The 67231-nt window shown below is 47.3% G+C and overlaps 5 protein-coding genes across 13 annotated transcripts; 2 read left to right on the top strand and 3 right to left on the bottom strand.

Moving 5' to 3' along the window:
* Positions 1-9260: 9260 nt before the first annotated feature.
* Positions 9261-12834, top strand: LOC112588964 (uncharacterized). Its single transcript, XM_025300402.1, has 3 exons — positions 9261-10010; positions 11064-11248; positions 12014-12834. Exons 1-3 carry the CDS (start codon positions 9962-9964, stop codon positions 12293-12295), a joined length of 516 nt encoding a protein of 171 aa, XP_025156187.1. The 5' UTR covers positions 9261-9961; the 3' UTR covers positions 12296-12834.
* A 2990-nt stretch (positions 12835-15824) lies between these two features.
* On the top strand, positions 15825-17352 carry LOC105188628 (uncharacterized). The gene is made up of 4 exons (XM_011150186.3): positions 15825-16003; positions 16427-16508; positions 16576-16747; positions 16877-17352. Exons 1-4 carry the CDS (start codon positions 15980-15982, stop codon positions 17166-17168), a joined length of 570 nt encoding a protein of 189 aa, XP_011148488.1. The 5' UTR covers positions 15825-15979; the 3' UTR covers positions 17169-17352.
* A 27-nt stretch (positions 17353-17379) lies between these two features.
* Pkn (serine/threonine-protein kinase N) lies at positions 17380-55192 on the bottom strand. Of its 7 annotated transcripts, XM_025300406.1 has the most exons (20): positions 54674-55192; positions 50852-51200; positions 47894-48022; positions 46017-46218; positions 34941-35044; positions 33635-33845; positions 32457-32611; positions 26005-26256; positions 25755-25905; positions 25533-25620; positions 25074-25429; positions 24426-24664; positions 23328-23495; positions 22464-22781; positions 22214-22365; positions 21911-22130; positions 21721-21828; positions 21512-21652; positions 21244-21346; positions 17380-18503 (listed from the first exon to the last, which is right to left on the bottom strand). In XM_025300406.1, the coding sequence occupies exons 2-20, from the start codon at positions 50966-50968 to the stop codon at positions 18478-18480; spliced, it is 3240 nt and encodes a 1079-aa protein (XP_025156191.1). In that variant the 5' UTR covers positions 50969-51200; positions 54674-55192; the 3' UTR covers positions 17380-18477. The 7 variants fall into 7 exon arrangements, with proteins under 7 accessions (XP_025156191.1, XP_025156190.1, XP_011148487.1 ...); XM_025300405.1 differs by lacking the exon at positions 17380-18503 and having other exon boundaries at positions 20615-21346; XM_011150185.3 differs by lacking the exons at positions 17380-18503; positions 23328-23495 and having other exon boundaries at positions 20615-21346.
* On the bottom strand, positions 26270-31084 carry LOC105188626 (serine-rich adhesin for platelets). Of its 2 annotated transcripts, none has more exons than XM_011150179.2 (2): positions 28971-31084; positions 26270-28121 (listed from the first exon to the last, which is right to left on the bottom strand). In XM_011150179.2, exons 1-2 carry the CDS (start codon positions 29937-29939, stop codon positions 26805-26807), a joined length of 2286 nt encoding a protein of 761 aa, XP_011148481.2. In that variant the 5' UTR covers positions 29940-31084; the 3' UTR covers positions 26270-26804. The 2 variants fall into 2 exon arrangements, with proteins under 2 accessions (XP_011148481.2, XP_011148483.2); XM_011150181.2 differs by having other exon boundaries at positions 26270-28118.
* Positions 55193-55442: 250 nt separating the features above from the next.
* Positions 55443-58508, bottom strand: Cog6 (conserved oligomeric Golgi complex subunit 6). Of its 2 annotated transcripts, XM_011150177.2 has the most exons (10): positions 58372-58503; positions 58136-58227; positions 57668-57942; positions 57450-57594; positions 57156-57367; positions 56845-57068; positions 56378-56769; positions 56143-56304; positions 55828-55989; positions 55443-55765 (listed from the first exon to the last, which is right to left on the bottom strand). In XM_011150177.2, exons 1-10 carry the CDS (start codon positions 58406-58408, stop codon positions 55532-55534), a joined length of 1935 nt encoding a protein of 644 aa, XP_011148479.2. In that variant the 5' UTR covers positions 58409-58503; the 3' UTR covers positions 55443-55531. The 2 variants fall into 2 exon arrangements, with proteins under 2 accessions (XP_011148479.2, XP_011148480.2); XM_011150178.3 differs by lacking the exon at positions 55443-55765 and having other exon boundaries at positions 56136-56304; positions 58372-58508.
* Between the last annotated feature and the right edge of the window lie 8723 nt (positions 58509-67231).

Below are 67231 nucleotides of genomic sequence, written 5' to 3'. Positions count from 1 at the left end.
GCGGGTTCCGTCGCCTGCGATTTTTTTTAATACCCCGGCGGTGTCAGAGCGGGCGGACGGCGAAGCGGATCGCAGTCACCGGTATAATCTGTCACCGGTACCGCTTCCATCCGTGCTTTTCTACGGCTTATCGCGGCATCGGCTTGCATTTAATCCCGGCAAAAAACAGCGACCGCGTCTCTCGCCCCTCCTCGTCCTCGTCCTCACGAGGGCTCGCGTAAGCCGCCCGTGTGGCGCCTGCATCCGGGCGCACGACAGCCAGCGACAATGGTGATTCTGCCCCCGGTTAGACTCCGTAGACGCGACCGGGATCTGCCTCCTCGCGCAACGGCTGATCCGTTCGTAAGATAGCCCTTGCTCTGGTAAACGAGTCGCTCGCTCGCTTGAAATGCCGGCTAAGTCAATCGATGTCGCGCTTTTCGGAAGGCCGAAAGAGAAAGAGGTTGCTTTCCGGTGGTCGCAATCGAGTCCAACGCGATCGATAGTGTCGATTAATAATTATTTCTCCGGTATTTTTGAGGAAAACGCGGCACATCGGAAATTCGATCTACATCAGGGAGTGGAGGTTGTCGGAAGTAAGCTAAATATTTTATTCAGAAAATTGGATACGAGAGTTGCAAATCGATACGCATTAGTTTGGTACGAAAGATTCGGCATTTCTCTCGTTAAATTCTCGTAGGAATTTTGGATATCAGGAGCGACAGCGGGAAGCCCTCATTAGATGTCTAAAAAAATACCAAATCGATGTTCCTTTTATTTGCCGGTGATTACTAATCCTCTCCAGAATTGGACAATTTCGTTTCCTGTTTTATTCGACAAACGCGACGCAACTTCTGCGCGGCCAACGCAATAATAACAATCACACACAAGAGATCTGCATCGTTTCTGCATCGGTGCAAAGAGCTTGTTTTATTTGAGATAAGGAGTCCGCCACGGCGATGTTCGAAACGAAGCGAAGCTTCGTTCGCTGTCGAGTTGGTCTCAACTTTCGAATCCCTCCGACACGCATCGCGTATAAAAGAAAAAAAATACGCGTGTCGCTTATTTCCGACAGCCGGCGGGCGGCGAAATTTTACCGCGTGGAGAAGGTACGAGAAACACGTAAAAAATGTCTACACGATGGATCGCGAGGAACGATATTGCCTTCCTGCCGATTCTCGAGCGTGTGCGTGGCGCCCGCTCGTCGAAGGACGAAATATCCTCGAATACGCGCGCCTCGGCTCCTGCGAGCTCCTCCCGCCCGTTCTCACCCTGCCGGAGTTGAGGACAAGAGCGGGCGGAGAAGCGCCGTTATGATATAGCGGCTCGTAAAGGCCGGGCTCGATGTAGGAAAATATTAAAATTGAAAATCCCGAACGCGAGCGCGCGCGCCGTGATATACGCGTGCGTAATATTGGTGGCCGGCAGCTGTCCTGTTCTCCCGGTGGCTGCTGCGAGGACACGAGACGGCGAAAGGAGAGGAGGACGCGAAGAAGGAGAGCCGAGCGCCAGGAAGGAGGGTCGCGCGCGCGTTAACGCTCGCGCGAGTAGGCGTACCGCGGCGAGGAAGACGGACGGAGGCCGCGGAAGACGACGGAGACGAAGTAGCGGTAGGGGCGCGATATTGTCTCGGGACGCTGCTGCTTTAAAATATCGCGTAAAAAGGGCTCGGTCTGCGCGAAATGCACAGGGTGTCTCGCAGGAAGTCGTCGTCACCGACGTTGCGGTGCTGCGGACGCTTGTAACGCGAATCTCGCGGGGCGATCTCTCGAGCTTTCAACGGCAAGCTTAAGTCTCTCGCCCCTCTCCTCGCTCGCCGAGATCCTCCGGTCCGCTCTGCGAGCCTCGAGCTTCCAGCGACATCCAGCGTTCTCCTGAAAGCCGCAGAAAACACGCTGGGAAGACACGCTACTTCCACGACACCTCGTACGTGTGCGCGCGCGCGCGTGCGTCTGAAGGGATGCGTGTGTGCGTGAGCCGGGTGTCGCGCCACTTGTCGCGAGAACACACGTGTCGCACGCTATTGGAGTCGGCAAAAGGGTGACACGTAGTCGTCCTCGCCATACGTGCCGTTTTCCATTCTACATGCGACCATGTGTGTGTGTGTGTGCGTGCGTGCGTGCGTGCGTGCGTCGCGGCTCTTTTCCACTCGCACTTATACATACATACTTATATGTATATACGCGCGCGGGGACTTTAAAGTGAAATAAATTAGAAATCTTTCGAGCCACGGGGTGAGCGAAAGGGAGAAAGGGCCGCGCGAGCGCGAGCAACCCTTCTCGGCCGGACCGACCGTGCGCCGCGCCGGCGTGACGTATCGTCGAGGGTGTGAAAACGCACGGAGGGTGCGTGCACGCGCGTTTCGATAACTACGATCGCGGTTTCGACACATTTGTCACTATCGTTTATTGCGCGCGTTACCGATATTAAACGCCACGATAGATACAGTCGCGCGGCCTTCATGAACCCCGGGGACGATTTTTTAATCGCCTCGCCCCCTCCGTCTCTCCTCTTCCTCGCGCAGCGCGCGCGCGACGCACCAAATGTCGCGCTCACCGAGCGCTCGCGCGGCCTGGAATCTCGAGGGTGATTTTAATTGAAGGTAAAGCGCCCTGCGCACTGATTCAAATCGACGACCCTTCGTCACGCGCTCTTCCGCCGCGGATTTCGTATCGACGGTTGTGTTAGCCGTAATGTATTATTGCGATCGTGTACGCATTGCTATTTATTGTAGATTTTTGTCTCGGGAAATGTATATCTCTCTCTCTCTCTCTCTCTCCCTCCCCCCATATTGGCTTGAAAACGAAACAAAATGTTTCAGTCTTGAGCAATAATTACTCCACTTTTTATCAGCTTGTAATCGCTTCGCCTCGCGATGCACTATCTTGAGTTCTTACTCCGGGAAATCTAAATTACACGCAATGAGATCAAGATAAAACGGTTTTGTATAAAAATAAGAGAGCGTACTTCGAAGGAAATAATTGCCCTCCTTTTCCGGTTCGTCGTCACTCTCTCTCTCTCTCTCTCTCTCCCCCCCCCCCTTCCTCCGGCAGACATCAATTTCGAACTCCGCATTTCAGGTTGTATCAATTCGCGCGAGAATGAAAGCGGGACAAAACGTGTCGGCGTGCGGATGAGATACGAGGGCTATTCGGAGAAATAATTGCTCCACTTGCGGACGGCGTCACTTCTCTTCACGGCGATGCGCGAAGTGCGCGAGAAAGGGCGCAGCGACGGCACGTATCGCTGAGCGGCGGCGGCGGCGACGACGACGACTGCGCTCTAGATGCGCACCTGTATTTTTTCTCCGCGCCGAGCGCGAGCGGCCCGCATATTTCGCGCGCGCGTACGTTTAAGTGGATCGTCCGCATTTTCACCTCCGCCGGATAATGACTCGGCCACGCACACAATTACGCGCAATTTGTCGTACTTATCGACGCGAGCATCGTGACCGCGGCGGTACGTGCGCGCGCGCCGCGCTCTTTCACGAACGTCCGGCCCACGGCGGGAATACACACGGTGTCCCTGACCGATCGCGCCCGTTTCTCCCGGAGTGCACTCTGCGGAGATCGCGAGGACGAGACGTGCGAGGAATACCGTGCGAGGAACAACGAGCGACAGTAGCCTCTCGACGGGAGACGCCCGGAGCGTTCCAAGTTGGACCGATCTCGCGGAGGCGTTTGGCGAGGAACGTCCACTGCGTGCCGTTGAATCGGAAAATGCTCTTGGCTCTCTTTTTTTTTTTTATTTTTCTTTTTTGTGAAAGACTGTTCGTCAAGCACGGACTTGAAGAATACGAAAGTCAGCCGGTCGGTGCGCAGACGTCGCGAGCACCCCGTATGTCGGCGTCTTTGCACATTTTGCATACCTCGAGCCAAGGCCGCGCTACTTTGTTGCTCGGCCGGCTCCTCTTGTCCGATCGGCTCTCGGCGACTTTTATCTAAATTAAACCAGTTTCCTGAGGCAAAGGAGACGCGCCGAACGGCCACGAGCGTTAACTGTTACGCGAGCGTGTAAGCCGTAAAGTTTTTCCCGATCAACAGCACAGGTGTCCCGCTTACGAAGTATCTCGTTTTCATTTTTTTCTTTCGAGATTATCTAAATTTAATGCACCATGACGTCTCTTCTTCCTCCCTCCCTCCCTCTCTCTCTCTCTCCCCCCCCCTTTCTCGCTCTTCAGAGTCTCAGAGAAATAAATATATATTCAGATAGAAGTAAAGAGATTTCGCAAACAAAGTGACTCGCTTTGTCCCGCGAATTGTTCGCTCACGAGGCCTGATTCGGCAAATCGTGAATCGACACGAGGTCGAATTCCGCGGATTACCGAATCCTGGCATGAAATTGGCGCGAATTATTCGATCTTGACGGATCTTAACGGCTCGCGCGCGCGCGCGCGCATAATGAAGGAGCGCGATATGTATTGAATCGTCGGCCGCGATCGGCTTCGCTCATTGTATTTATCGCGGTAAAAGCGGGAGAGCCCGGAGCGGCAGCTGTTGCCTTGGCGTGCGCTGGAAAAGCAGTCTTTTCACCTGCCCGTCCGTCTACCGAACGATACTAATTGCGAGATAACGCTCTCTTCATATTTCTACCATCGCGACAAACGCGCTGCGCACAAGCCGACGCCCCGGGGCGGTTGTCGCAGCTCGCGAAGCGACGAAAACGCGAGCGGCGAGGGCCCACGGAAGTCCGCAGATCAGCCCGAGATATCGTTTTCTTAATGAAACTCGGCCGGCGCGTTAATAAAGACGTCTCGCGAGCGAGCAACGACGAAAGCAAGTAGCTATAACCGGTCGCTCGCAGGAACACGCCTGCGAACCGACGCACTCGTCCCTGGCGATTTCATTTCGCGGCTCGCGCATAATTTAGCGCGGCTCGTCAGGTCGCCACGCGGTTTTAATTAGATTCACATTTAATTACATTCACATTCACCGTCGATCGTTCGTTTACGCGCGCGCGTGCGTCTCGAATGCTAAGAAGAATCACGGATCCGAAGTGAGGCGTATTTTCCGTAAATCACTGTTGGTCGATCGAGAAAAATCCTCCCCCTCCCCCTCCCCCTCTTCCTCTCTCTCTCTCTCTCTCATTCTCGATCGGAGATAATCGTCAATTTTTTTCCTTTTTACCTGCGCTGTCGAATGTCGGGCGACGACACGCAGTCCACCTGTCTCCGCCGAGCCGGCGCGTTATCTGCCGGGCGCATTGTGCCCGAACGGAGAGATACGAAGAGATCCGCACGAAGAGAGCCGGATGAAAGTGCATGCGTGCGGGAGGGAGAGATGGGGCTGATGCACGCGAGGCTAGTTTTCGCGTTTCGCCGTCCCTCACGCACACGCACGCGCACTCTCGCGCGCGCGATTGTTTCGGATCGCGCGGTTGTCGCGGAAATGCGAATTCGCACGGTCGAGGTGATATTCATAATACGATGCCATTAATTACTCATTGTCTCTGCGACGGCGGCACCGCTCTCTGCCTTCCCTCTTTTTTCCGCGTCTCCTTCTCCCTCTCTCTCTCTCTCTTCCCTCGCTCACTCGCTCAGTCCCGTTGCGTCTCTCCTCTTTCTGGCCTTCGCCGGACGCATCGGCGTAAAAGTCTCACTCGCATCACGCACTCGAGCAAATCATAATAAGATATGCAACGCGCCGGTAGGTGTGATATGGGGGCCCGCTCTCGTTCTTTCTCTGTCTATTATTTTTTTCATCTACCTTATTATGATTTCCTTCCGACGGGATAGAGAGATTGGCATATCCTCGTTGCACCGAGACGCCGGAAACGATGGCGGAGCGTAGGGGAGGTATGTGTGTGTGTGTGTGTGTGTGTGTGTGTGTGTGCGTATACAATTAGAGATACATTATTCATTAAACTGTAGTAGACCGCACGTATAATATATTAATACACACAACTTGCGACAACGTGAAAGCACGTAAACATTGTGTTCGCGTGGTATTACATGCTCATCAAACGGGGGGATACCGTTCGCCTTTTAATTCGACTAATTATCGATACGCTCTCCTTGCTCCTCCGTCGGGATAATTGATATAAGTGCGTCTGAAACGCCACGTGAGTGTGCGGATATGCGTGTATGTATGTATGTATGTATGCGTGTGTGTGTGTGTGTGTGTGTGTTTGTATGTGTGTGTGTGTGTGTGTGGAGCTGACGTACGCCCGAGGAGATGGCAGATATCGCGAATTCTCTTAAACGCGCTCCAAAATGTTGCGCACCTGTCCCGAAATCGCGTATCGAGAGAGCTGTCGTTTTTCCAGGGTTACACGCCGCTGCATATCGCCATGCAATTCGATCACGAGAACATATTCAATCTGCTGGTTCAGGTGTACGGTGAGTAGACGCGCTCTTTCTCGTACTCGAAGTAACGAAAATAAAAGAAACGAACAAAGAAAGACGATTCGCGATCGGCCGCGACGAAGAAGAGTGACGCGCGAGTGTCGCATCGCACGACGGAACTTTTGCTTTTTGCAGGCGCGAATCAGGACATCCGCGACCACAGCGGCAAGAAGGCCAGGCAATACTTGGTGTCGCAGGAGGCGGCGGTCAGCCAGGACACTTTCCGCAGTAAGTATTGCCCTCGCTGAGAGGCGAGAGGAGAGGCAGAGAGCAAGAGAGAAAAAGAGAGAGAGAGAGGTACGTGATTTGTAGCCGAATGGAGACGCAAACGCCGTCCTTATGATCCTGGATGATTCTTCATCGAATTTACGATCGCGACGCGGTGACGTTTATCCCCGTTTCCGTTCGCATTAAAGTCGCTCGCGAGAGTTTCGCGGAAATACACCCGCCCCTCCTCCGATCTCTCCCAATCCGCGCGAGACTCGCCCGCGATGAGATTGACCTCGCGGGAATTGTTCTTCTTCTTTTTTTTCTTTTCTGCATACATTAGACGTGGTGCCTGCTTTTTTTTTCTTTCGTTTTCTCTCTCTCTCTCTCTCTCTCCCTCTTTCTTTCTGCCTCCCGTGCGAGATTGTGCGGACACACGCTAACGGAGAGGCGGTAGTTAGCATAACGTGGAAACAAAGGACGTAATCGTCGCTTGGAAAAGTTTCCGAACGAATTCACCGGCTTATATTACCCGCGGCGGCGACGCGCGTGACCTCCGCTCGCTCGAGTTCGCCGCGGTAAAACCAATTACCGCCGGCGAGGTGCACCGATAATTTACACACCGCTTTAAGCGTCCCCAAGTTCCGTTTCCGTCCAACTTATTATGCCCGCCCTCGCCCCCGATGGCGTGTCGATCATTGTTCGCCGTTGTTGTTGTTGTTCGTTCCAGAGTCGAGCTCGCTTCGTGTAAGTCGCTTTTCTTCCGCGCCTGCCACGCTCCGTTCGTAACCACCACCTCCCGACTTCCTCGTGCCTGCTGATGGCATGACGCGCCGTGGCTGACGACGCCGTTTAGTGTCCAGCAGTTGCACCCTCCGCACGAGTAGAGATGTGTCCCTTAGATACCCGCCGCCATTTCCACCGCGTTGTCGCGTCCGATCGCGCGTTGCGCGGTGTCTTCCTCTTGCTCTCGCACGGCTGAACGGTTGCTGAAATTAATATTCGCCGTCCCGATCCAGTGGGTTGATTCTCGCGCTAGAACTTGCCTCGTGACCTCTCTAAATTTCTCGAAGCGCGCTTTCTCTCACTCGGAACGAGGGCTGTTCACCACCGAAGAAGATCGGTCGAGACGTCGCGAAGTGAAAGGAGCCTCACTGAGCCAACTGCGAGCGCATTCTTGAATCTTAAGTAAAAAAAAAGAAGAAAGAAGAAGAAAAACAGTCGCTCTCGACGAATTCAGAATTCGCTCTGCGAGTAGACCGCTCGAATCGGAGCGACTCTCGGCTGTCGCTCCATTTCCGACGAGCGGAATTTCGCCGGGAGGAGTTTAGGGAGGACCATCCTCTCCGCTTAACACGCACGCAACTCTTTCTCCTTGTCTTCCTCCCGCTGGGGTATCTGTGGAAATTACACCTGTACTTCCGGGACCTGCTTCGCACGTAGATTCAAGGCGCAAATACGTAGCTGTAGCGTTGCACGCCGGGATATTGGGAGAGATACCGTCGTCGACGGGCACTGTTCTCCGGTGTGTTTGTGTGCGGCGTGATTGCGTGCACGGATGGATCTCTCTCGTCAGGGTCCTGGAAGTATTCTTCTGTTGTAGGGATTACCGCTGCCGCTACGCACAGGCAAGTTCAGAAGCGCACCACCGCTAAAGTAGTAAAGCGCTTTGGTGTCGCAAGATTTAAGTAGGCGCACCTTAGAGTAACGTACGACTGTCACTTTTCCTACGCAATGACGACGTGAGTATGATCGAGAAGGGAGAAAGAGTGTGTCACTCGACGGTATCGTTCATTCCGATCCGAAGCCGCGCGCGCGGCAGCAGAGAGAAGACGAGACGTGCAAAGATGGCGAAGCTGTTTTCGACGTCCTCGTGTCTTCGCTCGGCTGGCGTTTCGAGGGGCTGCATTCGTTCGCCCGTTGCTTTCCTGTCGCTGAATCAGTGTAACGTCTGTTAGTCGGATGTGCGGAAATGCCCCACAGAGCCTCGCTGCGAGCATTTCTCCATCACTACGCCGCGGTTCTCGCTGGAACTAAACGGTCAAGAATCGCGTCGTTCTGTGTGAAATACCGTCTCCATTGTGTAACGCTATGTTCAATACGTGGAGTAACGCTTCCGCAAAATGGTATTTTTTTTCTTTTCTTCTTTTTTTTTCTTTTTTTTTACGACGCTTCATTACGTTTTCTAACAACAACGTTTTTTCAACAACGTGGCCATGTATTTATACGTGACGACAGAATAATGCATATTTCCTTCTCTTCTTCTTACCTTTTCTTAATCATACGCGGTGATCGCGAAATATACATAATGAGCGTACAAAAAATACTAGCAACAACGCGAGCGCGTGCAACGCGCCGTTACAAAAGACGAAAGAATCATCAAAGTGGCAGTAGTACATTCTTCCGTTTCGGATATCTGCACTTCCGGCGAAAGGTTGTGAAACGAAGTCGACGGTTCTTAAACCTGCAGAGCGTCCGCGTATCGTGAGAGTTTAAAGAGATACGCGTTGACGTGTCTGCAATTAAAAGAACGAGAATATCCCTCTCTTTCTCTCTCTCTCTCTCTCTCTCTTTCTCTCTCTCTCTCTCTCTCTCTCTCTCTCTCCGTTGCTCAATGCATTTGTTACATAAGATACTTCGTTTCACATCGCCGCTGCTGTTACTTCTGTTTTTTTTTTCTTTTTTCTTTAATTCCTTTCAACGCGCGCGTTAAATACATCGCGCGTGTGTGATACATTGTTATTGTTGTTGTTGCTGTTGTTGTTACTGTGGCACATGAACAAGGCATGCACGCCAGTCAGGCATGAGAAGCAGATATCCCGCTTCGGTCGATTCTCAGCGTCACGTTTCAATCGCGCCGCACGATTATTATTATCATCACGGTTCTCTTGATTTTCTCGTAAGCAGCAACGACAGAACGTGTAATTCTCGAGAGGGAAAGTAGCAGATACATTGTTGGGCTAACTTCTGACACGTCACTAATCTCCCCCCGAGCCCTCCCGTCTATCCTCTCCCGTATACGACGCTGATTGAACCTTCATTAACTGTACGGAATAATTACTTATATCGCGATGCGCGAGAAGATACGCATACTCGACAGCTAACACACGCAACGAAAGAGAGAGAGAGAGAGAGAGAGAGAGAGAGAGCACGAAGGATTGCGATTAATTATTACCGGGCTCAATTCAGATTTGTCATTCAACAGAAGCTATAGCTGCGTTCGAGTGCAATTATGCGGCGACTTGGCGTAATTAGTATGTATTTTTCCGATCGGTATCGCGCGTGCGTATATGCGTAAGCTAAAAAACCGCGAGTCCTTTTTCTTGTCGCTCGCTCTTTCTCGCTACGTGACTCTGTGCTAACCCGCTCGCGATCAACTCACTTCAACGCTGCTCCCCATCTCCCGCTGCCTGTGCGAGACAGTCTCACAAAATGATTTTCTATTTTCTTTCAGAAATAAAAGCAAGGAAAAAGCATGCAGGTAAGACAGACGTTTTGTGGCTTTCGTTTTAGAGCAGGGACTAACTTAGCGTGCATGCGAGAGAGCAACGAGCCCAGTAGAGACATTAACATCGTAGTTGTACATCCTCCATAGACCAGAGTACCTCTCTTTTGCGTAGAACATGTCGAAGAGTCGGAGTCTCCCTCTTGACGGACCCACGTTGCGATCGATTCCATTTACGTATACTTGCGCGTGTAATTACGGCAACATTATACGCGATATCACCGCGAATCCGAGTGACAGTACATAGGCGCGTAATTGGCCGGAGCGCGCTTTCTTCGCACGCTTCGTGTCGTCGCTTGAGTCTCGTCGCTTGATGCGTTTGAGCGTGTTAAACGCGTGTCTAGACGAATTAACCAATAAACGTGATTCAAGACAACAAGAAGCGCGCGACGGGAGCTTCAGCCAGTTACACGCTTGTGCGCGCGTCGGAAAAAAAAAAGAAAACACCGTCGGATCTGCGGTGATCTTTAACACGCTGACTGCCACATCGATTTGCATCAATTATCCCAATATGCTCGAGTCACCAGAGAGAAATCGCGGTAAATAGATTCACGTGCATTCGCCAGCTCGTTTCATCGTCTCGCTATTGGCTGCGTATTTAATTTCTTTTGCGACTAATGACGCGTACATTGACGAGACTCGCGCGGCAGTGTCATAGCTCGTGGTCGTTCGCTGCTGGTCTCCCCATGGCGGTCAACGTATTGCCGCACTGGGTCGATCAGGAAGTTCCTCCGGGGGATTTCCGCCGTTTATTTACCTCGGGAAATTTGAAGAAACTTTCCGATCAGTCCGATAAAAAATTCCACCGGTGAGATACGCGAAGCAGCCAGCAGCAGCCGGGTGGGTCCGCGTGTATATTCTTCCGCCATGCTGCACGAGTCGTGTCTGAAGTGTGAGGCTAGAACAGTCACGAGAGAGAGAGAGAGAGAGAGAGAGAGAGAGAGAGAGAGAGAGAGAGAGAGAGAGAGAGAGAGAGAGAGAGAGAGAGCGGTAATGACGCTGTAACCGTGCGATTGATTGAATATACAGAGAAAGATCTTGGTTTCCTACGAATTGGCTCGTTGAACGTTCGCGTGAAACGTACGACGGAAGCCTTCAGCCAGTTCCTGGGTGTGGCAACTAGCAGCAGCAGCAGCAACAACAACAACAACACGGCCGCCAGCAACAACAACGAGAAGATCCACAAGTCGTGGGGATCCGCGGATAACGTTCAGGTATTATTTTCTCGGCTACACCGTATCTCCGGCTGACGCGTCGGCACGTTCTCGGTAATATGGGCTCCCCCAACAGGAAGTACCGATCTCTCGTTTTGCTAATAACTAAGGCGGAGGAAAGGTACGCACGCGCGGGTGGTACCGCGGGTGCGACAATAAAGCCGCGGGTGCGCGCGAGTAATCTATCGTCGATTAACCCTCGGCCGCTCTTTTTTTATCGCGCCTCTTGGAGAGAGCCAGCCGGCCGGTCTCCTCTTTTCAGCCGTGCGCTGATTGCGGAATTTTTGCGTACGAGCGCTTCGAAGACCGTCCTCATCCGCGAGTGCGAGCGAATCTATCGTCGATTGGTTTTCAGTCAGATTTATTAATCCCTTTCGTTCCGCCTTTCGGCAGATACGGCTTGGCTTTCTTAATTTTAGATACGCAGATTAGATGCGCAGCCCGTGCGAACATTTTAAAACGCGTCGCGTTAATTGCTGCCGATCGACATCGACATCGCGAGAAAGTTTAAGACGCTGAAACGTTCCCGGATTCTCAGACTTCCACGGCTGGAGGACCGACGGAATTCTCGTGGTGACCTCAGCTCTCTCTTTCTCTCTCTCTCTCTCTCTTGAGATAAGATCAAGCGGGGAAAAAATATATTCGAATCGCTCGTGTTGACCGGCAAAAAGGACCGCCTGGACACTCACGGTCCGCGATAATAGCGTGCGATCTCCCCTTCGTCTCGTCCTAATCTCTCGCTATGTTACGTTTGCGATTCCCAAGCTGGACCAGAAGATGATGCCACCGCCCAAGTACGCGCCCATCAAGAAGCGCAGGAGCCGGCGGGCGCAGGATTTCGGGCCGTCGCGAGGTCAGCAAGCGGCCAGTCAGCCGACCACTCCGTTGCTGCAGGGCAAGGTCAGCCGACTGAACAACCAGGCCGTTCAACGTCGACCGACGTCTACGATGTCCGTCAACGTCGTGCCCGGTATCCAGCAGAACGATTCGGACTCGGACACGGCGTGCGGCTTCGACTCCGCGTGGCGAGGATCCGCTCAGCTGTAGATAGTCCGTCATTTCTGGAATTTACATCACACTTGCGCTTTTAGTGGATAATGATTTTTTGTTTAGTTTTGTTTTCTGTGGAGAAAGAAATGGACATACCGAGGCGCGCGCGAAGGGCTTCAATTTCCCACTAGGGAAGCTCCAGGGGCTTTCCAGGGTGGTCGTTTTTTTACATTACAACATCGTAAATAGGAATGTGTTCGTATAGTAATAATTGCGACATTGCAACAAAGTTCGCATTAATAATTTCTTTCCCGATGTAGAACGACTCTTGGTCCACACGCGGGACGATAGCGTTTTCTAGTTCTCTTTTAGGTTTCAAATTAGCTGTTCAAATTACTGCTGTTGTGCTCAACTTTTTTAACGCAAAGTGTCTAATATAATGGAGATTGTCTTTAAAGTCTTTAAGACTTGTGTAACTTTTATCAGTGACTTATCTTTGGTTTCTATCATTAAATTGTTCTTTTCGATAACACACATTGCGCATTTAAATAAGTTTTACGTTGTATAGCAAGTTTTATATATGTATCTTTCCTCTTTTTATATTAATTAAAATATGTAAGTCAAGTTTCAGTAAAATATATATATATATATACACGTTTTTATAAATTACATATTTTACAAATTGTGCTGAATTTAAGAAACTATAAGACATATAATATTTCAGGTGAGAATACGCTTATCTATATTATGAAATATGTGAAACGAAAATATATATTTATTAAATACACAAAATGAAATTTTATGATTCCTATTAATATAATATGTGCGAGTATTCATTTTTTTACCTTTGAGGTAAGGTGGTAAGTTTATATATATTATTGGGCTTTAAAAATATAAAAATATTTCAAACGCGCGCATTCTCTCGAAAATATTTTATTTATTATATTTAATTTAATTTTATATATTATAGAAAAGCATTAAAAAATCAATAATTTTATGAAAATGTGTATTAGTACATGTGTGTTAATTCACAGCTTAGGAAAAGAAATTAGTAATACGGCGTTATAAGCTGATTGTGCAAGTATTGATACAGGATGAAAGAAACAGAAGGTAATGTCAGATCCTTACATGGTAGCCACTCAGCGTCTGATTCCTGGAACCTCTCGTGCCAGTACCGACTTCGCGGCAGAATGCCGACGGTGGGCACATACCTTACGTCAGTAACTGTTTTACTTATCAGAAGTCACACGAGTGCTCTGATTAATAGTACTAATTAATATAATACATTATACTACATTATTTTGTATTATGTTATGTTATGTTAAAACAAACGATTTGGAAATACATGTAATGTATAGTTAATATATTCCGTATATTTAAAACATATATTTTGCATTATGTAGTATAGTATTATATAAATGTTAATATTATATATATTATCTTATATTCGTCTATATTTTATAGTAATCTATTGTACAATATTATATTAAATTTATTCTACACTCATAAAAAAATAAATTATTCCTATATAATACTCCTTTTTTGTTGAAACCTCCTTCCTCTACATACTTTTACAAACGAACCACTTCCTCGCTCATTATATTTATTTGGTAAAAATTTGCTAAAACTAGGAATATTGTAATTTTCATTTTTCGGAAATCCACACTTTAATATCAGGAGAATATAATCAGCGAAGAGGTGTCTGGAATTTCTGGCGGGAAATTTAATTTCGGCTCTTGCTACCAGCCGCGGGGCCGCGCCGCCGTCGCTCGGCTTCTTGGCTCGCCTCGTGCCGGCGACCGATCGTCGTCGCCGTCACGGCAGTAACGGGGATGAGTTATTAGTCGGCTCTCCCGTTACATAGCTGTGTTCCGATATCCACTGCTACTAAAAATTTATAACTCGTGTCACGTATATTATAGAGTTTCGGTACTGACAGTGAATATCGGAACGTAGCTTTCCTTCCTTCCTTCCTTCCTTCCTTCCTTCTTTCCTTCCTTGCTTCCTTCCTTCCTTCCTTCCTTCCTTCCTTCCTTCCTTCCTTCCTTCCTTCCTTCCTTCCTTCCTTCCTTCCTTCCTTCCTTCCTTCCTTCCTTCCTTCCTTCCTTCCTTCCTTCCTTCCTTCCTTCCTTCCTTCTGGAAAGAAGACTCGAGATCCATTTATGAAATAAGGTGGCCTTGGAGATCCAAGGAATCCATCGAGGCTTCCTCTATCCTTAAGATAAGGAAGGGCTATGAATACGGGTATTAGACATCCTCTGAATGTCTTTCGAATATCCTTAATATTATATAATTTATAAATGAGCATACAATAATACGTGTGATCTATCATTATTTTTAACACTTTATTATCAATCACACATTTAAATTAATCTAAAAATATGTATTACAATAATATATTTTTACTTCGAGGTAAAATATGAAAAAATATTAGTTTTATAGGATTGATATAAAAATCATAAAAATATAAATAAATTTCTTTACTTGTATTTTACTTACTGTATACCAGTTGCAAATCTAATAGTTCCCTGTTCCCTTTCACGTGTTAACAATGGTCCTTTGTTGTTCCTTTTTTACCAATCGCATAACTAAATGAGATTAAAGTCACTAGAAAGAATAGTATAATTTTTCATGTTTTAATCACATCGTTCGATAGTTGAAAATTTTCATGGAAATACACAACTTACATGTGAAGAAGGACATAGATGAGCAAGTTGAAAGTTCACATGAAATATTTCACGTTTTGAGAATTTACATTTCACGGTTAACGTTTAAATCAGTCATTATATTTACATACATTATATTATTATATTACATTACAACTATAAATTTTGGCTGCATAATGTTTATTAGTACGTTATACTTTACATTTTATATACTATAATTATATGTATATGTTAATTATTTATATTACAGAAATATTACTTTTCACTTTTTTACAATTCACATTCCATGTGAAAATATTTACAGTGCGAAGTGAAAAATGAAGAAGAAATTCACGTGAAAGACTTATGATCGCTACCCTGGAGAATATAATGAGCGAAGAGGTATCCGGAATTTATGACGGGAAATTCAACTTTCCTCAGGTTCTCGATTTTCTCATTTTGTAACAAGAGAATATAATGGTGGAAGGGGTATCCGGAATTTTTGGCGGGAAATTAATTTTTCTCAGTTTCTCGATTTTCGCATTTTGTAATAGAAGAATATAATGAGCAAAGGGGTATCCGGATTTTCTGACGGGAAATTTAAAAATCTCTAAATTTTCCCAGTTTAGTCATTTTCATCTTTTTGTATCAGGAGATTGGTATAAGGAGCAAAAAGTAAGCATGAAATTCCACCGGGAAATTACAAATTAAAACTTAAATTTTTTTAGTTTCCTAGCATCCGCCTTCTCGTACGACGAGAATAGAAACTCACTCATGGACTTAACGCGGAACAGAACCACAAAATGGTGGACATTACCTCTTATCCACTGAGAAAGAGACATTGACTACGTAGTTCATACCTATGAGATGGAAATTGAGGAACCTCATAAGAGCATTGCAGAAAAATTGCTACTATTATCACTCTCAGACTACTTTCTGTCTATGCCTATATTTATACCATTTATACTGTGCGCTACATATATATAAGAAATGTTTTTCTCAAATTCGTGTAAACAAGTGCCTTAGGAAACACAGCTGCTTTTGGCAGTGCTAAAAAGTCACGTTTTCTGCTTTTATACTTTGAAGTTATAGCAGAATGTATGACATATGTCATCCTGCAGTGAGTAACTATTCTATTAAATATTCTTCCGAGTATTTTATTTATATAAAATATTAATTTATACCATTCCTTTCTATAAGTTTAAATTTTGCTGGACAAAACTGCATGTATAACTTTAAAAAGTATAAATATTCAGAGTACGCAAACTGACACAATATTCCTATATGTATTGTAATTAAGTTATTATAATTTCCTAATTATATACATAATCATTAAATTATTTATGAAGATTTTTCACAGAAGTGAGAACAATATTTCAAAGTTGTAACCTTTCATTGTAACGGCTTTATGTTAATATTCAAAAATTATGTATATATATATATATATATATATAGTAACTATAAATAACTTAATTATATTATATCAAAGCTACTATGCCAATCTATACGAGATTTTTTACCTTGCAATTATTGATATTTTCAGTATTATGAGCTATGCAAATTTGGCTGCAATGATGCAGTAAAAACCAGTATTGCCTTTTATGTTTACATTGAGCTATGTGAAGGTAATATATTCAAGTCATGGTAGAATAATGGAATAAATATAGAAATTCTTATGTTTATGATTTACAGTAAAATGTTTTTGGGATGTCAAATACAATTACAATGAGGAACTTAACCTATTCTATTTCGAAGTTAAGAAGAAACAAAATTCTCCATCGGAGATCTATATACCTTGGGCAAGCAAATATAACATTTCTCTTAGTAAAATTGAGCAGATACAAAATGTGTTACAAAGTGAACGGTAATTTTTACTTTACTACTAAAATGTGTAATGTACAATATATGTTATGTATATTTCTTATGTTCCAACAATATATTGTTATTAATTGGTAATAGTACCCATTATAAGCAAACTTTGATTTATCAACAGATTAACATTTATCTTCAAATCTGAAGATAGTAGTAGTATCAGCTACACAGTAACTAAAGGTCTCATAAAGCCAGCATCACCTGAAACAACAAAACAACGAAAGGAAAAGGAAGAAAAGAAATATGAATTGGAGATAGAAATTCGTAAAAATACATCACATTTATATGAGTTGGCAAAAAGTCTTTGCGAAAATAAGGATCAAAATTGCAATGATATGTCAGAGAGTTCTGGAGAATCTGTTAATACAGATTCCACTGTAAAACTTATAGATATTGATAACAGTGCAGAATAAAAAAATATGGATTCTTAAATATCATTTCAGTTGGAAAAGAGGAAAAAAGCAAAAACTTTTTTTCACATTATATCACGTTGTAAATACAAGAGTAGCTTCTAACATATCTGTGATAGATATCATTTCGTTTATAATAAGATTCATAATAAACTATATGGGTGGCAAAAATGTGTATTAGAAACAAAAGTACATATTTTTCAATATTTAATTTTATTCTTTTAAAGTAATTTTTATATATGCGTATATAATATGAATTTCGAGTATACTTCGAAGGATTGCGTAATTATTTAAAGTGATATGTAATAAGCTGCCACTGCAAATATATCTGCATTAAATAAATTAATCCTTACAAGAGTCTGTCTGCATCTACCACATTATTCGTGTACTAATTAGTAGATGCTACAAAATATACGAGGCACATAATTTTTTTTATTATAAAACTAACGATAAATATATAGCGAATATTTTCTCTAACCAAGATTTTTTATATTTAGTATAACGCTATATAATTATGTATATATATAAAAAAAAGGCTAGTTAACGAAATAATCGCCTAATAAAGATTGCTATGAATTAAGAGAGAGAATAAGTCTATCTACACAAAAAAAAACCATACGCGATATTTTTATATATATTATATACATATTTAAAACGTGCCGTTCTCCTTTAGACCACACCATATATCCTAAATCGTGAAAATGATCTTGCGTGTAATATCAGTGGTAAAATAATTTGCTCATGATACCTTCTCTAACTATATCGAGTTACACATACGCTTCAAAACACAAAATACAAAATGGTATTATCACGACATAAAAATACTTTTACCATATGAAATTGTTTACAAGGTCTTCAAAAGTATTACACTTTGGCAGTTGAAAGTAGCTTAAAAAGAATGGTATCGGTAGAACATTTAACCCGTGTAAGATATAAAAAAATAACACATCGGTGGACATCTACACAGTGGTCTTGTGTCTGCAAAATATACAAACAATTTCGATATAAAGTTGATTTAAATTTGGGGTCCTCATATTCCATTCCAAATTGCCATATCATTGAAGGGAATTAGACTCGTGTCTCTTACGCAATGCGACATTGTTCGATGCACGATAAATGCCGCCGTGCCGCACTTTTCTCTGCCTGTTTTATCACCAAACGTCCTTTCGCGCAAATTTTATATTTTTCATTTCAGGATCACACAATATATGTATGTTTCATCATCAAAAATATTAAGTTTAAGGACTTACGTATATTAACCATATATAAAACAGGCACGTGAAAGATCCTGCTATTATCCGCACCTTCCAAATTACTTGCCAGTGTGTCCAAGACTGACTGAAAGTATTTTAGAAATATCTAAAATACTCGTTCCTGCATATATGCGTATCAATTATGTATAAAATAGATACCAAAGTGACTATTATATAGTTTATAATTGCAGTAAGGCAACTAGAGCTCGAGAGGTACTCGAATCTATATCACTAGTGATACAGTTTAACTTCATATTATAATGCTTGATAGTAAAACATGTCACAAATAGTTCTGGTAATTACATGTATACTAGCGCCTTGTTAATGTTAAAACAGCACAATGTCGCAAATAAAACTTGGTAAGTTTCATTTGATATGATAGATCTCACGCGATATCAATCTATAATTAATAGAAACCAGTTGAAGAACATCGCGATTGTCTTGAATAGTTGAACGCGCGTGCGCGCGAGTCTGGAATAGTAATTAAATTTATACATAATCATCTTGCAAAATTTACCAAGCTTTATTTGAGATACTCTTTTTTTTTATCTGTATTTTCGTACGGTCCACAACTCAATATTCAATTCCAGTTTACATATAGCGACAAATGACAAATCGAAAAGATTATATACAATATAGGATTACATTCATATTTTGATAATATCCAAAGGGTTTTCTAATTATATTGCATATTATCAAAAATCGTTTGACCACATGTAGGCACCTTTCAGAAAATGAGCGTAAGTATTATTTAGATTACGCGTAGGTTGTGTTTGTATCTGCATGTATCTGCAGAAGTTTCATAAACAATTGAAATCCTACAACTTCTAGTAGAGTTACAATATACGCACACAAACACACACACACACAGAACATTGGTAAAGAAACGGTTCTATGAAAGTATTACAAGGAGCATTAATCTAAAGGTTACAAATAGCCAAATACAGTTCTTTTGAAAAGGAATTTAAACGTAACGAGGAAAATAAGAACCCTACATCATAAATCTACCAGTACGCAACTTTCATATAGTGTGCGATCGTAACACCGATGTCTAATGTTATCTGTCAGAGTTGCGCACCAATAAGGTAGAACGCGCGGTAGAACTTTGAACGATCATTCCTTTTTGCCACTGAATCTAAAAGCTTCACGCAAGTAAAGTCGTAACTACTACTACCTCAACACTTACACGGTTCTCAGATCATTTTCTACAAGAGTAAAAACCAAATCTTAAAACATGTGTTCGACATGTACGTTCGTAATAAAATGCGGACTTGTCTTACAATATTACTTTGTTTTAATTAAAATTGATCTACATATATATACATATATGTATATATATATATATATGTATGTATATATATATGTGTGTATATATATATATATATATATATGTATATATATATATATATATATATACACATATATGTATATATATTTCACATATATGATAATATAATCATAATATAATCATAAATGATACCGTCATATGATATGATCATATAATGACATGACATAACACGATACTATCATATGATATGATATATATATACACTAGTAATAGCAAAGTTATTAAATATAGAAATATCCGTTATTTTTTTCGACATATTTGGTTATATGTTTATATATACACATAATATGGAGCAGAGCACATGAACAAGTAAAAATACTTTATCGTAAGCTAGGATATGAATGTACATATAACTAAATGACAAAGTATAGTAAAACATATAATACATGAACTTGAAGGATTCTTGTATGCGGGATAACACGCGCTTGCTCCGAATGTGAAGATGAATGTGGAATTCACATGTCGAGCGTTATGCAATCTTACGAGTTGGTTGTACGAATGGATCGAAGTTTGAATTGTCATATCGTAGTAGACGTAGTAGATGATTAGTCTAATTAAAGCACCTTAATGTTATCCGCAATGCGTCGACCGTTAGTGTTAAACAGCACAGTACAATTATTTCAATTTTTTTATCACGTAAGTATGAGCATATCTAACTCTCGATTGAGCTTATGCCTTTCTCACGAACGTCATTGTCGCGTTTTACATCGCGATTATCCTTCAAGCTCTACAAGGATACATAATCTCCGTGTAATCGCATGCATTATCGTATATAACAGTGGTACGTAGACAACAAAATGTTTAATATAATTCATTTTGCATGCAAAAAGTTATCCGTACCAATTTGATATTAGCAACAAAACAATGTTTCGATTGTCAGCGAGATCATTTTTGTATATATATATATATAATCTGAAATTACTGTCATATTTATGCAAACTTTTTTTCAGAAAAATTGATACAGGTTCTATCGCTTTCATCCCTACTCACAACAGTTGTTCGGGACATTTTAATTCCATTTGTTTCAAAAACTTGTAGATCATTTACAGACTCTGAGAACCGGAAATTGTAAAAATTCACATATTCCGACGATTCGTTTCTTTCTCGTAACTTATATATTCGTAACAAGCCTGAGATTCGATAAAAGAATTTTTCATAAATTTGCATTTTTTTCTTTAGTATGTGTATGTATGTGTGTGTGTGTGTTGTATGTTTTTTTTTTCACGCGAGTATTAATATAGTATTAAAAATAAAAAAATCTATACATGTTATGATATATAGTATATATTGCTCAGATAAACGCGCACAAAGAGATACGGCGCATTGACACAATTGCGTGTTCTCCATGTAATATGAAATAAATTTTCCTTCGATTACGACATGCTAATATTCCCGCCCGCAGAAGTTAACGCCGAGAGATGTCGATCGTTTTGTGGCTAGCACCAATCAGCCATATAAGTGAAATCCTTAAACAGACCTTGTTCCACATCACTGAGAGGACGAGGATCTTTCGGAGGCGTCAATTGCGGCTTCTCCGATGTGAATTCTTCATCAAAATTGCTGACATCCTCTACAGAGTGCTGTACAAAGAACACAAGCACACATTCAATACTGGCATTATGCGGTTCACAATATCCAATCTAATCGAATATTCATAATTCATGTGTCGACATGATTTGCTGATGTACGATCAATTTATCGCGCATTCAGATTGCGTACAGATATAAAGTCAAATTGATACTCACGATTACCGGCACGAAGGGTGGCTTCACGCGCCTCAGAAGCAAGTCGTCCCAAGCAATGTGTCTGAAGAACGCTTGTTTCTTCACGTCTTCCGCGTCTCTTTCGCTGCTACCTAACCTTCTGTCGGGATTCTTTCTGAGTAACTGTAACAGGACACATGGGTAAAACGTATGCCGCGAGAAAGAGATAAAAAATTAGGGAGAGTACTAACCCTTCTCATGATCGCTATCGCCTCGAGAGAGAGGAATCGTGGATACCGGACCTCGTCATTCACAATGGAGTCGAACACTTCTTCTTCATCGTCGCCTGGGAAGGGAGACTGGAACGTTGTGTTTAGCGTTTAATATTCGATCATCAATTAAAACGCTACTTGAGACGTTTTATACGAGCAGTAAAATTACCTCTCCGACGAGCATTTCGAATATCAAGACTCCGAGACCCCACCAGTCTACAGCTCTTGTATAAGAAGTTTCCGTCAGAACCTCCGGCGCTAAGAATTCAGGTGTACCGCAGAAAGTACCTGTTCTGTCTCCGTATCCCATACCTTCCTTGCACAAACCAAAGTCCGCGATTTTAACGTAACCTTCCGTGTCCAATAGAAGATTATCCAGCTTCAGGTCTCTGTAAACAGGACGACATGATTCGTCAAATCGAATCACTTGACGTCAAGCGTGTTATGATAAAAACTGATATCCTAATGGTACCTATAAATAATGCGATTTTCGTGCAGATATTGCAGTCCCAACACAACACAAGCAGAGTAGAACACCGCGCGCGGCTCTCCGAAGACGTCAGCGTGAATATGCATCATAAGATCACCCCCAGCTGCGTATTCCATCACGAAACACACGTGTGCCTGTGTGGAGGAGCAAATGTTTCTCCTTCAGCAGCTTCTTCTTGCGTGTAAATTACATTTGAAAGTAAATCTATCAAAAATCTCATCGTCATCGTTACCTCAGTTTGAAAGCACGCGAACAAGTTGACGAGGAAAGGATGGCGCGTTGTGTTTGCTACTTCAAATATTCTCTTCTCAGAGAGTAAGGATTCCACTTCGTCTCTAGCTATAATATCACCCTTCTTCAGAGCCTTGATAGCGAAGTATTCGCCCGTGTTTCTATATTGAGATAATATCACTTTGCCGAAATGTCCACGACCGAGCACGGAAAGCAGCCTGAAGTTCTCTAAAGTCATGCCAGTGAGCTGAGAGTGCCTTCTCGACTCGTAGGCACTGTCCCTGTACTGTAGAGGCCTCACTGGTAGTTCGTATACAACCTGAAAAGACAGAAATCTCTGGTGATTGCAACGCATCGTTCCTCATAATCTGATATTAGATATGACATGTACAAACGCATCACACACTCAATGCATCATTATGATTAGTTAGATACGTTAGAGAATTTCTGTATACATTATTATATGAAGATGCGAACAAATAATATGTTAATGTCATAATAAAGAAGACACTTTGGATGTGTCTTCCGTATAGAATGGCGGATTATGTTGCGCTGTTACATCGGCTGTTTCACTAACTATTATTCTTATGTACTTCTTCCACGCTATTTATTGATTGCCGCTCGATATATCTACGTCGCAAAATAATAGAAGTCAGATTATACGCAATATATAGGTTAGAGATCCAACAAAGAGATTAATACGAGGATACAAAGGGATATATATAGTGTGTAAAGAGAAAGAAAGAAAATAGTATCAGAGAGTTACAGAAAGAAGTTACACAACGGTCTCTAGTCTATCTACACGCAACATACTAAAAGCAAGCGAAGCGATGCTGTATGTGTGTGTGTATGTGGAGGTATGTACCTCATCCTCAGGAAACTCGACCACAGGTTGGGGCGAGGGTGTGCGTGGAGAGGGTGGTGCAATCAGCACAGGCCGAGGCTCTGTCACAAGGGGCCTCAAATTTGCGCCCTGAGGCCCCCCCTTTTCCTCGTTGTGCAGAAAATCAAACTCCCTTAATGCACTCTGTAACTACATTACTATCTTCTTAGCTCTGACGCTCGATCGGGCTCGACGACGGTGCAGAATTTTTAGAACATCGAACGAGTAAATCTCTACACGCAATTAACGTCATTTACGTTTGGAAATACATTTGTCTGTTTCGCGACAGGGAGTTTGGAGTTGCAGCTTGCTACTTTGAAAATTGTGGGAAGATAGCGTAAACACCTGTAACGCTTCAATCGAGTATGCAAGAGAATAAAATCGAAGTCGTCGCAAAATAATCGACACAATGATATATAAGCTGCCAGAAAATAAAAGGAAACTTGCGTACATTTGCACTCAATAAAAAATGTGTGTGTAACAACTAAAAGATATCGTTCCTTTCACAAGCAAGTGCACAAATTAAACTAATACTACTATCTCTTATATATAATTACGACGAGTACATAATAATACCTCATAACATGCCGCGTCAAAATGTATACGTATGTACATCCGCTCAATTATAACCTTTCAGAAAAATCCGTCTAAAGTGTATCATACAATTTATTTTACACAAACTAATTTCGGCCCGCAACCAGGATTCTCCCTCCAGCCTGAAGACTCTAATGTATACTTTACTACACAATATTCTTATTGTAGAGAAAATTAAAAAAAAATATATATATAGAGAGAACAAATATCCGACAAGTACAAGAGAGATAAGACAAAAGTAATTAAATTACCATATTAACAGCACAATAAAGTTGACGAACGACATAAACTTTTAACAGCTATGGAAATCATACAAACTTGCGATATCAGCGATCATCTTTATATCGAAAGCAGAGATCGACAAATACATATATCGCACTAAATAGTATATAACAGATAATATTGTCGCTTATCAATATATCGAACTTTCTCAACTTAAAATATAGCAATAGTACAAAAAATGAACGTATGCGCAAATGGACTTACTTCTTGATCCAGTTTCGGAGGTGGTGCGGGTGCGGGTATAGATGGTTTCTTCGTAACGGTTGGCGGCGGGGGCGGCGGGTGTTCCGGTGGACGCGGCAAAATTGGACTATTGCTCGACGTCGACATTCCTAAAGGCCGTGCGCCTCCGAGACCACCTTTCTCCGGATCAGGCACTTCTCCGGGAGTTTCAGGCTTATCTTCTATTGAGGTATCAAATACAAGCTGCAACGGTTGTGGTCCTGGAAACGGAACTGTGTAAGACAACCAAAATTCATGTGATACGCGAACGAAAAACTGAGTCTCACCCACAAACATCCATGTTATTTATTACTAGACTGCCAACTAGGATAAAATACATGATTCTGAGAACAATGTACTGAACTCATGCGTATGCGTCCTGTAAGTGGTAAAATACTGATGTCCGATCGGTTAAAATAAAAAAGTAATATATGTATACATATGCAATTTCTTATACGCATAAATATAATGAATATCGGCCACATCATTTACATATCTTCTGTACTATTTACACTACGCATGCGCAAACGTTTACTCACACTATGTAATACATAATTTTCGAGGTCCAAAATTATCTCTAGAAACACGGGAGTTAGCAGTCCAGTGTAATATAGATGTCTATGGTCTCACCTGATGGCGGACTCTCCGAATTCCTGGAATTGTGTAACGAAGGTGCGGAGCGTTTGAGCAATCTGCCCCAAGTCGCGACGTTTATGTTCATCTGATTGGCCCTCGGGAAATTCTTCACCTGCTGCTTGAAGATCTTGCGTTGGCGCTGCAACTTGGGCTTGCGCGAAATCATAGGATTCAGGAATTTGATCTCCGCGAACAGGAGGCCTTGCGGTTCCAACTGTAGCGCCATGCCGTGACGAACGTCGTCGATGAATTCCTCTAAACGTAAAAATTTCACCGCACAAAGAGACCTCCAATCCTTCCAGTAAATGCCTATCTCGAGTTCTCTCGACTTGTCGAGCTCGATAGAAAACCTGGACAAGTCAAATCAACGCATCGGATTAACACACATTGGATGCGTCAACGACGCAGGAAAGCTATTCATAATATCGTTAATCTTGATCAATCAACAATTACCTTTGATCCCAAGCCTGTTGAGAACATGGGCGCCAACTAGTTTGTGCTACTGTTTGGTTATCCAATTTTATAACCGCCATAATATCATCTGCAAGGAGCGAATAGTTGCAATTAGCGACATATTTTCAAAATTATCGCTATTATTATCACGGGGAAAAAGAAATATAAATATAAAACAAGAGAAGCTTATATATATGAAAAAATATCAAAGACATTGCTTACTGCTTGTTTCGTCCTTCACACTATACGACTTGCTCGAGCTGCGACCTGTGACACCCTTGACGAAACTACGCAGATCAGGACTAGCAGGATGCTCCCTTCTCGTACGTCCAGGCACTTCCTCTGCCAAGTCTTGACATCCCATTAATCTTACCTGAAATCATTTTCGCACGGAGAAAAAGAGAGACAATCAGACAGAGAGTAACGTACATTATGGATTTTTCTATCGTACATCCTCCCCTCACTGTCGTACCTCTAGTTGTCCAGTGACAGCGGCGCATCTCGACACCGAAGCTGGCACTGTAGCTCGACCTTCCAAGGGGCCGCGGAACGGTTGCAGTGATGTGTAAGTCACAGGAACCGGACTAGCTGACTGCACGCTAGCTAATTCCCTCTTTAATTGAGCCGCGGTGCCGCTGTCGGGTGGTAGCTCCTGCCTTCTGAGTTCGAGGGACAATCTCAGTAAGTCCAATTTTCTACTGGATTCCGCGAGGCTTGCCTGAGCCTACAGTCATTCACCACACACAATTTATGTAAACATTCATCGGAAATATACATATATAATAATGCAACATTACGACTATCTATTATACGAGCACACAAAGGGGTTGCGTAGTACGTGCAGACGAGTATAGACGAGTGCGTATATCATTGATATTTATTTATTTATTAACAACAGCGCAATCTCGACAATACATCATTGTTAATTCTCATAAATGCTCAATTCCCAGCAGAATGTGCAGCGCAGAGAGCTCGCTCGTGGGCAACGAACTCGAATAGAAAAGGTTATACAGTATACCGTGGAATACTTGGAGAAATATAAATTAATCACACAAATCACAATATACGAGTTTCCGCAGTGTCCTCTTCGCGATTAACGCGAGGAGCAAAGCGCGATCAGTATGACGCATTGAGCCTAACTAAAAGAGGCGCGCGTGTTCGTGCTCGATTTGTGCGAGAACACCCGGCAATTTCACAACTCGCAGAGACGTTCGGTAAAATCTAGAAGAAGAAGAAGAACGCGCTCGCGAAGATCAATGTTCGGGCGAGACGTCAGTCCTTCCGCAGCTTGAAGCCCGGGTGACGCTCAAGTTCGCTCAACGAAGAGGAGCGTCCCCTCGCCTCCTGCTCGAAGAACCTGCGGCAATGCTCGCATGAGCACGCGGGATTCTTCGCGGGACCGATGTGATGGCCAGGCTTTCGGAAGGCGCTGACCACCGCGCCGAACATCGACGCCTTCAAGATGTGATCGGTCCGTTCGCCTTGCGGGGTGGTGAAGGGCGAGGTTACGCGGGAAGGTATGGTCGAGGGTAGAGGGGATGGACTCTTCGAGCCGAACGGACCGATACGATCGCGCAGAATGTTCGAGTACAGAACGTGATCGTCGGCATGCATCGCCTCGGCCGTTCGCGGCCGTTCCTTCTCTCGAGCGTCTCTGTCCACCAGCGCCGGCGCCGGCGCCGGCGCTGTCGCATCTAAATCAGTCACGTTAGATTCTTCCACTTGACCCCTGCGACCCGCGGCCGGGTCTTTCTTAACGAATCGCGGCCTGTCGTCGCCGGACACGAAGCTCCAGCCGACCGCTCCGCTTTCGTCGGACTCTTCGGCGCTGTCCGCGGACGACCAGCCGATCTCGTGCTTCTCAAAGTATTCCTTCATCTTCTTGTTTCGCAAGAGCTGCCTGCGCTCGACCTGCGGCGACCGCCAGGTCTTGCTCTTCTCCTTGTCGGCCTTCGAGCCAAGGTCCATCCGCCGCATCCTGTCGCGGTCCGTGGAGTTGGCGTACTCGAAGCTCTCGCACGGCATCAAGCCCGACTTGCTGTTGATCAAGGACTCCATGTCCGAGAACGTGTCCTTCGACGAGGTCATAGTCGTCGAGTCGCACGAGACCGCCGTGCTGGACGACGCCGCCGACCAAGGCGCCGAGTCGAGGTCGCGTATGGCGCTGTACGAGCTGAACCGCGACGGGTACAGCGAGCTCAACACTTCGCTGTCGTATCCCTTCGAGCTAGCCAACGAGGGCATCCTCATCGGCGCGTTGCGGAAACTCGCGCATCGTCGTTCGGCGCTGCGCTTCAGGAACGCGTTCTCGTCCTGAAACCCGCGCGGTAGGTTGTTCGTCGCCTGGGTGTGAGTGATCCTCACGTCCTCGTTCTCGAAGACGGTCATCGGCGTGCTGGGCTCGTCCTCGCTGGTCGAGCCCGTGCTGAGGTCGTCGTCCGAGCCTGTGCAGTACACGTCAATGTGCACTGTCCGCGACTTGCGCTTGCTGCTGTCTTCTCTCGCCGACGAATCAGATTTCTCGGAATCAGCTGAAGCAACGGAACCACCGGCGGTGCCCGCTGACGCCGGGGCCGACCGGATCTCCTGCTGAAAGAAGACGATTGTAATCTGACGCCGCCGTTCGCCGCTCGTCAATTCGAACAGATTGACCGCCACGTTCGTCTCCGCCGATTGTCTCAACGCTCAGCTGGACTTTTTCAGTCGCCGAAGATGCAGTAAATGAATGCAATTCACGATGCGCATATTTATTATGCTCGTTTCATTGGCTCCGTGTTGCCGGTACGTTTATTAGAGGTCAAAGAAGACGCTGCTCAGCATCAATAGAACTGATGATTAAAGCGTCATGATTAAAGTGAATCTTCTTGACTCAATGGCGATAGCATTGAAACCGATACGTTGTACATTGTTTTAACACAGCTCGAGTATCAGTTCATCATAACACCGATCTTGAATCAAGAAGATTGACTTCTATGTTGATCAACTCCATTGATAAAACAGCATTTTCTTTCCTGTGTGCTCATAAACAATCAAGTGTTCCCACGACTCTTCTATTCGTATCCTCGAGACACAAATAATACAGGGGGAAAAATAATTATTTACTTCGCTTAGTTTTATTCCACGTCAATTAAAGATAAAAAGATGCGCTTAAAATTAAACATCAGAAAATGCAAAATTTCTGCAATTTTCTGAAGAAATTACAAGGCGGTCGCTTGCCGGACCGTTCCGGCAGTTCAGCGTGAAATGTGTATTTTATTCCCAAACACTTGATTATTCTCATGGGCATCTTCAATCATTCGTTCCTTTGATTATGTTTCAACGTCCATAAATTAATGAGACACGGCAATGTGACAATGTCGGACACTGGCAAGCGCCATGGCAGTCAACGTGTTAAGGTGCTGCTCTTCGCTTTCGAAGGTCGACGAGACTCCTCCTTACCTCTTTCTTCTTCTCGTCCGACCGGTAGGCACCGGTGGCTGACCTCCTCCTGACTTTACCGCTCTTCGACACGGTCGACGAAGAGCGCACGGACTCGACGTCGGTGGTTTGCGAGGCCGCGTCTTTGCTGATCGTGGCGGTGGTGGCGGCGGCGGCGACAGCCGCGGCTCTGTTCGCGCTCTTCTCCGCGACCCGCGTGCAGAAGTGCGTGGTGAAGGCGCTCGACGCGGCGCCGCCCTCCGCGCAGTCCTCGCACACTTCCGGCACCGCACTGAATTGATAACGCGGGAACAGCTGTTGGTGTTGATGGTGCGCCGGTCGTCGATGCCAAGGGTCGACGGACGAGGTTCTCGGCGACCTGGCGGTCGAGGTAGCAATCTTCGAGCTCGCGTCGAGCTGCTTGTCGGCAGCGCCAGCCGCGTTGGACTGCAGGACGATGCTGTAAGTGCTCTTGCACCTGCGACTGTACTGCTGAGACGGCCGTCGCGAGGGTAAGCTCGAATACGAGAGCGGATGCGAGAACTGCTCGCTGGTGTAACCGGAGTCGGAGACGTTCGCCCGGCCTCTCGTCGACGAGATGGAATCGTCGTTGCCCGACGAGCCGGACCGCGGCAGGATGTAGGAGCCGGCGGGCGTGCGTTGAGGCGGTCTCTCGGGCGGCGTGGATGTGAAGAGTATATTTCCGCGCTGAAAGCCGAAGCCACCGGCGCCGCTGGCGCCGTCAAGCGACGACGAAGACGCGGCCGGTGCCGTTGGCGTCGGCGTGGGAGCCGCCGAGTTGGCCTCGCCCGTGTTCCAACGGCATATCATGCGGATGCCAGCCGCGTCGGTGGTGGTGCTGGTGCCTGACGGCAGTCGCACGGTCTCAGAGGTCACCGCGTTGCCGTGGCGGATCGTGACTTCGGCGCGCACGAGCCACGGCGGCACCTGGGAGCCGTCGTCGCTCGAATCACCCTGACGTCCGTACATCTCGGCCAGCGAGCAGCACGCGCCGTCATCCACCGCGGGGCATTGTCGTCCTTCAGTCGACGGTGCCGCCGGCACGACGAGGTCGCATCCTCCGGCGTCCTCTCGTCGTCCCGCTGCTGCTGCTTCTTTTTCTTCTTCTCCTTCTTCTTCTTCTCCTCTTCCTCCGACCGGAGGAGACGATGATGCGCTGCTCCCGTCCGGGTTCTTCTTCTGTTCATGGATTTGAGGTCGCTCACCGCGAGGAGACACAAAGTCTGTCCCTTGCGACGGCTGCTACGTGCGACAACAACACCTGCGCTCGCTCATCTGATCCGTCTCGCGTTTGCACCGCCTCGCGATGTTGCGAAGAGCCAGCACGATCTTATGTAATAACGTGTCTATTTGCGAGCGCGCCGCGTTCTTCCTCAGCAGTTCTCCGTAGCGCAGTTTTTCCCGGAAGGATGGCAATACTGCGATATTGCATCGCACCCACCGTCTATTTTCGGTTGGTTCAACCGTGCGCGGCTCCCTTGCCGCGCGAGGATCTGTCCGAGAGCGCGTTTCTTTTCGCCCCGACGCGGATGCCCGAAGAGGGTTCTCGCCGCGAGCTCGACTCGCAGCTACTTCTTCGTGTCGTTTCTCTTCTCTTCTCTTCTCTTTTCTCCTCCCTCCGCTCTCATCACACGCTCAACCACTCTCTTTCTCTCCTCGCATGGCCGCAGTTTCGTCGCTCGGCGACCATCGCTCTATAATCATTCGCGCACGTCGTCGCGTATTGCACAATACTTCCGCGATTGTCGCAACCGCACCACCACCGTGCGAGCGGTACTCCCTCTCGCAAAGGCAACAAACTGAGCGGTATAGAGCGACCACACGATGCGTATAATTAGCACAATATAAATTTGGAGCTTGGTACAGTTTGCGCGTACTAAGAATACGTCTGGAAGGCGGCACTTTTGCGACTCCCGCCGACGCAGCGACGATCGCGCGCAATAATCACGATGAATTGGCGCAGCCAGACCGACAAGCCAGCTCAGCTCAGCCCAGCCCAGCCCAGTCTAGCTTAGCTCAGGCCAAAGCACGGCAAGTGCGCGACATGTTTGACGAAAGTCAGCTTCGCCATCGATCACCCCGGAAACTACTCTCTCAGTCTCGGGGCGGAAAGAAACGCCGGCGATTCGGTCACCTATATGGAGCCCCGCTTAGCTCGTGGAGCTCGCTCTGCCGGGGCTGGCAAATTGGCTTTAAAAAAAATTTGCACGCGTCACGACACGCAACAAGCAAGACCGGAACTTCCGTTCTCAAGGGGTGAACGAAGGGTGGTTCACGAGGGTGTCTTGACAACTTAAATCGATTCTGAAACAGACGTCAGTTTTCGTGGAGCGCAGCGTTTCGCGACGAGGGGAAGAGGCAGGAAGAGACAGATAGAAACAGAGAGAGAGAGAGAGAGAGAGAGAGAGAGAGAGAGAGAGAGAGAGAGAGAGAGAGAGAGAGAGGGAGGGAGAGGAGAGCGAGAAAGAGAGGAACGTCCAACGAGGCTGTGGGCGGCTTCGCGTCAGTCTTCGGGTGTTCAGATCATAATTAATGGCTGCGATTATCCGGACGCGGGGTCGATATCTTCCTGGGTATCCACTTGACGGGCGTGCACATTCCACGAGCGCCTCCTTCGCGATCGGCCGGTGCACATGTCGTTGGTTTATCGCGGTGCTTACGACGACTGGATGATGCCAGTTCCCCTCGAGAGATGGTAACTAAGCGCGACCCGAAAAGGCGTCACGAGAGACGGCGGGGCAGCGGGAAATTGGGAGAGCTATTTTCAGAGAGGCGCGTACACGTCGTCGTCGTGCTGCTCTCTCCCCTCCTCTCTCTCTCTCTCTCTCTCTCTCTCTCTCTCTCTCTCTCTCTCTCTCTCTCTCTCTCTCTACGCCGACCGTCGCCCCGACGCCGCGGTCCGGGTGTACGAGGAATCTTTTTCGTACCGGCGCGGCGCACATCCGAGAAACATGACTTCTCCTCGCCGAGATTTCGCTGACGCTCGCGAGAAAATTAAAGGCCGTCGCGCGAAAATCGACCAGCCGTCACCGATACGCCAGCGGATTTTCTTTACGGAAATAGCGCGCTGGACGATAAGAATGTTCCGTCGCTCCCAAGCGGGATATTCTCGTATTCGAGCGACATTACCTGCGCTGAACGCTCGGAGTCGCGTCGGAGACGCAGAAATCGCCAGCGCGCGCATTGTAGTTTCCCCCGAGGAGGTGAGATCGCGCGCGATTACAACATTATTACCGTTTCGAAATCACTCCGTCAGAGAAGTGACGTAAATAGTCTCCCTCTGAAGCACACACGTGCCAACACGTGTGCATATACACAGATACATTTTCATATGTGTGCTCGCTGCGCATTTACAAGAACCTTCTCGAGATTGCGTGTCACACAAGTCGCCGCTTCCGCCTCCGCGCGCGGACGAGCGGCGACAATTAGAGGAGAAAAAACTGCGACAGCGACAGCGACAGCAGCAGCAGCAGCAGCAGCACCTACCTCAGTTAGAGCCTTCTTATCAGCGACTTTGGCACTTTGTAGAAGACGTATCACGTTCTTGGCACCTTCCACGACGGCCGCCTCTATCCGCAATCGATGCCGCAGCTCCTCCACCCGCTCCTCCAACGCGAGCTCCAAGCTGGGCTCATACCTATCTATAAAGCGTTATTACGTTTATTAACGGCATACACCGAGCCGACGGGGCTAATCGTTATCCCCGGGAACGCCGCGCCGTCGCCGTTTATCGACCGACCGCTCCGAGAGAAACGATTGTCGCCTTGCGTAACACGCGCGTAACGCGCCGCCCACGCATCGCATCGCAGCAAAGTGTAAACCGTTACCGCCGCATACTGCCGGCACAACCAGCGTATCCTTCTTCCGCGAACAATGCGTCTCCTTCTAAGAAACCGTCCATTCGTTCGATGATGAGCTCGCGCGCGCGCTATGCAACATTGTTGCGCGGCTTCCTGTGCCACTCTCAATGCGGCTCAAACTCCCCCGCGGTGGAGATACGCGCGGGTGCAGCGTGTGCAACGCCGTGTTCCGGGGCAGTTTCATTGCCGCGGTAAATGTCAGCTCTCTTTCTCTTTCTCTCTGCCGTCGCGTCGACGTAAACTTCAAACGGGTAACAATGAGAGACGCGTGCGGCGGCTTAACGCCGCGCGGCCGTGTGCGAACAATCGGAACGCGAACGTCGACGGCTACAATAGCCGCGCATCCGAGACTGTTTAACAGAGAGTGAGCGAGAATGAGAGGAAGAGAGAGGAAGAGAGAGGGAGAGAGAACGAGAGAAAGAGAGAGAGAGAGAGAGGAGGTCTCTGACGCGCGTATCAGCGGTTAAATAAACGCGATATTTTTAGCGACGTCTCCATTATCTGTGCAACGGCACAGATGATATCGCGCGAGTTCAGCGAGGTAACCAGTCGTTCGGAAATTCGCCATTGCATCGACGTGACGTCGAGATACAAAAGAAACGGGGAAAGAAGTGCAGAAAGGGGAAAGAGAATCCGACCGTGTTGCTCGCGCCGGGGAGCGCGCTTTTGAAAGGTAAAATTTCACTCCGCCTCTCCGGCTCTTCCTATCGAGTCGAGTATCGGACGGAGTCTCCTGCCCTCTCGGCGCGTTCGTCCCTCCGCTTCTTTCGCGTGCGGAAAATGTTAGCAACAAACCGCATGTACCTTTGTTGCTAGTTGCCTCGCCGTTCGGCGGCGGCGCGTCGCCCCGCGCGTGTTGCTGCTGCCGTGCCTGGCGCACCTTCATGATTCGCATCCGTAGGAACTCGATTTTGGCGCGGGAGTCGTCTAGCATCTGTTGAGCCTCCTGCAGCAGCTTCTTGTCGCGGTGGCCGCTCGTCAAGCTCTGTATCATGTTCTCAGCGCCCTGCTTGACCTGCCGTAAACACGCGTAAAAAGAAGGATCAGGGTGGTTCATCAGGGAAAATTCTATCTCCATTCATCCCGTCGCGAGATTGCTCTTGGCCATCTTTCGTAATACAATGCAATCGCGCAAAGATAAGAGAACAATTGCAGCTCGTGCAGCGGAATGCGGAGCGGACAAAGACTCGACGACCAGAGAGGCGAATGTCTCTGTTGCCGCGACCGAAAGTTACTCGCCCGATTTCATATCATGCTGCCGTTGAGGCTCGTTCGAGATAACCGAGAACAATTGAGCAGATATCTCCATTGTGAGAATCTCTTTCTGCTCCAACGAGCGAGTTTTCGTCGTTTTGGTCCCTGGATTACGGAAAAGCAGGTACACACGAGTTGGACTTTTCTTTCCGTGCATTCCGTGACGCACTCGCTCGCTCGACGCGCGTCAAACATCCGTCTCGACGATCGTCTCGAGGGAAGAAAGGAGGGAGGGAAGCGAGGCAATTATTTACGTGCGATTAATGGCTCTGCATTAACATGTATAACTGCAATGCCCGTAACGCGTTACTCTAATTATTTTGGATTCTCGCGACCACACGCTCGTGCGTGTGTACGTATACGTGTTAGAGTATATGCGTGATGTAACGAGAGATTATTTTTAGTAGGGGGGAAAAACTGAGCGTGCGACTCACTGCGCTGACTCACGCGAGACTGATACGCAAGAAAAGTGAAAGAGAACCACCGAAGTTGTGAGTAATCATCCGGAAAGCGCCGAGCGATTACCCGGCGAGATGATTATTCCCCGAGCATTAAGGAGAAATATCGATAATTACATTAATAAAGACATACGTTATCGGGCTTCCTCGAGATTGTAGTAGAGTTTCTCTCTTTTCCGCGCGGGCGCGAGAAATCTCACGATAACAGGGCGATAACGCGGCCAAGAGTCATTCGCGCTCGCGGAATTGATCGAAACCTGTTTGCGACATGAAAACGCGCGAGATTTCGACGCTCGCGAGAGCTCGCGCCGAGAGCGACGTGTCTCTCTCTCTCTCTCTCTCTCTCTCTCTCTCTCTCTCTCTCTCTCTCTCTCTCTCTCTCTCTCTCGCTCTCTCACCTTCAGTTCGATATTGAGCTGCTTCTCCAAGGACAGAAGACGAAGATCCGTGAATAGACCTTCCTGACTCGGCGACGAAGGCCCCATCGGTGATAGAGGCGTGTCTGAAACAAAAATAGACGTTCGCCGAATGAAAGAATCCAATATCATCTAACGTGATGGCTGTGCGTGAGACGCACACTGTGAGAAAAAGTGGTTAGTCTCACTGAAAATTTGTGTTTCCTTTCGGCGCCAGATACGTATCTTCTCATTGTTCCAAGAGAAAATAATCATTCAAACACATGTACATATGAATGTACGCGTAATAGCTGCCGCGCCGCCCGCTGATTACCACACACACACACACACACACACAGTAACCGAATTCATCCTGCCGATTTGTAATTATTTCACGATGCGATCGCAGCCGCAAATACCAAACACTTTCTTTCTCGATGTACTTTCTGTCTTGACGCTCGTACGTCTGCACCGGACAACGAAGAAACGCGGCATTCAGCTGTCTACAGGAAGAGCAATTAAGTGAAACGCACACAGAGCACATTTCGTGTTCACCGAGGCCGATCTCTGGGAAGAACTTTCATGATACGTTCTCCTCCGAAGAATTGCTACAAAACGGGGCTGACGCTAATTTTCGCTACAATTTCAGCGCAAACGCCGCTACATTGATAGCTAAAGACCGCAGACCACGCGCGCTCGGGTCCTACTTTCCATAAGCTGGTGCTGACACGCCGAAGACACGCCAACTCCCACGTATTCAAGCGGTTACCAAGTACACGGGGAGTGTGGAGAAAAAAAGTGATGTTCCGCTTTGTTTCAGGCACGCACCGTTATGAATTTCCCATCGCTTCCTTTCCGCCGTGCGCTGACGTGCGCACCGCTGTCTATCATAAATGTCTTCAAGAGATGCGACGTGAAAGAGCACGCAGAGGATGATAACGCGTTCGCGCGGGCGCTGAAATATCGCTATGTATGCAAATAAAGCCGCCGTTAGAACATCCCCATATACGCGACGCGGCGTAATATTTATAATGCGCATTAGCGCAACGTACGTGCAACGTGAGCGAGCGAGACAACGGGCACTTAACTCGCGCCGGAACGATGTGGGAAACACGACTCATAATTATGAGCACTGTTTCCGCGCCAGCCGGAACTCCCGGCAATTATTCATTCATCAATGCGCCTTACGTAATCGCGTCGCTCTGTCTCGTTCTACACGTATCTGTCCTCACAATATACACGTGTCTCTCTCTCTCTCTCTCTCTCTCTCTCTCTCTCTCTCTCTCTCTCTCTCTCTCTCTCTCTCTCTCTTCCTCTTCTTCTAATGTCAAATAGATGATCTCTTTTTCTCCCTAATGATCTTCTTAATCGCGGGTCTAAGGACGCTTACGCGCGATGTCGTCACGTTTCCGACGGAAAAGCAGCGTGCACCTGTCTCCATCTCCGCCGCCGACGGAGTCGAGAAATTCCAACAAACGAAACATTCCACACGCGGGTCGTCTCGATATACCCCAGAAGCATGATATGGCGATTGCGAAGAAATTCAAATCAACGTCGCACGGCACGGACAATGCCGGTGAAAATATCGTCCTCGCGCGCTCATCGATTCATCCTGGCGAGATGAACGCGCGCGAGCCGCCGCGCCGCGCCGCAACGACGGCGCTAATTGCACGAACGGCTCGGCTGCGCGCGATTTACGCCGCGGCCGTTGCGCTGCTTTTACATCGCCGTTACATCGCGCCGTGTGCGACCGCGACATACGAATTCAGAGCTCGTTAGGGCCGATGTGGGCCGCTTTTTCCTCCATTCAAGTATGCCCATTATGCGCCCCGCATCTCTACCTGCTCGCGCGGGAAGCCGCCGCCGAGCACGTGTGTGTATGCGCGTGTGCGTGTGTGTGTGTGTGTGTGTGTGTGCACAAGTCTTCTCCACGATTTCCCTGCGCGCACACGCACACGCCGGGATAAAAGACGCGTACAGTGCGTAGCGCCCATGGATGGACAGACGGGCGGACGAACACACGCTCCCTCTCTCTCTCTCTCTCTCTCTTTCTCTATGCGCACGAGAACACGCCGACGTGTCCGAATAAGGCGAAGTAGGTGCGAGAAGGAACGGATGCATTCGATTTTTCACGCGATGCCTCAAACGCGTCCCGCCCGCCGAAAAAGTATATGCTAATCGTCGAAGGCTGCGAAGACTAGAAATCGCGCTCGAAACGTCGCGAGCAGCACGCGAAAGCGATTGCCGGACTTCTCTGGTCCGACGTTTGCAACGTCAGGTCCGTTCGCTGCTGAGTTTGTATGGAACATGCATCGGAAGTTGAGAAAAAGCAGCTGGGACTTGTTGGAGAAAAGAAGAAAATGGAAGTAGCGCGCGAAGCGCAGCCAGTTGCGAGCAGTGCCAAACAAGCCTATCATTTCTGTTACCCTTCGCCATGAGCGGAATGTGTAGTCTGGGAAGTCCTGCGAACGCGCCTGATTAGATAGAGGCGAGCCGACTGACCAGAAGGACACGATGATCTCGAATGCATCAGTTCTGCATGCATTTTGCATATCTGACGCAAGCGAGAATCTCTTCCACGTGGAAGACTCGACCGGCATCTCTCTCTCTCTCTCTCTCTCTCTCTCTCTCTCTCTCTCTCTCTCTCTCTCTCGCTGAACGTGACAATAACTTTCCTTTCCGCGTACACACAGAGTCTGTCTTACACGATTAGGCATAAGGAAACATGGAGTGAATTACGAGGAAGGTTTCCTCATCAAATGAGAACGTAGTCATTGACGAGAATCTAATCGACGGCCGAGAGTGACTCGACGAATAAATTGCGCGCACAAATAAACAAATACACCTCATCGGCCTTGGACGTTCGATATCGTTAGCAGTTTTCTCGGACAATCGCAGGGCGGCTATTGTTCCCGTGCGACTCGCATGGGAGAGGCGGACACGCGTCGAGAGAAACGGAAAAGAGAGAGAGAGAGAGAGAGAGAGAGAGAGAGAGAGAGAGAGAGAGAGAGAGAGAGGCCCGAGTCAGCAGGCTCGCCGGCGAATGCACATATGCGCATGTACACGCGCCTACAATGCCGCGAAAACGACGAGTGAGAAGGAAGAGAGGAGATCGTGGAGAAGGAGGAGGAGGAGGAGGAGGAGGAGGAGGAGGAGGAGGAGGAGGAGGAGGAGGAGGAGGAGGAGAAGGAGGAGGAGGAGAGGCGGCGGGCATAAAAGAGTTCGCGGGGACAATGCGGCTCGGCATCGAGAGCTCCGCGAAACCGTGTCATTAGCGCAGCGCGGCCGAACACGTGCCCCATTATACGTCGCGTTCCTGCCCTTGCCGCACGCGGAGGCCGACGACAAAGGCTTTCCTTGTTTTTGATAGCAACAGAGCATCGTCGTCGCGTCAGCCGCCCTACCCCTACCGCCAGTCTGCGCGCCTGTCTTTTCATCCCCTCGCGCGTTTTCCCGCAAAGGGAACCACCGTCGCCAGAGAGATTATCGATGCACTCGTGTGCGCCCGAGGGAAGGGAGGGGAGGGCGAGAGGAGAACAGAAAGGGCAGAGAAGAAGAGAGCCCGACAGAACAGGCTCTCTCTCTCTCTCTCTCTCTTTCTCTCTCTCTCTCCGAGGGAGAGCACAAGGTGGCTCCTCCGCCGGGCTGCTGCTCTTCTCTCGCTCCTCGTCCTCTCTTCCTCTTCTGCCGTTGCCACTTTCGCCGGTTCAACGACTCCGACATGAGGCGCATGCAGCCCTTCCTCGGAGGGAAAGTGCATGCACTCCCGGAGAGGAGTCTCCTCGGTGTCTCGAGCCGCGGATAATTGCTCCACGTTACTCGCTCGCAGCGAAGAGCTGCGACCGCAAAGTGCCAAGGTGCTTATGCAAAATGCGCCGGCGATGCAGAAACTGCAGGTGCATTGTCGCGAGCCCTGCCGTGCGATGCGCGCAGGAAGCACGCGACACGATGGCGATTACGACGAAGACAAGCGACGCAACAATGGCGACAAAGAGGACGACGGGGCGCGACTTGTAACTCTTCCGTCGCGTTACTTCGATACGACGAGTGCGAGTAGCGTTCGTCGCTCCAATGTTCACATGATTCACATGATTGCAGCTGCGAGCAGCGCGACCAGATATTATACGATAGATAACTCTCATGATAGTTACACGCGTAACCACGATACGCACATTACGCTATCTCGCGCTGAGCTCGCGCCCGGGGTCTTCCCTCCTCGCCGACTCATTCATAACTTTGCTCGCGCATCAAAGCCGCCCCGTGTGTGCGCGAGCGTGAGTTAGCGATACGTTCATAAAGCGTGACGCACACGCACGCGTGCACGCACATTGAAGGGGGTGAGGGAGGGAGAGAGGTCTCCTCGTGCAGTTCGTTAAATGTAAGGAACAATTGTCCGTGTGTGTGTGTGTGTATGCGTGCGATGCTTGTCTGCAACATCCTTATTACGGCATTGATTAAAATAATTACCGTAACTCCGCGAGGCGGCGAGTACGAGAATCTCCGAGCGTTTTATTTATACGCTCGCGAGCGACCGACGTTCCACTACGTGTGTGTGTGTGTGTGCGCGCGCGCGTACGTGTGTGTTCCTGGCATGTCGTCATGTAACAAACACTTGCGCCGAGTAGACGCAACGTATTATTAACCGTTCAGAATTGTTTCCTAAAGTACAAAAAGTCGCATTTAATTACCGGTATCCATCGGAAGAGAATGGTGCAAGAAACCCTTTTTTTCTCGATAACGTCAGCAGTTACGACATTCTCAGCCGCAATCGGAGTGACGTACGATGCTCGGCTGCGTGTGCGTACGACGGAAACGCAACGATTTTAACACCTTGTAATATTCCCCAGAGAAGGAGACCGCTCCGGTAACCTTTGGCGCGGCGGCTCGTCGTCGGTCTTTATCGCGCATCGGGAGAAAATTTTGCCATAAACACGCCCGAGGAGTCGATTTACATAAACGCACGGCAAAAACGCACTCGCGCGGGAGAGGGGTGAGAAATTTGCATACGCCTCGAAAAACCTACGCGTGTAACCCCGCGGGCGTCGCGCGGCGAAGTAGCAGTTAAGTTATTAGCGTAGCGGAGCCACCGTTCGAGAAAATCGCGAGACCACTCCGGTAGAAAGTGCATCGCGCAAGAAGTAAAATGGAAAAAAAAAGAGCGAGAGACTGCATTATTATTTATCATGCGCTTTGGGATACCGTCCCCTCAAACGCAGTGAAAAGATTACAATATAAGCGCGCGATATGAATTTCAGCATGATTACGAAAACATCTCGTGCGAGTAAAGTGATTTTAACCTTTTTACTGTTAGTGGGAAGTATACTTCCTACCTTTTCTTGATACAATTTTGCGTTGTAAATCACATAAATTTGGAAGAACTAATCGGGGATTTGAGTTTTCCCAGATAACTGAATAGTTGTTCAACATACTCCAATAGGTTTTTATACCCAATTCTTCATTTGTGATTATTTATAACAAATCAAAGTTGAAAAAAATGCTTTTTTTTTAGGAAAATATCGATTCCTCGGAGAGTATTGAATGTAGAGGTCTGAAATTTTCACCAAATATTTTTCTGATGTACAAAAACATATTTTTTTCAGTATTTTTTTGCAGGTTAGATTTTTTTTTATAAACAAATATTTCTACAAAAATGGCCGAAATTTTATTTTTTCACACTTTTTAACTCTATTTTCCTAGTTTTTTCATTCTGTATCTCCATCTTATCCATACTATCAATATTATTTTACTCAAAAATTCGTAATCAGCGATTCGAAAAACCCACACACCATCAATAATAATTGGAATTTTCATTAATTTTGTACATCATGGTCACCGTATTGAGTCCGCCATTTTGAATTTTGCAAATCTGACTTTAGATTCGTAATCAGCGACCCAAAAAACGTAGGCCTACCAAATATTTTACTAATTTTCTCAAGGGAAGTTATTTCAGCAGTGAAAGGGTTAAATGAATAAACTCGCAAACAATGCAAGAGCGCAATGATAGTGGTGGAATTTATAATGCAAAAGTAATAATGCAGGCACAGGTAGTGCTGCCGCAGTAAAGTAAAATACGCTTTAAATCCGAAAATCACTCGGAATCATCCCCGTGAAGTGAGTCCTGAAAATCAGCCAAAATTCCTCGGGAAAAATGCGCGTGCGCCGACGACCCGAGCGCACCGGCGACGACGTCCTCGATCGAGAAGTTTGATGAGCGTTGATAAAGCCTGATGGCTGAGGCCGCGACGCGTTCGTCGCTCCAGTTATACGGAAGCGCGATGCGCTACACTGCCGAGCGCAGTGCGGCATTACGGCGTGCATCCGGAGGGGCAGACCTCACGTTACGGAACGTACGAAGTTACATTATTAGGTCTGCGTCGTGCATATCGGGCCTGCCGCATGCGGGATGGGCATTCGGTTTGAAGCGCTCTGACAAATTAAATATGCCCTCGAAATTCCCTCGAGTGAAATCTCACTCGAGGAGCAGAGCGACAGCCGAGTCACTTTGGTTTGCATGACTTTTCATCATTCAGTGCGGAGGGAACTCCTCTGAACCGTCGCCTGAAGATATTCAATCGATATTGAAGAGCGAATCCGACATGCTGCACCGCCAGCGGGACAATCTACTCGAACCCATTGGAATATTGGAATATTCACTCTTATGAATCAATCCCTTGCATTCGCGTCTCAACTCTCAGTTAGTGGAAACTGAAAGAACGTTACTCGATTGTTTTAACAACTCCCTATCCGAAGATCCTTTAATTGCGAGACGCAAAATATCGCGTCAAAAGTCCTGCCGAACTTCCGAGTCACAACCACTTCTTTCGTATATTTCGCACAAGAAAATGGTGTAAAACGCATTATAATAATGATATCTATGATAACGAATCGAATTCGAGTGATTACGAAGGCGCAAAGGACTCCGCTCAAAGTCGAAGTTGCGACGGTATCTGCGCTACTTTCGGCAACGTTTTCGAGCGAATTTCCAGCCGTCTGGAGTGAGATCTCACTCCAAGGAATTTAAAGAGAGGTACGTGTACATAGCCGGCGATCGATTATCGCGTCGTTGTTACGTCATCGAGTTACGAGAGCGACGGTTACAGACGAGAATGTTGTCCCTCGCGAACTGCCGATATCTCAATCGCGAGCATTGCAAAAACGTCCGGTTAGGACATACGTTTCCCGCGCTTGAACGCCATGACCCAAGTGACTTATTTAGTTACGAACTATACGTGGCCACTTAAAATTTATTAACTCGTAAATGCTCGGCCGGTACCGTTACTATGTTGCGAACGCGAGCCCGTTCGCTCGCTCGCTCGCTCGCATTCGATAAACTGCACTTCATAAATTCGTGCGGTATCGCGCGCCCGGACAATAAAGCCCGCGCGCGATCGATTCGCCTCGTAAAATCTAGCGGAATTTTACGGACGGCACGTATCGCGCGCCCGGCTGTGATTCATCTCGGGGCTTTCCCCGCGCGAGTGAATACACGCGATAATCCGCGCCAACTGCGCGAGACAGCAACCGAGGCCGGGCCGAGTGTACGATAAATTATGTCCAAATGGAGCATACGCGACAGATCTTGTCCTACTCGGCGAATCGCGTCGCGACTCGCTTGGTTCTTTCGCGCGCGCGCGCACGCACGCACACGCACACATACACACACGTGCGGATTTATACCTGTGCTTCAGACAAAAAAGGGATCAATGTCCATAGCGCCGATGTGTTTCTCTCTTTTCGCGCGGAAGTTCCCGAAATTGTACGCGCGATATTTCAACGGTCAAACGGCACACGATTCACGGCTCGAACTCAGCGCGTGTATATTTTAGGGCCTCGAAAAATCGCCGTCGTAAAAAATCTCATCCTGCGAGAGGATCTCCGGCACCGAGGATCGCCCGAAAGTTCCCTCTCCGACGCACCACTATACGTATCCGAAATTGGGTTCGAGAGGGTCCCGACAGGTAGTCTCCGCGGAGATCAGGCCCGGGCGGTCGAGCAGGAAAGAGAGAGAGAGAGAGAGAGAGTGAGAGAGAGACACAGTGAGAGGGAGGGAGGGAAGAGGGAGGAGGATCGAGAGGGTTTCCCCCGTGAGCGCCGGCGATGGAATGCGAAATCGTGGCTTCGGTTCGGCTCGGTCCAGGCCGTAACGCGATCTCGATCCACGGCGAGAAGCACGAGGTGGTCGAGAGGAGCTGGGAGAGCGAGCTTCGGGGCTACGTACGCACGTGTAACGGTACCTTCGCAAACGAACGAGCGAGCGAGCGAGCGAGCGAGCGAACGAACGAGCGAGCGAGCGAACGAACGAGCGAGCGAGCGAGCGATTCGATCGTCTCTCCTCTCTCTCATAATGTGCACTCTCGATCGCGCCGCGTCTCTTCGATACACGCAGAGTTTTCGCCGTCGTACGCGTTATTACGCACAATATGACACGCGTCATTTCCCGCCTCGCCTCGTCTCTCGGCAGGACTGGAAAGTGAAGGAGCAGTCAGTGCCTGCGCGTTGCACCTTCTCGCCATCCTCGCGAGAGATCCGAAGAAAGGAAATAGGAGCGCGCGCGCGCGAGCCGCTCGACTTTCTCTCGATCTCGATCGTTTCGGCTGAACGCGAAGATCGCGACTCTCTCGTGCCGCGCACGGCAACAATCGGCGATCTCGCTCTCGGGAGCTCGTCTCCTGAGACGAAGAACGCAGCGGAGCTCGAGCTGATATTTCTCGATTTTTCGATGACTAGCGTCGATAAATGGCGGTCTCGGGGCCGCGTACGCGGCCTGCACGAAGGAGACTGAATGAGACACCACCCCCGAGGCAATGCGCTAGAGAACCCGAGGACCGTGCGATGATGACTGACTTAACTGGAGGAACGGATAGATCATCGGAGCCCGCGGTATAAATAGCCGCTGCCACTTACCGTCAATTCAAAGCGGGTGCAAGTCTGTGTAGTTTCTCCGTGCGTACAGAGAGGCTGACGAGACATCGAGCAGCCACGACGACGACGACGACGAGCTGCTCGGTGTTAACGCAACGGAAAGACGCTCTCGCCCGAGAGAGAGAGAGAGAGAGAGAGAGAGAGAGAGAGAGAGATGGACGACGTTTTTCCTCCGAGAGCCACAGGCTAGATTAGCCAATTGATGATGACGCGCGGGATGATCGCGTGGAAGCTCGCCCGTTAAGGAGTAATCGCGACGAGCTGACGCGCGAACGCAATTTCTCTCTCGACCGGGTCTCCGAGGAGCCTCCAAGAGGCCTTCGAATAACCTCGTTAGGTAGCCTTCGCGTGTCTCTCTCTCTCTCTCGTCGACGCGACGAAACGTCAAAGATGCGAGATCACGCCGCCGATCGAATCTGCATCGCGCGACGGTCCGGCGCGAAACGCGACACAATACCGAGGGGGTCACGACCGGCCGATTACAAAGAATTCCGTTAATCGTTCCTAATTTATGGGAGGGGGGCATTTGGAGGCGAAGAGCAGACGCGGGCCCTGCAGACAATAATCGCCGTTCCTTTGTCGCTGGTCGTGGAACCGGCAGCAGCCTGCGCGTGCGACTGAGCGCCGTTTTAAGCCTCGCGTGTGCGAGTCCGGTCAGATAGAATCGCACGAAGCCGCCGTGTTTCCCGTTTTTTCTCCCGTGTTTTTCTCTTATCTCTATTTCTCGCGCGATAAACTATCGGCAGACAGATCCACGTGAACGGACGGAGAGTAATCTCGGCGGAGTCGTGGCCCGATTAAACTTTCATTCTGAAATCCCTCTTCAGAGGGACTTCACAAAGGGCGCTTCAAGGGTTCGCTTTGAGAGGCTCTCTCCAGACGTCGGGCGCGTAAAACGTCAAGAATGAGCGACGACGTCGTTACTTTGATATCGAAGTGTTATTAACTCTTGTCACGCCTTGACCGTTCGTTCGGTCGATCGATCGACGACGAACGGTATTAATATACGCAACTCGCTATATTTATCCCATTGACCGTCCCCTCTTTGTAACGTTGAGGAGTATTTGGGTTCGCATCTAACGTATCGCGGGTGTGATATATCGATCGATGAGTCAGAGACTTCGACGTCGACGAGATACGCTCGATTTGTCAACGCTAATAGCGACGTGAGGCGCTGGCGGTGGCGACGTCGACGTCGTCGTCGTCGTCGTCGTCGGCATGCTCGGGCGAGCTTTATAAAAGACCAAAGACGTCGTCTCGACGCCTCGTTAGCGGGTGGGGTTATTAAGTGCCTCCTCGTTAACAACGCAGAACGATCGTTAGCGCGGTAGGGAGCTGCGTGCCGGAACATTAGCTATTACCACGGTGTATCGATACGTAATCTATGAGCAGCAGAGCCACGGCGATAATTACCGCGCGAGCGCGAGCGAGCCGCCGCGCGTTTTTCTTTCCTGTCGCTCGAGAACGCGGTATCGCGGCGAGCGCGCTTTCCTGAAATTGGATAGAATTCCTCGGCGTCCGACGCCTGCCAACTGCGCCCTGATCACCGGATACGCGCGCTCGTGGGAAGCGGATTCTTATTGTTTTTCTGCACTTTGTTTCCTTCGAAACCCTTCTGAAGTCCGTGTCAACGACCCTGTTTCGGAGACCCACAGCGAACGTTCAAGCGTCTTTAACCCTTCGCGGTCCTTTCGAATTCCCCTGGCGGCGGCGGCGCCCAGCGCTCCCGGCTTCAATTCCGCTGCCTGACCTCGGTATCAGACACCGAAGTTTGCGGATCAGGGATTAGAGTTGGACGAGTCAACTTCTTTCGATTTCCGGCTTCTTCTTACCTCGCCTCGAACAAGTTTCAACTTTCGATCCGCAGTTCTCGATCTCCGATATCGAGCAATCCGATTTCGAGTCTCACGAAGAGTGAGCCGGACTTACAGTCGTCTTGCCGCTCGGATTGCCGTCGCGATTGTCCGCGACGTCGAATAGAGCTCGCGAACGACAGGGTGCTGATCGACGTTGCTCGACCTACGATGGCGATGCGACGTTCGCGTCGCACAAAAGCCTTTTAAAAGCCCTGCTCCGTTTGATTCACGCTCGGTCAATGCTACGCTACGCGCAGCGAACGCGAAGATAGCATCCGAGCCATGCGCGGCATCGCCTTACCTTGACCGTTGGAGTGATTCTGCTGCGGCGATTGGGGCTGGCCCTGTGTCAGTATAATTTGACTCTCGAGCTGCTGCAGCTCGGCCTGGAGCTCGTTCAGCTTGCTGTTCGACTTCTTCACGATCGTCGCTACGTCGGAGAGGGCCTTGCGATCGGTCGCCACTCCCCTCAGCTTCTCCGCGCCGGCTTTTATCTTCAGCTCCTGCGACAAAGCGGAAGAATGACTGATCAACGAGAGGGAAGGCAGGGGGAGACGACGTGAATTCGCGAGAACGCGCTCGTCGGCCCGGACGAATGACGCCATCTTCACGAGCTTCTTGGCGAACAGAGAGAAAGAGAGAGAGAGAGAGAGAGAGAGACGCGGAGAATTTATGATTGTCAATAATTTATTACCACGCGGACTTATTCCGCGGGAATTTAATCGCGGAGCGATTCATCATGCTCGACCTGTCGCTCGCTTAGAAGCGCGTCCATCGCTCGATGCCGCTCCTTCGCGTGGCAAATGAGACGTAAAATTACACACGTGTCCAATAATACCCCTCGGCGTGTATCCTTCGATTCTATCGGCGGGTGTACCGCGCAGTTACCGCGGGTTTTCATGGTGTGAGTCAGCCGCTCGTATATTTCCACCGTCTAAACTGGAACGCGCCGGCCGATGAGGTTGCGTCGAGCGAAAACAATTATTTAGGACGAGGTGCTACTTCTTATGTGGAGAAGGAGGGAAAGAGAGAACCGCACGATACATAGAGTCTAAATCGATTTCCACGACGCTGTGAGTATATGCGTGTGTGTGTGTGTGTGTGCGCGTGTGCGTGTGCGAGAGCTAAAGCTAAACTGCAACGACGCACGGTCGGTGCGCCGTTTGCGACAGATAACGCGGCGCGTAATGCGACCGTTTATGAAAATGCGCCGCCTTAAGAAAACCATCGCGCTACACGCGACTCTATTTCGCAGCGGATCTATTAACGGTAGGCACCGGTTAGACGGCGTGAGAGTGTCTCATAAAGGCGTGTAGCGAGTACCGGGAGATGGAACGAGAGGAGGAAAAAAAGAGAGACAGCGAGAACCGGGGCGAGAGAGAGAGAGAGAGAGAGAGAGAGAGAGAGAGAGAGAGAGAGAGAGGGAGGGAGAGAGAGAGAGAGAACGAGCGATAGAGAGACAGACAAGGAGAGGCGCGGCGGCGGACGCGAAACTCGTTTCTAGAGTCGCGCGCGAGTCGCAGAAACGTTTCCTCGGACCACCCTCGACTTTCCATTCGCGGCGTGATATAGGACGCGCGCCCGGGCGCATCCGGAAACCGTAGATCATCGATTGGTTATTACGCGATGCACTCGCACATGAACGGCGCGGATGCGGAGGGGGAGGGACGGCTGGGTCGAAACGCGCGGGAGGAGTGCTTGCAAAACTTGATCCACGCTGTTTTCCCACAGACGCGTTCTCCACGCGAATACCACGGACGTCAACGAGTCGTTCGGCGGGAGGTGCGTTCCCATCGATTATGATTATGGAATCAGCCTAAGTCGAACCCGCACGGATCAGGCACACCCTGACCCCTCCCGCCATCGCCGACAGACGTCTATTATCTCTCCGCGGCTGGCGAAACGCGATAAAAAAAGGAAAAAGAGATATCGAGGACGAGAGCGAGTTAAAGTAGCGAGTCGCGAGATTGACTCATGAATACACGAATAATGAGTACTTTATATCGCGATTATATCACCGAGAAAAGAAAGAGCAGCGATCCCGGATGCGACAGAGGGAAAGGAAGAGGGAGGAAAGGAGGGAGGCGGGGAGGAAGAGCACCGCGGTAGAAAAAAGAGCGCGAGGAGAAAAACGGAGCTTCGGAGAAGCCGCACGCTTCGGAACGAAACTCAGCATACCTTGCGTATTTCTCGGCGTATGTGCTCCCGAAGCACATCGAGACGGACCGGCAAGGGCACCTGGTCGCTGCTGGCCACTCCATACTTGCTGGACAGTTCGTAAAGAACTGGGTGCCTGATGTTATCGCCCTGAAACAAACAGCGAATACGTCATTGACGATTGACGTTATTGACTATGTGCGTGACGTGGCGGCCGAAGATATCGGCGGCGAGCGAGCGGGCGATAAGGACGATTGCTCATCTTTTAATTAATTTGAATTACTTCCTCGCTCGACGCTGGTCGGCGGCGGGGTGAGCTGAGATTTCAACTTCGGCATACTCTCGCGCACGCGACGAATCTACCCGCGCTTCGTCGATTCTTTCTTTCTCATCGGGTATATTTGCCTGAGACAATCGCAACGCGGCGATCTGGCGAGAGCACAACTAACGATTAACCTTTAGAGGACCGGGGTGGCTTCTATAGGAGCCACTAACAAACTCGAAAACTCTACGCGACATGATGGTTACATATATATATACACATTTTCCGCGAAAAAAATTGTAAATTTTAAAGGAAAAATGCCGATCCTCTAAAGGTTAACGAGCGATACCGCCGTTCTGGATCTCACATCGACCATTTGTGAACGATCGTCTCTCGGCGTCACGCGTAAGCCGCTCTTCCGATCCCCGCGAATGATCGAGCGAGGAGACCTCGCACTGGCGCGCCTCAAGCTTGAGATAACAACCCGGCGGAAATTGCACTGTAAATATCGACGCGACGGTGAGGAGGTATTCAGCCAGACCGACGAAACATCGCGAAATACTCGGCAATCGGAAACCGTCTGGCGCGCCGCGCAACACACGGATGCACACACGGGATGTGCGCGCGTTCTGTGCGTCTGCTCGACAGAGTGAGATACACGCGGATACAAACGCTAGACAAAACACGCGAAAGGGGAAAGTATCGATCTCGTGTGTCGGCGAGAGAGAGAGAGAGAGAGAGAGAGAGAGAGAGAGAGAGAGAGAGAGAGAGAGAGAGAGAGAGAGAGAGAGAGAGAGAAAGAGGGAGAGCGCATCATCTATCGCTGGCGAACCAACGTCGATAACCCGTCATTGGGGAGTCATGGGAGTCGTGATTCGATTATGATAGTTGGGATATTGAAACATTCACGAGAGATGTTCGATCAGCTGCTACAACGGACGCCGTGTCACCTATTTCGAGCGTGACGCGAGGAAGGTGATTCTCGACGATGAATATGATACGGGACGCAAGAAACAAAACATCGTACAGTGTTGCGAAATCTCCAAATAGTGGCCATAAATCATATTGTCGCTATAATGTATTATAGTTGAATGAAAAGCATATTATATTGTAAATACTAGTATTTTATCACTAAAATAACATGTTTTTTAATATTATTATTTTATTTTTTACTTTTTTATTTAAAAAATTTTTTGTTTCTGTTTGTCTTTTATTTTTTTTTAATTTTTATCTCTGTTTTTTATTTTATATAACAATCAACCAAACAAAATATTTTATAAAACTATTCGTTATCCGAAACTGCATTTGCTACAATTGGATTTGCAAGCAATTCAATAACTTCTTTAGGGAAGGGATCGGCTTTTTTATTTGAAACTTTTTTTAAAGATGAAATGATCGGATCTGAGGAAAGAAGAAGTCTTTTAAATAAATCTTCATTCGTCGCAATTGTCGAGTTTTTTCTTGTACGATACTCTCTCATATCTCTACAGTCTTTATTTTTGCTATTGTTTACTACATTATTTAATTAGAGCTTAAACATTATTATTAATTATTATATTTGTATTTAATATTAACAAAATTAACTAGAATAAAAGATTTGGATAGAGAATATAATTTTTGTGTTGAACAATATTATCTGCAGTAGAGCGTCTGACCGTAAGCGCACTGAATGTCGAATTCTGCTCATGAAATTTATCATATTTTTGTAAGCGCTAGATATCGCTCTTTCTACCTTTGCATAAGGATTAATAGATATTTTATCTTTATTTTCACAAAGGTACAACATGGTGCGAAATGATGCAATTTTTATATATCACGATATAAATGATTAACTATATATAAAAAGTGAGACCTGTAAATCTAATTTTTATTGCATATACTTTCTAATATACTCTTTATTGGAAATAAAACTACATAGATGAGATATTAAACAGGAAACGTCATTTTCATGATAAAAAATTGTTTCAACGCAAAATCAGTTATATCATTTGGAGGGTTATAACCCAGCTATTCTTTACTTCGCATCACGTGTACATTTGAATTCACTTATCTCCGTGATACAAATGGATTTCATCAAAATGTTACTACAACTTATTAATTTGGACCTTTTAGAAAATATATTGAAAACGGGAACCGAAAATTTCGTTCTTCATTTTTTCCTATTTTGGCCACGTTTAGCGATTCCTGCAACACTGTGCGTCGTGGAGAAGTCGCGCAGAGGGCTCGATTTCGCATGCTAATCTATCAATTTCTTATCGTCCTTGAACTTCCGATCCTGCTTGGGTCTTTAAACGATTCCGAGCGTCCTTAAACAATTCCAAACGTGGCCAACGCACACTTTACCCGTAGCACTCATCTTTGCATCGTATCAGCATCAAGTACAAGGAGAAAATGTTCCTTTTGCACAGAAGAAAGAAAAATAGAAAGAAACATAATACACTACCATTCAGAGACGACATCACACGAGCAGGCAAAAAAGAAATTACATACTTGCGAGTTAATTGAAAATTCTTAGCGTGCTCAGAGATAAACGCATTACTCGTTGACAGATACCGACGTTCAAAGACACAAAGTCTCGTTCTTGCGCAGAATACAATACCCCGGTGTCGCGAGAATTCTTGAAGGACGCCCGTGTCGCGAAGAGACCCGAGACTACGGCCAGAAATGACTAACGACGAAATTACTAATGACTAAAACGATGCGCTAATACGACATACCGCGCAGGGCGCGATGCAAGCCCGGAAGTACTTCGAGCTGGACACTTTGGCCAACGGCACGCATTTGATCGTGCTCGTCGATTTCCCCTTCGCTCTGCCCACGCTGATGAACGACATTGTTCCCGTGGCCGCGCGCGCGAGACGACTTTCACGGCCTAGACAGAGGCTCGCACGACGCTATCGTTGTTCTCTCAAAGCGCGCGTCACCGTTGGTCACTGTTCGGATCGTCGTCGTTGTTGTTGTTGTTGTCGTCGTCGTCGTCGTCGTCGTCGTCGTTGTCGAGGCAGCGGCGGCGGCGGCGGCGGCGGCGGCGAGAGACTCACATCTCGCGGAGGGAGATAATCGTTTCTAATAACACGTCACGCCACTAAAATTCAACACGTCGAACAACAAGCAAACAAGACAAACCACCGCGCGCGCGCGCGGTTAATCACCACCTGAATCACTGTCGGAGCGGAGCGGTAATCTCCGGGGCCTGCAACTGCGCGCAGGTAAACGTCAACCACCTGTTGCCGGCGAAAATCTACGATATCGGCTGTTCACATCTCCGCTGACCGCGAGATTTCTCCTCTCTCTCTCTCTCTCTCTCTCTCTCTCTCTCTCTCTCTCTCTCTCTCTCTCTCTCTCTCTCTCTATTGCTCTGCTGTTTCCGCGTTATCGCGACACTTGCAAAACACAACGACGAGCGCACGCGTCTTCACCATGTCGCGAGCGCGAGACGTGTGGAACACCTTCGTGAATTTGAGCATCGGTAATACAGCTAAGAAGAGAGACAGTGCCGGTGGCGTTATCTCTTATCAGCGATCCCGATAACAGTGACTCTCAAACCCCGTTCGTCACGTTCGCCGCATTCGCGCGAAACAGCAAGGGGCTCCTCCTCAGAGGCTCCTGCTTAAAGGACACACGCGTGTTTACGCGGAGCTCTCTCGATCGTGATTTGCGCGATTCATCACGACTCGAAGAACGACAGCCGGAAGAGGGGCCCCGGCCGTGTGCAGATAACGATTGACCTCCCGCTTCGTGCAACTTTCCGCACGATCGTGCCCCTTTTTCTCTCCTTTTCCCTCGCGCGACCGCGCGAGGGACTCAATTTCAGCGGAGGGGAGCTGGCGGAGAGGGACAAGTGCGCCAACGTAACCGATGTTATCTGCATTCGTCGGAACTACCGTGCGATAAGCGGCGTCGAGTGACTGCTGGAGCGTTAACGCGCTTCAAAGTCGCCGCGCACGAGATCTCGCGAACGATGTCTCATTCACGAATCGGCCGCGCGTGAATTACGTAAATCCGATATCCCCGCGCAGCTGATGCTAAAGCGCGTTGCCAAGCGGAGGAGCGCAGGAAATGACGAGAGAGAGAGAGAGAGAGAGAGAGAGAGAGAGAGAGAGAGAGAGAGAGAGAGAGAGAGAGAGAGAGAGAGAGATCCTCGGGACCGTCTCTCTTCGCGGAGAATGAAAGTACGTCTAGATATATTAATTTAGAGCGCCGTGGGAGCGCGCGCAAGAGAGAGAGAGGGAGAGAGGGGCCCGGGGAAAATGTACGCGCGCGCTCATGCACGCGTACACGCACAGCGACGTGCGATCTATTTTCACGCATTTTCATTTGCAGCGATATTCGCATCGCGCGGCGCGGTGCGAATCAATAATCCCGGCAGGTTGACAGACATGACGCGAACCCTTTGCGGCTGAACGATTACGCACGTCAGGAAACGAATAAATGAACGCGTTCTCTGATTCATGTCTATCTCTGCGCCCGCAATGGAGAATTGTTTTTTAATGCACGAGCGAGAGAGAGAGAGAGAGAGAGAGAGAGAGAGAGAGAAGGAGCGAGCGCGAGTCGTGACGTCAAGTCGGATCTGGCAAAATCGCGTAACGCCGCGATAACATCGAATTATCTTACCCGACGTCAATCCGCTATCGAGCAATTAACGCACGTCGAAGCCGAGAATGGGACAAATCAATCCGGGTCGTCGGGCGTTCCGCGAAAGATCAAGTGTGCTCTTCCGCAATGTTACGCGATTCTGCCGAACGGAGACGCTGCGGGAAAGAGAAGGAAAAAATGGACGATGCGTATCCTCCTCGCAGTTGTCACGTAGATGACGTCAAGTCTATCGGCCGGATCTGGCGGACGGAGGTATCCGTAGGCGTGTTCTGTAACTTTCGACGACGAATGTGTGCTATCGCTACGTCGACGCTGCGCATCTTTTCCGCCATGCATTGTACCTGCGCAACGACAATATGTAACGATAACTCTCTCGGTTCTCATCGCGGAAGTCGCAGAACAGGTGACAGAGAGCCGCTGTCCGCCGGTGTCGACGGAAGGTGTTCGCGCGCGCCCGAATCTCTTTACCGTAAACAGGCCACGGAAACGCGAAGGTTCGGCGAGAGGGGAGCGGAGGGAGGGACGCGGTGGAGTGTCAGCTGCCGATCGCCCGGCCGCACGATGACGTATCGTCAGCGGATTCCGACCTGTGACAGCACACCGCCACACGCTCGTAACGACACGCAACGACGCTCTCATCGGCCGATGATCCATTTCGCGACGCCACAGGACGATCGCTCTTCGGACGGATCCCCGCGGATCTCCCGTCGCGTCCCGCCGATAATCGCCGGCTGAGGGGCAGCAGGCAGGTGTTACCGGGATGCCCGACGCCCAGGACCGAGCGGAAAGTCGGGCCGAGAGACCGGTTACACCGAGACGCCGATTAACGCCGGGCTTCGTAAAACGACAACAACACCGGGAGTGAAACCGGTATCGTTTCGACGAGTCGGAGTTTCGACGCCGCGGGCCGCCGCCGCCGCCGCCGCGCGGAGGTGTTTACTCGCGCGGCGCTCCAGCGGCCGGGAGTTCGCTCTTCTCAAAATTACACCGCAGAATCATGAGAGCCAAGTCGGACATGGGAATCGAGCAAACGGGCCGGCCGGATCGTACCTTGTTAGCTCTCCTTTTCTTTCTCTCTCTCTCTCTCTCTCTCTCCCTCTCTCTCTCTCCCTCTCCCTCCGACTCCCTCTCTCTTTTCTCTCTTGCTTTCTCGTCGACGTCGGGCCCGTAATCTAAGAAGCTACCGCTAAGCGAAGTCAATTAAGCGACATGGTCTGTGCAACTGGATGCTGGTTGTACCAGCCGGTCGGCTAACCGTCGCCGAGTGCGTTTTCTCGGTATGCTCTACGCGGTAAACAGCGTAGACATAGTCTGCGGAAGAAGGGGGCGAACGAGCGAGCGCGGCTCGTCGAGCGGAGTCAATTAACCCAGACGGTCGTCGGTGCAGGCCAAGAGTGGGACCAATACATGGCAGACAGGCAGGTAGGTAGGTAGGTAAGAAATCGGATGCATATCAGGTGTGCACGACCAAGCCGTCACGCCTGGTTTAGCGCGACCGAGAGCGCTCGCTCGCTCGCCGCACGCTCGTCGCGACCCACGAAAACCGCGTCGGTCCCGCCGTCGTGCTCCGACGGGAAAGAGCCTGCTGTCGGGCCCCGGGGTACAAGTGCACGTACGTCACGAGCAAACGGACAAACGAACGAATGAACGAACGAACGAACGAGTGAGTGAGTGAGCGAGCGAGCGAGCGAGCGAGCGAGCGAACGGACGAACATGCGAGCGAGAGCAGGACGGAGGCGGAAAGGTGGGAACGTTCAGGGACAACGGAAACGTCGCGAACGCGTCGCGTCTACCGGGAGAGACGCGCGATATATTATGGCGCCCGTCGGGGACCCAGGGACCCAGGGGTCCGTCGAGGCGACGCCGAGCGGCAGCTCGCGAAGAGAGCGTACATCCGCCTCTCTCGATGGACGGATGACGATGATGGGAGCCGCGAAACTCACCTGATAATAGTTCGATTCCGCCATCTTGCTCCCGCACTCTCGTATACGCTGCTTCCACTCACTCACTCACTGCTTTCTATCCGTCCTTTGTGCGCGTCGTGGCCGGCAGGAGAGGTGGTGGTCCATGGTGCGTTTGATCGCGCGCCGGAATGATATTTTCACTGCGTGCTCCGCGTCGGCGCCGTGCTCGCCGCCGTACGGCGCCGCGACATTTCGCGCGTGCTAAGGATGCGATGTCCGAAGGAACGCGCGTCGCGTCGCGCGCGTCGCGTCAGCGAGAGCTTCTCCGTCCACCGAGCGTCCGCGCGGGGATACCGTCTGAGCGACACCACCGTCGTCTACGGTGGACGATGTCGGCGACGACGCTAAGACCAGGAGGTTGCCACCGCCGCCGACGATCGAGCCGTCGCGCACTACCACACAGGTGGATGAATGAAAGATGCGCGGCGCTCGCGGACAAAATGCGAACACAACCACATTCCACCGCACCGGACTGTCGACTGACTTCGGGCGGCCGGGCCAATCGCCGCGCAAGGCGCGTGCGCGCAGGTCTCTCGCGTTGTCGATGACGTTACAGCGCGCGACCAATCACGGCCGCCTAGTCACCTGCGCTCGCCAATCGAACGCGCCAATCGCGTTCGTCGACGGAGTGAGGGATTCGATTCAGATTTGTTCGGTCGAGATTTCCCATACAGGAATTAATGACGTTGTTATGAAGTAGCTGGAGTGCTCTGGTGTCTAATGGATCCTACCCATAGACGGACATGTGTTATCCTTTTGATACGTTCGTTGTATTATTTAGCTATGTACATTATTCATGATATATAATGTCTAAATGGAAGCTCGTGGAACACGCGGTTATTGGGAAATCAGCATATGCAGTAGTTCCTCGGGCGTCCTGGAAAAGAGACTGCCAGCGTTTTGATACAAGTTCTTTGGATCGTGGCAGGCATCGTACAACTGCCTGTATATGGCTCCGATCACCTCGAACGATCTTCTCTGAGTGACTAACCGATGATTGTTACTCTGCAGCAAACTTATCTGTGGCAACAGTAGAACGTCCGGCATCACCACGAACGCCTCTAGTTTGTTCTGCAAAGAAGCGACGCGAGCAATTATGACACGTCTCGATTCGGACCAGACGAGTCACTTACAGTGAATTCCTTCACACTGAGGGCATCCATGCCGGGTATGGACGACAGTGGTCCCTGCTCGCGACCTTGTAGAATGGTGTACATCGAGCCCAAATTCAAGTGTGCCACCAAAGAACTAGCTTGTTCCGACGTAAGCGTGTCGATTTGCGCGTCCGATTGCGCCTGAAAAATCGTAACGGTGGATTGCAACGGTAGTCGGCGTCAGTTATCGAGAAATTTCTAAGCAGATACCAAGGGATGCAAGTGCGAAGCGGCGGAAATAGCGCATCGGTATATCACGATCGCGTCCGACTTTGATAAAAACTAACCAATCACCTGTAACCTTTCTAATCTCTGGTCCATGTATTCGTATAACGCCAAAGTGGATTGTATCTGATGCATGCAGTTGAGAAGATAGACAGCCATGTCCACCGTTGGCAACCTCGACGCAGTCTCGTTGACCTCTTGGAGTAACGGGTCGATGATGCACGACACGATCTGTCGAAGATCAGAAAATAATGCATGGTAAATGTAAGAATAAAGTACAATAAAATGTTTCCGTTAAACATACCTGCAGCATATCTCTTTCCCTGTCTTCAGCGATGCTAGCCACAGACAATATCTCGTTCAGCAGCGACAGCAATCTAGAGACGGATGGTGCAGGCACCAAATCGTTTCCCGGAGGTTCCGCACGCTCGCCGAGAGCGATCCTCGTTTCTCTCTGAAGTCTACTGAGGAAACTCTTTTCACTCTGAGCTAGTAGATCTAAGAGCGTGAGATCCAAGACACTGTCGGGTATCACCTGTTCAGTGATGGCACGGTAAAATCTAATCAAGGTTGTGACGGAGTACAATACCGTCGCTGGCGCTTCTGTGGATATGACGTGTTCTATTCTCGACTTCAAAGGATGGCATAAACTCTCGGTGATGTTACTCAACGCCTGTTTCACTTGATCCGACACATCTACGAGAGGTTAATAATACATTTGAACGTCTGAACGTGACGCGTTTTGTTAACTCAAAGGAAACAACTTCTCACCAGTCTTGTTGCAGCTTTTCACTAAAGTGAGAATATTCTCCTTTTCCACAGGAATCGCTTGATGCAGCCAAGCGAGCATATCGCCGACGTATCGCTTGGGATCATTGGCATGCATCTCTATGGGATTGGGTGTCCCGCCGAAACCCTCACCTAATGTTAACGCGTCTATAAAAGATCCCATCAAGGCGGTTCTTCTGGCTGCGCAGTATTCATCTAAAATGTACCTGGAAGAAAAATATATATTAATTTATAAGAGATAAATACGTGATTATTTAAAAATAAAGCTTGCAGCAAAATATCAAGGGTCTTACTTAAATAACACTGGCCTATCTTGTAGTTTGCTCATAGCCTTAATAAGTAATGGTGCCAAACGTTCATTTTCTATGTTCTTGCATTGAGTCTGTGTCCATCGGTAAAGTCTCTCTAGCGCAGCTTCTTGCAACAGTGTCATTCTCTGCATTATATCCAGTGCCAATGTCTGATATCCAGACTGCATCAACACTCTACATTTACTGTGAATATCCTGCATTATACCATGTAGACAAAGTTAAACAATATCAAATATAATTAGACTTATTAAAGAAAAATAACTTGTAATGTTCTACCTGTACTTTATTAACTATAGAGAAAAATTCCTCCGTTATAGGAGACTCTCTGGCTGAGCCATGCAAGATAGCCAATTCAGAGGTAGTTAGATGAAAGTTCTTAATAAATGCATTTGCAACTTCCTGTTGCATCGATAATGTTTGGCTAATGGTAAAAGCAAATGATAAGTCATTCTGATATCACAATTGTATGTTCCTGTATACAAATTTTTTCTTACTTTTCATTCTGGAGCTTTGTTGTATGTTCTATAAGTTGGGATGTTTGAGCTTTTGTAGCTTGCAAACGATTCGTCATAGACTGTACAGCCGTGTTCATGGCTAAAACATCTTGATAAACATCATCCAAAGAAGCCTTTACCTCTTTAAAGGCAGCCAGAAATTCTTCATTTATTGCTAAACTTCTTCTTTCTATTTTACTACGCAAATTGCGGCGAGAATTTAACGTATTTTCAGTGAAGAACGTCGACAATTCTTTCAAAGCTTCCAATGTGTCCTAAAATGTGTCTTACATTATATAAATTTTGATAAATTAGATTATATAAAATTTGATAACTACATATAATATTTATTATATATACCTATTATAATTAATACATGATTAATATTATAATTATTTAATAGCCGACATATATCGAATTATTCGCAAAATGAAACTGGCACACATAAGCGATTTGTTTATGACAAACCTTATCATGTTCCACTCTGGATTCCAACAATTTATTAACTCTTCGTACTAAAGCAGAGTTGATGCTTTTCTCGCTCATCATGGATTTATTTCCTAAAAAAGTTACGAATCTATTACGTTTGACAAATGTCAAAAAACAGCCATGTCAAATCAAGCACACGACACGTCAGTAATGTGCCATAGCAGGTTTAATCACGTGACAACTACAGTCTCTCTCAAAAGTTTGTCATTTCCGACCTGTATTAACAGAGAGAAACGAAAGTGGATGTTGCATCGTAGTTCCCCTCTCAAAATGGATGCAGATGGCGACCTTTCCCAGTGCGGAAAGTCGGTGTCGCAGAAAATGCCGTGTTGGCCGCTTTCAGGTTTCTCTCTGCTGGTATTAATTATCAAATGAATCTATTTGTTACTGAAAACCAGAGAGTAACCTGAGAGCGGCCAATACGACATTTTCTGCGACACCGACTTTCCGCACTGGGAAAGGACGCCATCTGCATCCATTTTGAGAGGGGAACTACGATAGTACATCAACTTTCAGGTCTCGGTGGTAAAATCTGCATATGGTGGAAGTCCATGCTATATCCACTTTCAGACGGTTTATGTCCGTGCTGCAATGACAGTTGCCATCTCTATGCCAGACTATGCCCGTGTGGTCTAAAAAGAGCGGGAGAGAGGGGGGGAGGAGCAGAAAAAATAAAAGTACGTATTAAATGTTAAATCTTCGAATATATATTGCCGTATCAAAGTCTCTTCTATAATAAACAATTTGACATGCATGGAGACGCATGATGTATCGTTGTCCGCGTCCCGTTCACTTCGTCTTGTTTTTTAATTCAGCATCCCGTCCGCTCCGGACATTCGCTCGTGGCACTGACAGTGGCCGTCGGTGAGCATTCGATCCGCTCGGAGGAGCACGTGTTATTCACGTAATTAACGTGACGAGACTCCGATTATAAATATCCCGCGAGTCGACGAAATATTTGAACTTTTAAAAAAAGCATCAAAGAAAATCACGTTAATGTTGTCATTGGTAAAATCTCACCCCGGTATATATTTTCTTATTTTCGAAATAAAAAAAGCCAAACGAATGCAATTAAATGTTATTTATCATCATTGAATATTAAATGAAAAGTAGAAGAGTTATTGCCCGCAGCGGATAATCTCCCTGTATAAAATGTCGAACTGAAACATATTAAAAAGTATTGACATTTTGAATACGTCTGAATTCTGCTTTCTGATCCGAAGAAAGGGAAAATAAAAAGTATTAGTTCCCATTAAATTTCACCGCGCTAAATGCGAGATGGCAGTAGTGAATGCTTCGCATTAACAAGGATTCAATTCGTTTCAAATATGCCTTGTATTCAATCGCAATCGATAATTTTTAAATGCGAACTTTCGTATTGAAAAATATTCACTTCTTCTCCTAATCGTTTTCGGATTCAGAGGCATACAAGATTTTCACGTTCTATTCCCCGTCGCATTAAAAAGTATTCACCCGCGATCCAATCTGAGAGCAGAATTCACGACAAAATCTCGTGAATGCGAAACAATACTTTTAAATACGACATTTTATACAGGACTAATATTTAATAAGAGCGCGACTAAATTCGCATAGGATGAAATTCCATTCTTTAACGCTACCATGACCTTTAATTATTGTCTGAAAACGGCGTCACAACAACTTACACTTTGTACAATTAGTTGCTAACACATTTTCTAATCGTATACATTCCTCTTTAATTAACATAAAGCTAACAAATGTCCGATGCTTCGACAGAGTAATTTTCTTTATTTTCAGTAATCAATAAATAGAGTGCATCAATATCGCGTACAGTTGAAAGGCCTCCTCGCATTCCCCTCGTCGTTCCGAAACCTTCGAGAAAACAAGAGATGCTCAAAGGTAAGTCTCTCTTGCTTCAACCGCCGCCGAGGCCCGCCAATGTTTACATCGCGCCGATTGTGTTGATCGGCTCGCGAACGACGACACTTTTTGCCCTTCGTATTATAATACTCGCGCGCCTCATGTATTCGACCTCATTCCATCAGCAGCAGCCGTGCGCGACGCTCTCGTCACTTCCGTCTCGTGTAATTAAAAGAAATATATCTCGTCGGTCCTCGAGATACTCAATCGGCATCGCGTCGGCATCTCATTCAATAACTCCACGGTCGAATCGCGAATATCAGCATTAGAAGTGTGAGCGAGTGAAATCCGGAGGACTTTAGCAGTCGAGAAGCAGAACGCCGGCAGCGATACGTCACGTTTCCAGGTATGTGGAATCATTTATTACGCGGGAGGTCTCCGATAACGAGAGCGTACGTTTGACGAATTTTCCGGAAATAAGAAGTCGGAATTTCACGCTCGGCATTCACAATCCGTCATCATCCGACTAGTAATCATCACTTTATGAATTTGCAATTACTCTCGTCAATCTCTGTCTGTCTATCTATTTATTGCGTTGTTGTATATAAAAGATATTGATCCAGACAGAGACGGATAACGGTCCATGAACGTGGATCTCGAATTCATCATGTTCTCAATCAAACATTCTGAATCATTCCCAATTCCTGTGTGAGAATATTGGTCTTGTGTAGAATATTCAATAGTCATATCGCTTCTTAGACTGCGACCTTTTTTGTTTTCGGTCAGCGCTTCTTTCAAGTTTGTTTACTCTTGTTACGGGATCTGAATTTAAATGTCCATCCGTAAAAGAATATTTTCGAGAGCACACAACTGTTGTCTTCGCTTCTTATTGTCATTTTCTTTCGTCAGTTCTTTCAAGAGCTCCTATCTAGACATTCAATGTCAATAAAGAAAAAAAATCGTAGCGAATATTCTCCACTCATCCCGACCAACCATTTTTTCTCAACCGCAGCTTACCAACCAAGAACGCTAAATTTTTGTTCCAGACGTTGCGGGAAGCAAGTCCGGAGGACGCGGATGCCGCACCGGAGGATCCGGTTCGGGCAGAGCAGAGTCGGCCGGAAGGTAAAGTTTACAAGTTTTCTACACATCTGTGTTCAACTCTTTACGATCTTTGCCTTTGTAACTTCTTCCTCATCAGCTCTCTTGAAAGCTTCAAGTCCCATTTAAATTTTCAATGTTGGAACAAAAATATAAAGATAAAAATTCCGTATCAAAATATATCCGTATTTTCGATCGGTTCCGATCAAAGATATTCTCTCTCTACCGCAGGTTATCAACCGGGAAAATTATTTTTCTGTTTCAGTTGTTGCGGAAAGCAACAGCAATCCGGTGGACGCGGATGCCGCACCGGAGGATCCGGTTCGGGCGAAGCAGAGTCGGCTTGAAGGTAAGTTTACAAGTTTACTATAGTCCTCTGTTTGACCCTTGGTGATCTAGAGCTGGGATATAATTTCCGGCTCGACTTGAATTACGATCGCAGAGGGTAAACTACTCTTTTACTCGCCCGCACTCGTTGGTCAAATCTGATGAGCAAATGTGAATTTTTTGTTACAGAGTTGAAGCGGAACGTGGCCGGCTCTGACTGCAAGTCGTTTCGGTGAGTCAAAATGAAAAAAAGAGTCAAAATGAAAAAAAGAGAAACAAAATTCTGCATGACGGATGTGGGACTAAAAAATATCGTTCGAGTCAATGCGAATTGCAAATAGATACTTGCATGTGTGTATTTGTGACGTTGAATAAAATATTGCTCGAAACAATCAGGGGATTACTTGATCGATAGCCTGCATTACATACAAGATTTAAAATACTGAATGATTCTCTTTTGATGTTCAGTCATCTGAATAAGAGAATATTCATATGTACAAACGCGACACCGACATCAGCTTCTTTATTTTTATTTTTCAAGCGGGCCGCAGAATTACTTAACGATTTAATTATTTGACAATATTCAATTGTCCGTATAAAATATATTCATACCTAAATGCCGATATCGTTAGCTACTTTTCTTTTATTTGCAAAACAGGCTGCAGAATTATTTGGCAATATTTGGCAATATTTGGCAATATTTGTCCATTCATCACAATCCCTATTGTCTCGAGTAGCGTATAATGCGCGTAGAAGTTGCGCCAGCGCACGCCGAGCTTGAGGTATCCTCGCTCGCGTGCCTCGCGACCGCGGTTGTCAATATACGCGTTTTTACTCGCCTTGCTAACAAAGAAAACTTAAATTCTCATTTCGCCAAAGTATCGCGAACGTAAGCTTCGTCGTGACAGAGCTATAATGCGTGAAAACTTTGCCCCGCTCCTCTCTCTTTGCGCTCCCTAAGGGGGGCCGGTTTCTGATTGTCTAATCTTTCCTCGCGTGCATTCGCGTCGCGAATATTTCACTCGTAGATATCGATAATCCCACATTTTCGCGACTTTTCAGACGCAATCGCGAAAAGCACCGTAAAAATCCGTTGGACGAGTCAATAAATTTTCACACGGTTCTTACTCCTCGCCGATCGAGTTTATAGAGTCCGTTTCGCAGCGCGCAAAAAGTTTCCACTGATGGCGAGTAAAACGTTCGTTAATTGATGTAAATATCGCCGTTCTAATACCGCATATCGACCGCGTCGCGGAAGTGTGATGAAAGTGTAGCGATCACCGTGGGACAAGCTGCAAGATGGATGTTGCGCGACATGGAGAGCGGCAGCGGACATGGACGGACATTGGTGGATCTGGTTGGATGCAACAGGACATCATCAATATCATCATTGGTGAGTGTCTGACTCAAAGCTCGCAGAAAGAACTTTTATTATTACTTTTATTATTACATTGTGCATGCCGCAAATTTGCATTGACTCTTGTAACGAAAAATATATTCCATGAATTATTGTCCTATATTATTGCGATATATTGTTGCCACATATTGTTGCCATATATTGTTGCCATATATTGGTGTCGTGTATTATTACCATATATTATTCCCATATATTGCCATGTATTCTCGCCATATATTATGGCCACTTGAAATCGCGCGACCAATCAAGAAAACTGAATTTATCGGTAATCGCAAAGGCGCGGCAGGCGTCATAAATGGATGTTAGCAGCCGGTCTCAGGGTTGACCGATAACAATACTGTTGCTGCAATTTAACTTTAAACAACAGCGGCCTCAGATCGCAAGAAACTTTTTTTCGCGGACTAACCTTTCGAACGGAATGTTCCCGAGAAGCGCTCTTGAGATAAATGGAAGTTATAAGCGAACCTCATCGATAGCATATTTAACCTTCGATATCTCCTATAGGTCTCAAAATACAGAAAAGCTCTTTTGCAATATAGTTCTAAATTAACCCTATTTTGACCATAAAGTTCGACTTCAATTCAAAGTAGAAACGGAGATATTAAAATCAAAAGTTACACATTTTAACTTACCATATTTCCTAAACGGTTCAAGATACAGGAACGCGCTCTTGTCACAATGTAATCCTATACCAACCCTAATCTTACCATAAATTTCCACTCTCAATTCCCAGTAGAAACGGAGATATCAAAGGTACAAGATGGAAAACTTTTACCTTCGATATCTCCTAAACGGCTAGAGTTACAGGCCCGTTTTTTGCACCAAAATGTAGTCTACTAAAAACCCTACATTTCACCATTAATTACGACTGTCAACTCCCAGTAGAAGCGGAGATATCAACAGTGAAAGGTTGGAAAACTTTAACCTTCGATATCTCCTAAACGCCTAGAGATACAGGCCTGTTTCTGGCACAAAAATATAGTCCTCGCAAAACCCTACATTTTGCCGTAAATGGCGACTCTCTACTCCCAGTAGAAGCGGAGATATCAACGGAGAAAGGTTGGAAAACTTTAACCTTCGATATCTCCTAAACGGTTAGAGATACAGGCTTCGGACAGGTACCAAATTAAAGCCCTTTCAAAACCCTACATTTTGGACTACATGGACGACTCTCTACTCCCAGCAGAAGCGGAGATATCGACGGATGAAGACTGGATATCGACGGAGAAAGGTTGGAAAACTTTAACCTTCGATATCTCCTAAACGGTTAGAGATACAGGCTTCGGACAGGTACCAAATTAAAGCCCTTTCAAAACCCTACATTTTGCTCTACATGGACGACTCTCTACTCCCAGTAGAAGCGGAGATATCGACGGAGAAAGGTTGGAAAACTTTAACCTTCGATATCTCCTAAACGGTTAGAGATACAGGCTTCGGACAGGTACCAAATTAAAGCCCTTTCAAAACCCTACATTTTGGACTACATGGACGACCCTCTACTCCCAGTAGAAGCGGAGATATCGACGGATGAAGGATGGATACCGACGGAGAAAGGTTGCAAAACTTTAAAATTCGATATCTCCTAAACGGTTAGAGATACAGGCTTCGGACAGGTACCAAATTAAAGCCCTTTCAAAACCCTACATTTTGGACTACATGGACGACTCTCTACTCCCAGTAGAAGCGGAGATATCGACGGAGAAAGGTTGGAAAACTTTAACTTTCGATATCTCCTAAACGGTTAGAGATACAGGCTTCGGACAGGTACCAAATTAAAGCCCTTTCAAAACCCTACATTTTGGACTACATGGACGACTCTCTACTCCCAGTAGAAGCGGAGATATCGACGGATGAAGGCTGGATATCGACGGAGAAAGGTTAGAAATCTTTAAACTTCGATATCTCCTAAACGGTTAGAGATACAGGCTTCGGACAGGTACCAAATTAAAGCCCTTCAAAACCCTACATTTTGGACTACATGGACGACTCTACTCCCAGTAGAAGCGGAGATATCGACGGATGAAGCTGATATCGACGGGAAAGGTTGGAAATCTTTAACCTTCGATATCTCCTAAACGGTTAGAGATACAGGCTTCGGACAGGTACCAAATTAAAGCCCTTTCAAAACCCTACATTTTGGACTACATGGACGACTCTCTACTCCCAGTAGAAGCGGAGATATCGACGGATGAAGGCTGGATATCGACGGAGAAAGGTTAGAAATCTTTAAACTTCGATATCTCCTAAACGGTTAGAGATACAGGCTTCGGACAGGTACCAAATTAAAGCCCTTTCAAAACCCTACATTTTGGACTACATGGACGACTCTCTACTCCCAGTAGAAGCGGAGATATCGACGGAGAAAGGTTGGAAATCTTCAACCTTCGATATCTCCTAAACGGTTAGAGATACAGGCTTCGGACAGGTACCAAATTAAAGCCCTTTCAAAACCCTACATTTTGGACTACATGGACGACTCTCTACTCCCAGTAGAAGCGGAGATATCGACGGATGAAGGCTGGATATCGACGGAGAAAGGTTAGAAATCTTTAAACTTCGATATCTCCTAAACGGTTAGAGATACAGGCTTCGGACAGGTACCAAATTAAAGCCCTTTCAAAACCCTACATTTTGGACTACAATGACGACCCTCTACTCCCAGTAGAAGCGGAGATATCGACGGATGAAGGCTGGATATCGACGGTGAAAGGTTGGAAATCTTTAAACTTCGATATCTCCTAAACGGTTAGAGATAGAGATTCGGACAGGTACCAAATTAAAGCCCTTTCAAAACCCTACATTTTGGACTACATGGACGACTCTCTACTCCCAGTAGAAGCGGAGATATCGACGGATGAAGGCTGGATATCGACGGAGAAAGGTTAGAAATCTTTAAACTTCGATATCTCCTAAACGGTTAGAGATACAGGCTTCGGACAGGTACCAAATTAAAGCCCTTTCAAAACCCTACATTTTGGACTACAATGACGACCCTCTACTCCCAATAGAAGCGGAGATATCGACGGATGAAGGCTGGATATCGACGGAGAAAGGTTGGAAATCTTTAAACTTCGATATCTCCTAAACGGTTAGAGATACGGCTTCGGACAGGTACCAAATTAAAGCCCTTTCAAAACCCTACATTTTGGACTACATGGACGACTCTCTACTCCCAGTAAAGGAATAGACGGATGAAGGCTGATATCGACGGAGAAAGGTTGGAAATCTTTAACCTTCGATATCTCCTAAACGGTTAGAGATACAGGCTTCGGACAGGTACCAAATTAAAGCCCTTTCAAAACCCTACATTTTGGACTACATGGACGACCTCTACTCCCAGTAGAAGCGGAGATATCGACGGATGAAGGCTGGATATCGACGGTGAAAGGTTGGAAATCTTTAAACTTCGATATCTCCTAACGGTTAGAGATAGAGACTTCGGACAGGTACCAAATTAAAGCCCTTCAAAACCCTACATTTTGGACTACATGGACGACCCTCTACTCCCAGTAGAAGCGGAGATATCGACGGATGAAGGCTGATATCGACGGAGAAAGGTTGAAATCTTTAAACTTCGATATCTCCTAAACGGTTAGAGATACAGGCTTCGGACAGGTACCAAATTAAAGCCCTTTCAAAACCCTACATTTTGGACTACATGACGACTCTCTACTCCCAGTAGAAGCGGAGATATCGACGGATGAAGGCTGGATATCGACGGTGAAAGGTTGGAAATCTTTAACTTCGATATCTCCTAAACGTTAGAGATACAGCTTCGGACGGTACCAAATTAAAGCCCTTTCAAAACCCTACATTTTGGACTACATGGACGACCTCTACTCCCAGTAGAAGCGGAGATATCGACGGAGAAAGGTTGAAAATTTAACTTCGATATCTCCTAAACGGTTAGAGATACAGGCTTCGGACAGGTACCAAATTAAAGCCCTTTCAAAACCCTACATTTTGGACTACAATGACGACCCTCTACTCCCAGTAGAAGCGGAGATATCGACGGATGAAGGCTGGATATCGACGGAGAAAGGTTGAAATCTTTAAACTTCGATATCTCCTAAACGGTTAGAGATAGAGACTTCGGACAGGTACCAAATTAAAGCCCTTTCAAAACCTACATTTTGGACTACATGGACGACTCTCTACCCCCAGTAGAAGCGGAGATATCGACGGAGAAGGTTGGAAATTTAACCTTCGATATCTCCTAAACGGTTTAGAGTAGCAGGCTTCGGACAAGGTACCAAATTAAGCCCTTCAAAACCCTACATTTGCTCTAAATTGACGACTCTCTACTCCCAGTAGAAGCGGAGATATTGACGGAGGAAAAGGTTGGAAAACTTTAACCTTCGATATCTCCTAACGGTTAGAGATACAGGCTT

The sequence above is a fragment of the Harpegnathos saltator genome, unplaced genomic scaffold (assembly GCF_003227715.2).
Source record: "Harpegnathos saltator strain DR-91 unplaced genomic scaffold, Hsal_v8.6 scaffold360, whole genome shotgun sequence".
Classification (NCBI taxonomy): domain Eukaryota; kingdom Metazoa; phylum Arthropoda; class Insecta; order Hymenoptera; family Formicidae; genus Harpegnathos; species Harpegnathos saltator.
The sequence above is the reverse complement of the archived record's forward strand: the minus strand, read 5'-3'. Positions and strand labels throughout refer to the sequence as shown.

Bases quoted from the DNA above. Each gene is read 5' to 3' on its own strand.
- Pkn (XM_025300405.1), bottom strand. From the start codon at position 50,968: ATGTCGTTCATCAGCGTGGGCAGAGCGAAGGGGAAATCGACGAGCACG. The intron at 24,665-25,073 runs GTGAGACCATAG...TTCCGTTTCCAG, and splicing joins TTCGGAGAGTCCGCCATCAG to GACCACAACCGTTGCAGCTT. The intron at 22,131-22,213 runs GTACCATTAGGA...TCCTGTTTACAG, and splicing joins GAAAATCGCATTATTTATAG to AGACCTGAAGCTGGATAATC.
- LOC105188626 (XM_011150179.2), bottom strand. From the start codon at position 29,939: ATGTACGGACGTCAGGGTGATTCGAGCGACGACGGCTCCCAGGTGCCG. The intron at 28,122-28,970 runs GTAAGGAGGAGT...GTCTTCTTTCAG, and splicing joins CGGACGAGAAGAAGAAAGAG to CAGGAGATCCGGTCGGCCCC.
- Cog6 (XM_011150177.2), bottom strand. From the start codon at position 58,408: ATGCAACATCCACTTTCGTTTCTCTCTGTTAATACAG. The intron at 57,368-57,449 runs GTAGAACATTAC...GGTATAATGCAG, and splicing joins CTATAGTTAATAAAGTACAG to GATATTCACAGTAAATGTAG. The intron at 55,990-56,142 runs GTGATTGGTTAG...ACGATTTTTCAG, and splicing joins AGAGATTAGAAAGGTTACAG to GCGCAATCGGACGCGCAAAT.
- LOC105188628 (XM_011150186.3), top strand. From the start codon at position 15,980: ATGTATGACATATGTCATCCTGCA. The intron at 16,004-16,426 runs GTGAGTAACTAT...TGATATTTTCAG, and splicing joins ATGACATATGTCATCCTGCA to TATTATGAGCTATGCAAATT. The intron at 16,748-16,876 runs GTAATTTTTACT...ATTTATCAACAG, and splicing joins AATGTGTTACAAAGTGAACG to ATTAACATTTATCTTCAAAT.
- LOC112588964 (XM_025300402.1), top strand. From the start codon at position 9,962: ATGATTTTCTATTTTCTTTCAGAAATAAAAGCAAGGAAAAAGCATGCA. The intron at 10,011-11,063 runs GTAAGACAGACG...TTGAATATACAG, and splicing joins AGCAAGGAAAAAGCATGCAG to AGAAAGATCTTGGTTTCCTA. The intron at 11,249-12,013 runs GTATTATTTTCT...GCGATTCCCAAG, and splicing joins GATCCGCGGATAACGTTCAG to CTGGACCAGAAGATGATGCC.